The sequence below is a fragment of the Rhincodon typus genome, chromosome 4 (assembly GCF_021869965.1).
Source record: "Rhincodon typus isolate 14 chromosome 4, sRhiTyp1.1, whole genome shotgun sequence".
In the NCBI taxonomy this organism is placed as follows: Eukaryota; Metazoa; Chordata; class Chondrichthyes; order Orectolobiformes; family Rhincodontidae; genus Rhincodon; species Rhincodon typus.
Genome location: NC_063335.1, coordinates 60663882 through 60735970, shown reverse-complemented (window position 1 = coordinate 60735970; position 72089 = coordinate 60663882).

Below are 72089 nucleotides of genomic sequence, written 5' to 3'. Positions count from 1 at the left end.
GAGTTGCCAGAGGAAGTGGTGGAGACAGGTACAATTACAAGATTTTAAAGGCATCTGAATGGGTACATGAATAGGTAGGATTTAGAGGGATATGGGATAAATGCTGGCAAATGGGATTAGATCAGTAGACAAGTTGTATCGAAGCACTGTTTCTGTGCTGTATGACTCTATGATTTTATGTTTGAAAGTAAAGCAAAATAAAACGAAGAACTGCAGATGCTGAAAATCTGAAACAAAAACATTGCTGGAGAAACTCAGGAAATCTGGCAATGGTTGAAATTACGGTCGTATCACCAGTGATAACATTGACACAATGGTGCTAAGGCTTAGTAACTTCCCCACTGGAGACCTAAGGTTGTGTATGGATCCCACTTAGTTAAACAAATCATTTAGGAAGGAAATTCATTCCACTTTATCTGTTGATAGCTTGGAGAAATTGGAAACAAAGCTCATGGCCACAAGCTTCACCATTTAAGCAAAGACAGATCAGGGATGCATGGCTTGAGGGATGATGTAGAAGGAAGAGGTTTAGATTTTTGGGAAATTTGAATCATTTTTGAGAAAGGAGAAAGCTGTTCAGAAGAGATAGGCTTTGCCTGAGCAGAAGAGGAACTTATCTCCTGGCAGAGAGAGTAAATAGTGTAGTGGGGGTGGTTTTAAACCCCCAGAGTAAGGCAGAGGAGTGGGTTGAAAAATGGGCCTAGTTCTGGAAGTACCAGAGAGGGCAAAAGAGAGAAGAGGGGTAAAGGAAGTGAGGGAAGGCTTGAGTATTGACAGTGAGCAAAGAAATGATTGCCTTCCAGTGGTTAAGAAAGAGATAAGAGCAGGTTAAATTGTTGTATGTAAATGCAAGGAGAATAGTGAACAAAATTGGGGAACTGGAACCAGAAATTGCTCTCGGGGTTAGGACATAATAACATTGAGAGAAACGTAGCTCAAGCCAGAACAGGACTGGATACTTAACATCCTGAGTTTAAGGTTGGTAAGAAGGGAGAAGGTATAGCAGTCTTGGTCAAGGGTCATATCATTGCCCTTGAATTAGAATCTATATGTTTAGAGTTAAGAAATAGAAAGGGAGCAGTGACTTTTATGGGTTTTTATTATCGCCCTCCAAGTAGTGGGGAGGAAATTGAAAGCATTTGTAGGCAGATTATGGAAATCTGTAGGACAAGTAGAGTTCTGATAGTTGGTGATTTAAAATACCCTTAGGTAGACTAGGAAAATGGTAGAACGTGGGGCATGGAAGGGGAGAAATTCCTACAATGTGCGCACAGGAGAACATTTCCAGTCCTATCAGGGAGACGGCTGTGCTGTTGTTTAAGAAAGGGGCAAAGGATAATCCATGAAACTACAGACCTGTGAGCTTGACATCAGGAGTGGGAAAATTGATGGAGACCATCAGACAGGAAAAGGTAAATATGCATTTGAAGAAAGATAAGTTAATACAAAACAGTCAACATGGCTTTGTCAAGGGCAGGTCATGTTTGAGAAATGTAATTGAGTTCTTTGATGAAGTGACACAGGGAGTAGATGAGGGTAGTGCTGTGGATGTTGCATACTTAGACTTTTGGAAAACATTTGATACAGTACCACATGGCAAGTTGATCAGCAAATTAGAACTGTCTGGGATTGATGGGTCCTTGGCAGCATGGATTAGAAGTTAGCTAAAGGATCAGAAAGAGAGGGCGGGCATTTCTCAGAACGGAGAAGAGTTGGAAGTGGTGTTCTTTAGGAATTGGTGTTGGGACCCTTGCTCTCCCTAATTTTATAAACGATTTGGAGTTGGGTTTTGAGGGAAAATCTCCAAATTTGCAAATGGTACTAAGCTAGGGAGAATAGTGAATTGTGAGGATGATGTTGAGCAATTTCAGAGGGATATTGACAAGTTGGCCAAATAGGCAAACACCTAACAGATGAATTTCAATACAGAGAAATGTGAGATAATGCATTTTGGTTGGAGAAACATGGAGAGACAATACAGGATCAATGGTACAACTTTGAGGGGAGCACAGGAGCACAGAGACCTTGGGGTTCACATACATGACTCTCTAAAGGTGGCCAAACAAATTGAAACAGTTATTAAGAAGGTTTATATGCTCCTTGGATTTATTAAAAGAGGCATAGAGAATAAAAGCAAGGAAGTGATGCTGCACCTCTACAAATTATTCGTCACATTACATTTTGAGTATTGTATTCAGTTCTGGGCACCTTATTTAAACAAGGATGTAAAGCCCTGGAGATAGTTCAAATGAGATTTATTGGAATGATGCCAGGAATGAAGGATTTTAGACAGAAGGAAAGATTAGAGAGATTGGGCTTATTCTTCTTGGAGCTGAAAAAGATTAAAAGGCGACTTTATTGAGGTGTTCAAAATTAGGAACAATTTTGACAGGGTAAAGAAGGATATTCTATTGCCACTAGTCAGTATTTCAGTAACTAGGAGTCACAACTTCAGGATTGTCAGCGAGAGAGCTAGGATTGAAACGTGGAGAAACTTATTTACTCAGGGAGTTGTTAGGATTTGGAATGTGCTGCCTGGGGGCAGTAGGAGGTTTCAAAGGAGAGGTGGATATATATTTGAAAAGAATGAGGTTAGATGACAACAGAGATAGGGCTGGAAAGTGGGACTAGCAGAGTAGCTCTTTTGGGAGCCGGCATAGACACAATGGGTCGAATAGTCTCCTTCTGTACTGTAAAATTCTATGACACTATATGCATTATGCACTGTTTGAAATTGCACGTGTGCAGATTTTGGATATGGGGGGAATGCGTTGCGATGTAGTGGGGATAGCAGAGGTTGTGAGGACCCTGGAAGGGGTGGGGGTGAGATCAGGATCTGGGGAAGAACTGGAGAGGAAGGCTGTGAGGGACAGAGCTGGAGGAAGGAGCATGGAGGAGATTCAAAGTGGGAGGGTCCAGGGCCCTCCTTGTCATTGTTCTCGCCCCCAACTCTACCCCCTCCCTTCCACTGGGATCTCCTTCTGTTTCCTTGCCACTGCAGGGATTTATCCAGTCGCGCACACTGTCTCCCCACCACTCATTCTGGGAAGAGGTCCATGCTCCTCATCTTACGCACTTCTGTCAGATTCCCCCTACCACAAGCTTCTTTTCTCCAACCCAAACTTATTGAGTATTTTTCAGAGCTGATATGTTCCATCCCAGGCAACATCCTGGTGAATTTCCCTTGCACCCCATTAGAATCGTATACTTCCTCCAGAACTGCATACAGTTATCCAGCTATGGCCTAACCAAAGATTCAGTACAGCTCAGATATGACCTCTCTGCTGTTATAATCTATACATTGACAGATATTGATACGCATCCTGTATGCCTTCTTAACTATCCTATTAACCCGTTCTGCCATCTTCAGGGATCTGTGGACAAGCATCCCAAGATACTTCTGTTCCTCTGAGCTCCCTAGTGTCTTGCCATTTATTGAGAACGCTCCACATAGGACTTTGTCAGACAGTCATTTCACTCTGGTCCAAATGCATCTTCTGGCTGTGGCAGTCCTCCTTTAAAAAGCACACATTGGAATGAAAAGTTCAATATGTCTTTAAGTGTTTCAGGTTCTGATCCATCCTCTTGACAGACAGCTATATTTATACTGTATCAGACTGGGTATGGAATGGCACAACTGTTCCAGATGTAATACAAGATTAGTGCTGAATTCAGGTGAACCAGATCAACATGTCCCATTGAAGTTGTATATTGTTTCAACCTGAGATTTGGACTTTTTGGGGGGTGTTGCAGTGGTGAGAATGGGGATAAGTGATAATGGTAATAATGATGTTTATAATGACATTAATCATTACAAATAATACGCAAAATATCTACAGATATAAATTAGTTATAATATAATGCAGATAAAATTGAACTAATAATCCTTGTGCACATTCTTCGTGACATTTCCATTGAGCCTTTGTCCTAGTGCTCTAATGCAGTGATAACTCCTAATGATTGCAAAATGAATGTTAAAAGCTTGCTGAAGTGGGGGATAGCAGATGTCAATGCATCCATGAGCCAGTTCTGATGCAAAGTAAAATGTTGTGTGCAGTAGATTTTTTTTTTCCGATGTACATTAGCCAACTGGCTTATTTATTGACACAGAACGATATATGTGCTGTACCTTCCAGTCTCCTCCATGACCACACATGTTCATAGCTTAGCAGGAATATTAATTGCATGACTTCAGCCTGAAGTTTCACTGCAGTATATAGGCATGTTAGAGTTGCTTGTGCTCCAACAGAAGCTTGGTCATCGTTTTTGACACCATTTGAATGTTGATGAAGATGATAATCTGTTTAATGCTAAAAAGATTCATCTCCAATCTCTGTCCCATGCTATATGCCAAATTGTTAATGCAGGCCACCTGGCAAGCTTTCAAAGTGCCATGCATTTCGGTGTTTATGTCCATCTGCCACCTTATGTAGCCTAGCCCATCACGGTTCCCATTAGAGTCTTCTGCAGCAGGACTAGGATATGATGTCACCTAACAGAGTCATAGAGATCTACAGCACAGAAAAATGCCCTTCAGCCTACCTCATCACGCTGCTCAAAATTAACCACCTGACTATTCTAATCCCATTTTCCAGCACTTGGCCCTAACCTTGTATGCCTTGGCATTGCAAGTGCACATCTAAACACTTCTTCAATGTTATGAGGATTCCTGCCTCTACCACCCTTACAGCCAGTAGTTCCAGATTCCCACCATCTACTGGGAGAACAAATTTTCTTCAAATCTTCTCTAAACCTCCTTTTCTTTATCTTAAATCTATTCCCCCTAGTCATTGATCCTTTCATCAAGGGGAAATGTTTCTTCCTGTTTACCCTACCTATGCCCTTAAAGTTTTATACATTTCAATCACGTCCCCTCTCAGTCTCCTCTTCTCTATGGAAAACAACTTCAAATCTATCTAGCCTCTCTTCATAACTGAAAATCTCCAACCAAATCAACATCCTGGGAAATCTCCTCTGGATCCTCTCCAGTGCTACCTCATCTCTCCTATAATGTGGATTCCAGAACTGCATACAATACTTTAGCAATGGCCTTCTGGCAGATTGTAACCTATCTACCATCTTACCCTTTGCAGTTGTCTCCTCTGTTCTATCCTCTAAAATACTTTACCATCAGTATCTGAGCTGGTCACTATGACAATCATACGTGTGACAGTTTTTCTTCATCTTCAATGGCTTCTTGCTGTCTCTCCACTGTCTGGACAAATTCCAGTTCTTGTGTCTTATTTATGGAAAAAGATCAAGGGTCGGAATTTGGTGAGAGAAGGGGCCAAAATGAGAATCGTGCCTACACTTGCAGTTTTTTAGCCAGAAGACATATGGGGGAGATTGCATGAGAAAAGGAGGATCTCAGCAGCAAAGGCTGTCCCCATTGTGAGCAGCACTTTCTTCTCCATAGCTCTCGAATACGCAGATGCATTTACCCCTCTAGTCACTTCTTTGTGCGTCCTATTTGAACTATCTCCTCCTGCAAGAAAAAGGGTGTCAATCCAAGTTGTGAAGCATATTTGGGTGAAGTAACAGTAGTGGTTCAATAGTTTGCAGTGTGTGTGTCTGTTAACGTTTATGGATATAAAACTTGCGGATTTTCAGAAACAGACAAGGTTGTGATGGTTACTAACAAAAGCTGGAGGGTTGTGTCTGTCACTGTCATAGGTGTGATCTTTGTCTAATTAGGCATAGAGTATCGCAAACTGCAAGGTCACTGTAGTTAAACCTGATCATCTTCATGGATGGGAATGTTGGGCTTGGACGGGGAGGAATTTGTTAAGTGTGTTCAAGAAAATTTTCTTATTCAATATGTGGATGTACCTAATAGAGAAGGAGCAAAATTCGACTTTGTCTTGGGAAATGAGGCAGGGCAAGTGACTGAGGTGTTAGTGGGGGAGCTCTTTGGAACCAGTGATCATAATTCAATTAGTTTTAACATAGTTATGGAAAAGGATAGGCCTGATCGGAAAGCTATATTTTAAAATGGAGTAAGGCCAATTTTGATGGCATTGGACAGGAACTATCAAAAGTTGATTGGGGGAGGCTGTTCACAGGTAAAGGGACATCTGGCATGTTGGATGCTTTCAAAAGTGAGATGGGGAAAGAGCAAGGCTGGCAGGAGTGGGGAGCTAGAGATAGTGAGGCTCTGGTCAAGAATATGAAGGAGGCATATGTCAGGTATAGACAGTTGGGATAAAGTGAATGCCTGCAAGTGGAGAGATTCCTATCAAGCCCAGTCATTACTAAATCTTCTCAAACAAGATTTGAAATCTCATCACCACATTCATTTACTGTACACCTTATGTTTTTCTTTCATGGGATATGGGCATCACTAGCTGGGCCAACACTTATTGCCCATCACTAGTTGCCCTTGAGAAGGTGGTTGTGAGCTACCTTCTTGAATCACTGCAGTCCATTTTCTGTAGCTAGACCCACAGTGCTATTAGAGAGGGAATGCTAGGACTTTGACCTAGCGACACTGAGGAATATTTTCAAGTCAGGTTGGAGAGTGGCTTGGAGGGGAACTTGTAGATGGTGTTGTTCCCATATACCAGCTGCCCTGTCCTTCTAGATGGTAGCAGACGTGTGTTTGGAAGGTGCAGTCTAAGGAGCTTTGGTATATTCTTGCAGTCCATCCTGCACATGACACACACTGCGTGCTACTGAATGTTGGTGGTGCAGGGACTGAATGGCATCACAGTCATATTCAAGCAGGCTGCTTTGTCCTGATGGTGTCAAGCTTTTGATGGTGGACACGCTTTGGAGTCGGGAGGTGCGTTACTCACTGCAGTATTCCTAGACTCTGACCTGCTTTTGTAGCCAGGATATTTATATGGTAACCGCCAGGAAGATTGTGGTGGGGGAATCAGTGATGATAATGCCACTGAAAGTTAAGAGGTTATGGTTAGAAAACTCTGGCTTTCGCTGGATTATTGTTATTATTTCTTGTTCTTAAAATCTTTGCATAAAACTTCAGCAGCCACGATCATTCCTTCTTTAATTACTTTACCATCTGGGAATAATTTCTTGTGTTTTGCCAAAAAATGAAAAATGTGAATTATTGCTTCAGTTTTTCAGTTTTTCATCTCAAATAAAGATGACTATTGAGGTTTCAAAATGATCTTAAGCTCATTAACTTTTTTTGTCAAAAGCATGCTGTTCAAGGGAAATCGATCTTTGAATTTACTTTGCATCACTGTGTGGTGTCATTCTGAATTTCACTTTTTACCTAATAATAGACTTTGATGACACATAAGGCAAACATTCATCTTTTATGGTTGTAAACAGAGATCCATTTTCCCTTGCTGTGCAGAGATTGGACATTTTTGGTTTCTTTTTAGATGGTCCAGATTCATCACATAACATTACAGCTTCGCCTCGTAGCTCATGACTTCATTCTGCCACCGGTCACACTGAAAATATGCCTCTGGATCCATGCCTCTGATACGTCCAGAACGTTACAGACTGCTTTTAAGTGTGGAAGCATGGGAGGCCATTTAGGTGGTTACAGTCATAGAGCATGGAAATAGACCCTTTGGTCCAATTTGTCCACACTGTCCAGACATCCCAATCTAACCTAATCCCATTTGCCAGCATTTGACTCATATCCCTCTAAAACCCTCCCTATTCATATTCCGACCCAGATATCTTTTAAATGTTGTAATTGTACCTGCATTAACCACTTGGCAGTTATTCCACACATGAACCACTCTGTGTAAAAATGTTGCCCTCATGTCCTTTTAACAACTTTCCCCTCTTACCTTAGATATATACACCCTAGTTTTGAACTGCCCTACCCTAGGGAAATTACCCTTGCTATTCACTTTATCTATGCCCCTCATGATTTGATAAACCTCTATAAGGTCAACCCTCAGCCTCCAAAGTTCCAGGGAAGAAAATTCCCAGCCTATTCGGCCTCTCCCTATAACTCAAACTCTTCAGTCCTGGCAATATTCTTGAAAATCTTTTCTGCACCCTCTCAAGTTTAACAACATCCTTCTTATAGGAGGACAACCAGAACCGTACGCAATATTCTAAAAATGCGAAGAAGAACCAAATCTACAGATAAGCAGAGAATGGGCAGAGCAACAGGACTGGCTTTGTACTTGAGCCTGTGCTGTTGGCAATACCCTGCATCGCAAACCAACCAACTGAGCTAACTGACCCCCAACTACCTCTTAAAAGTGAAGTATTCAACTGTCTAATAAGTTTTACAGGCATGTGGTACAACTGTTAAAACACTGGTAAGGTGGTGCAAAGCACCAGTGTTGCACATTGATCAAAGTAAAGTCCCTTGTCTATAGAATCATAGAATCCTATACTACAAAAGGAGGCCATTCGGTCCATTGAGTCCACAGCAATCCTCTGAAGAGCATCCTACCTAGACCCCTATAGTATCCCCGTAACCCCACATTTAACATGGTTACTCCATCCAGCCTATGCATCCTTGAACACAATGGACAATTTTAGCATGACCAATCCACCTAAACAGCAAGTCTTTGGACTGTGGGAGGTAACCAGAGCACCTGGAGGAAACCCACACGGACTGCAAACAGATCTAGCAACTCCAGACTGGGCATCCATGAGGCATTGTAGGCCATCACTAGCAGAAGAATTGTGGTCTAGCACAATCTGTAACCTCATGGCCTGGCATATCCTTCTTGTAACATCAAGCCAGAGAATCAACTCTGTTTCAATGACAAGTGCAGGAGAGCATGATAGGAGGAGCATAACTAAAAATGTGGTGTCAAACTGGTGAAGCTATCAAATAGGATTTCTTGCATGGCAAACAGCATACGAGGCAAGTGATACACAGAACTAAGTGATCCCGCAAAAACGAATCAGATCTAAGTCTGCAGTCCTGAAGTCATGAATCCAGTCATGAATGGCGGTAGACAATTAAATAGCTCGTTGGATGAGGAGACTCCACAAATATTCTCCATCCTCAATGATGGAAGAGCCCATCACATCAGTGCAAAAGATTCACAGCAATCTTCAGCCAGAAGTGCCAAGTTGACCCATTTCAGCCTCCTCCAGTGGCCCAATTTGATTCATTCCATGTGATATCAAGAAACAATTGGATACTGCAAAGAATATGGACCTGGACAACATTCCAGCAATAGTACTGAAGACTTGTGCTCCAGAACTTGCCTCTCCCTTAGCCAAGCTCTTCCAGTACAGTTAAAGCAGTGGCATTTACCAAACAATTTGGAAAGTTTTCCAGCTATGGCCTGTAGACAAAAATCAGGACACATCCAACCTGGCGAATTACTGCTTCATCAGGCTACTGTCAATCATCAGTGAAGTGATAGAAGGTACCATCAACAGTGCTATCAAGCAGCACCTGCTCACTGATGTCCAGTTTGGGTTCTGGCAGAGCCACTCCTGACCTTATTGCAGTCTTGGTTCAAACATGGACAAAAGAGCTGAATTCAAGAGGTGAGTGACAGCTGTAGACATTAAGGCCACATTTGACCACATTTGGCATCAAGGAGCCCTAGATAAACTAGAATCATTGCATATTGGGGGCAAACTCTCCACTGGTTAAAGTCATAACTGGCCCATAGGAAGATGGTTGTGGTTGTTGAAGGTCAGTCATGTCAACTCCAGGACATCTGATGCTTCATCAATGATCTTCCCTCCTTCATAAGGTCAGAAGTGGGAACGTTTGCTGATAATTGCACAACGTTCAACACTATTTGTGACTTCCTCAGATACTTTAGCAGTCTACTTTCAAATGCAACTAGACCTGGACAATATCCAGGCTTGGGCTAATTAGTGGCAAGTAAGACTTGCACCACACAAACGCAAAAAACATCTCCAAAAAGGGGCAATCAAACCACCACTCTTTGATATTCAGTGATGTTACCATCACTGTCTCCTGCTAACAACGTTCTGGTGTTGCTATTGACCAGAAACTCAGCTGGACTTACCGTATAAACACAATGGCTACAAGAGGCCAGGAATACTGTGGTGAGTAGCTCATCTCCTGACTCCCAAAAGCCTGTCCACCATCCATAAGGTATAAGTCAGGAGCATGATTGAATATTCCCCATTTCCATGGAAGGGATGCAGTTCCAGCAACACACAAGGACAAAGCAGCCCACTTGGCACCACATTTACAAGCATTCATTCCCTCCATCACTGACACTTAGTAGCAGCAGTGTGTACAATCTACAAGATGCACTGCAAAAATCCACCAAAAATCCTTAGATGGCACCTTCTCAACCTATGACCACTTCCATAGAGAAGGAAAATGGCAATGAATACATGGGAACACCACTACCTGCAAGGTCCCTTCCAAGCCACTCACCATCCTGACTTGGAAGTATGTCACCATTCCTTCACTGACGCTGGGACAAAATCCTGGAATTCCCTTCCTAAGGGCATGTGGGTCAACCTACAATACGTGGGCTGCAGCAGTTCAAGAAGGCTGCTCACCACCACCTTCTCAAGGGACAGGCAATATATGCTGGCTGGCCAGCAATGCCCATATCCCATGAGCAAATAGAAAAAAAGGATCATTAAACCTGTAGCAACATCATTCCAGATCCTTGTGAGTTCACTGCTTGCATCAATCACGGCAACTAACTGCTCCCAATTCCATTACCTAATGACCCGCTGTTTTGGGGGATGTAACTACAGCTTGTTTTGTGCTGGATCCTCCCAGCCAGCCGGCTTGTGTAGTTACCACTGCAGCGTTTTTATGTAGCTTATTGCCTGCGGTGTTTTGTCGAACCCCCAGTGACGACAGTGGACGAGGGTACCCTTGTCTTGTCTGGCTGTTTGGTCTGCTCTCAACTGGTTACCCTGTATGGAGTGCTGGTTTTGAGTAGGTTTTTCAGTCAGAGGTACAGGCCTTACTCGATCATCTGCAGGCTATTACAACCTGAGAAAAGTTACGAGATGGCTGTCGACCCATGTGGGTCATTGCGCTGCGCACTCGTGGTGCCATTAAAAAAAGCAGAATGGTTGACTTTAATCTCCCAGATTCCGGATGGGCCAGGAACTGGATAAAAAACCGCCCCACAAGTTCACTAGTGGTGCTATCTTGTGCAAAGTTTTGTAGTCACAACACGAGTATGACATCCATCTCAACACAGATGGATGAATTGAGATAACAAGGCCAAGCAGCATCAGAAGAGCAGGAAGGCTGATGTTTCGGGTCTGGACCCTTCTTTAGAAAAATTGAGGCCCATTGTTCCTTACCCTATTTTGATTCCCAGATGCAAGCTAACAGGGTCAGGTAGTAGGGAAGAAAATGTTGATAATTTAGCTGTAAAGGCAGCTGAGCAGTTAGCCCTTCCAGAGTGCAGAGATAGTGAAAGTGGAGACAAACTCAGTGATCGAAGGGTCATTCAACCATCCCAAGAGAAGTGTGATCGAGTTGAGATAGTGCTTCAGTATCCTATAGATATGTTTTTCTGTAATAACTGTCAGCATTCATGCCGTATAACGGGGGCATTTCGTTCACATGTTAAGATAATACATGGTGTTAAAGCAATTTGGATGAGGTGTTCTAAGTGTGGAAAGTTTGGTGAATATCATGCAATTGCCTGCCAGTATTTGAAGTGTAAGGGAAAAACTAGAGGGAACGTTGGGGTGGTGTTTGAATGTTCGTTGTGCGAGTTGAAGTTTAGTATCAGGATAGGTCTGGGACAGCGTGAAAGCCATAGGCATGCCGCGTTAAGGAATCAGAAATGGATAGAGAATACTAGGAAGGAAGGGGATGAGAAAAATATAGGTAGGAGGAAGGGGACTTGGACAAAGGAAGAGATCAAATTATTGCTTCAGTTAGTGGAGGTGCATAAGGGTGACAAACAGATTAATAAAAAGATGGCGAGCCTTTTAACGTCTAAAACACCAAAACAGACCTCTGACAAGCGGAGAGCCCTTCTTAAGAGAATAGTAAGGCTAAGGCGGCAGTAGTTCCTGGAGATTCCCAAAAAGAGGGGTCAGATGGAGAGATTGGGGATAAGGAAGTATTAGATCAGGGATTTGTGCAATTAGCGCATGAAAGATTATGTTCCCAGGAATTACAGCGGTATACTATAGGGGAATTGTTATGTAAGGCTGAGGAATGTCACAATATTAGACCAGGAATTTTCGAAGCAGAGATTATGCTTGGTTGACTCCATCACAGATAGATTGTTGAGGAGGAAGGGAACTGGGCAGGGTGAAGGTAATAATAAGTTTAGTAAGGGAAATATAAGGGAGGATGGTAATCATCATGGGAAAGATAGATTGAAAAAGAAGAATAGGGCTAGGAATGGAAATGGGGCACAAAGAAGATATGTGGGGAGGAAATCATGTTTTTGAACAGCTCAAATGCTGTTTAGAACCAATAGGGGCAGCTTGCGAGGGAATTGATAGGGGCGCCTTCTAATTGTTTATGCATCCTTAGTAAGGAAGAGCTGCAATTAGTATTTAAAGAAAAACTCTCTGTGCCCAATGACAAGTTTGCACCCTACAAGGGAGTCACTCGATTTGAACATTTGATGGACCCAGTCATTAGGGAAGAGGTAGATGAGGCTGTCGGGAAGACAGACCCGAAAACAGCTGTCGGACCTGATGGTTTGGGATTTAAAGATGTCCAGGAAATCCATCGGAAGGATATCATTTGACTTCCACGATTGTTTACCTTGTGGGTTAAAGTTTGTGCAATCCTGGATGTTCTAAAGTTTAGCAGAATAGTTTTGCTACTGAAGTCAGACAATAAAGATAGTTTGAAAGTTATTGACATCAGGTGACCCATTACTATTGGGCCAATCCTGCTTCACATTTTCACTAGAATTTTGGCGAAGTGGCTTGGCAGTGTAGTGAAGCTAAATCTGAGGCAAAAGGGCTTCCTGGTAGCATCTTCTGGATGTAATAACAATACAATAATTCTCCAGAATATCATAAAGGGAGCTAAGAAGAGTGGACGGATTTGGCAGTTGTCTTTGTTGATTTGGTGAAAGCGTTTAACTCGGTTGGGCACAAGTTGCTTGCCGAGGCCTTAGAAAGAGTATCCCTCCTGAAAGAGTTCATTAAACTAGTAGTAAACTTATATACAAACAATTTGAGGGTAGTCAAGGGATATAATTACAAGATGGATTCTATATCAGTAAGATGTGGTGTTAAACAAGGTGATCCTCTGTCTCCCATTTTGTTTAATATTGCTATGAATCCTTTGAAAGGCACCCTGGAGGAAACCGGATCAGGAGTGATGATGGACCTGGAAGGAAAGCCTGTCCAGTGCACGGCTCTGGTGTTCATGGATGACATTGCGCTGGTGAGTGGATCATACGTGGAGATGGCTAAAAATCTGAAAGTTGTTCAACGCTTTTGCAATAATACTGGTCTCACAATTAATGTTAAGAAGACCAAGGGTTTCCATTTTGAATGCAAGGATAAAACATTCTTGTATTATTGTTTAAGAGAATGGAGGTTCCGGGGGAGTGTTGTCCAATATATTGTCCCAGGTGAAATGGAGAGATATCTTGGCGCTCCAGTGGATCCATGGATAGGAGTTAAGTTGGCTGATTAGGAAAGTAAGCTTAAAGGATGGGCAGAGAATCTGAAAAGATAAACTCTCCGCCCGATGCAGAAGGTTGAGATCTTCCAGATCTATTTTATTCCCAGGTTGCACTATCATTTGGTTTTGGCTGAGGCATCCCAGAGCATTTTACATAGTTTGGATTCTTTTATCCGTGGTTTTATTAAGGAAATTTTACATCTACGTGTTTGTACATCTGACGGGATTTTATATGCTCACAATAGAAATGGTGGGTTGGGGATTTCGTGTTTGGAGGTGCAAGTCCCGATGGCTGTTTTGAGAAAGCGCGTGGCACTGGAACAATCTGAAAGTAAGGCCATCCAGGCATCATTTCAGTTTTGTAAAGAGCGTAATGTGAGTGTGATAATGGAACTGATGAAACTGAAGGCGATATGAGAAATTTGATCTCCGGGAAAGGTTGCTTTAGAACTCAAAAGAGAAATGGATATTGAGGAGAGGAGAGAGCTGGTAAACATGTTGAGCTCGAACTATAGTGATTGGAGGGGAACAGGATGGCAGAGATGGATGTCTTTACAGTGTCAAGGATTAGGTGTGAGATATTTTAAGAATGATAAGCTATTAAATGTGTGGACCAAAATGGCAACCACTATGAAGATCTCGAATTTGATCAATACCTTGTTGCGTGCAACATATATCCAACCAGAACGATGTTGATGCAGAGGAGACCTCTCAGCATTAAGATGTGCCAAAGATGTGATGCTTCATTGGAGACGCTGCCACACATTTCTGGATGGTGTCCAACTGTGAAGAATGTTCGGATAAAAAGGCACAACAAGATTGTTGAGAGATCATACCAGTACGTGGGGAAATTTGGTTGGAAGACTTTTGTAGAACCTTGGCTAAAAGACAATGTTGGGAAATTTTGGAAGCCGGACTTGATGTTTCAAAAAGATTTGGCGGTTTTGTAGCTGATGTTACGGTGAGGTTTGAAAATGAGGAGGAGGAGGCTTTGGAAAAGGCCTGAGTTGAGAAGACAGCCAAATATAAGCATTTATTAGATAGATTAGGGAATTGGTGAAGGGAGATGTGCCGTTGTTCTACGGCTTTGTGATTGTTGCGAGAGGGAAGTGGATGAAAACGAATAATAAATTGCTGGAGTGTCTTGGGACACAGAAGTTCCGGTTTCTTGCCCAGGAAATATCTCGTTTAACAGTCTCATTAACTCTTGAAATGTTGCAAATCTTCAGTGATTGATGAAGGATTCGGTGGAATCTGGTTTTGCTCTGTGGACAATTTTAATGCTTGCATACATTAGTGTGTTATTAGTTTTATAATTATTTTAGTATGTGTGCTTTAGGTTTTAGCATATTTTTTATTGGGGTTTTAATTAATAAAGTTATTTGGTTCTAGTCACTTGTAAGGGTGGTGGGTAATGGTGTTTAATAAATAAATCTTCACGTATGCACATCAGAGGATGTTGTTTAGGTCTATACGCTAACTTATTGGTCATGTGACCCCGCTCACAGTTTCTGTGCTTGGTGTTTTCCTGTATGGTAGGAGGTTCCATTCCCCGTCTCTGTAAGATCTAGCTGGTTTAGTTATATAGAGCTGCGCGATGAGTGACGTTAAAACTCGTCAAGTGCACTGCTTACTTGCAGTGTTTCCAGATAGAAAGTATTTCCTCCAGCACCAAGTTTGCTTTAGTGAATCTTAAACAAGTTGTCTGTCCTGTTGCACGGTTGGTCTATATTCTCCCTGTTCAAAATATTAGACACTCCTACAGTTCCACTTCAATGCAGACTTTGTTTTCATGCAGTCATGCTTTGAATGATACTAACCTTGCATGACTTTGGATCCCCATTGAGGCATACTTCACTTAACAGTGTGGTTAGTGCTAGGCTGCACACAGCTATCATGTAAATCAGCAGGCAGCATGACGTTTGCATGCTGCCTGCATTGGAAGGAATGGGAACAAGGTAATTATGTATCATGACTCCTGTTCTGGTTTTCATGTGCTGTCAAAATTTGCCAACTCATCTTTTTGAGTAAAAATACTTCTCATAAAATGAGCAGGAAGTTATTGTGCAGAGTGCCATGTATCACTGCAAAACAAAAGTCCACCCGAATTGCACCTACTTCCTTCCTTCAATGTTTTCCACATCTACACTTGACTGTACAAGGCAGGTATGTTTATGTTTCAGGACCTCATACTGACAAGTTAAAAGCCATATTTCCCCACAGCCAATTTAAACACTGCATATTTTAAACACTTTTAATGATTCTTACTGGCAAAGCCTAGTCTGTCCCCTGTTAAAACAGGGCAAGTTTTTATGAGAATGATATTGGTCTTGCCTTCATTATGCTATTGCTCCAATGTCAAAAATTCTGATGGGAACTAAAGAAATGGATCACCTTTAGACTCTCAAGACATGGCTCATTTTTTGGCCTGTGAGAGTAGGCAGGCACAATCTTAAATTTAGAGCTCCCAGCTTCACTAATCCAAACTCTCCATGCCAGCCTTGCAGTGTCACCCCATCTAAAATTGCAGCCAGGATATCCACAAGGGGAATCATGTACATACAATGAATAAGACTGAAGCTTTGCACTATCTTTAACAAGAAAGGCTGAGCAATAATTCATCACTCTTCCAGAAGACTCCAACTTCACAAAAACTAATTTTCAGCCAATTTGCCTCACTTCACATGATATCTGACAGTAGCTGAGTGCACTTAATAAAGCATTGGTTTCACTTCTCTAATTTGACACCAAAATTGGTGGCATTGTAGACAGTGGAGATGGTTATTCAAGATTACAAAGAGATCTTGGTCAATGGCTGAGGAGTGGCAGGTGGAGTTTAACATGAATAAGTATGAGGTATTACATTTTGGACTTATACAATTAATGGTAGGGCCCTGGGTAGCGTTGTAGAACAGAGAGACCTAGGGTTTTCAGGTACATAATTCTTTGAAATTTATGTCACAGGTAGACAGGGTGGTTAAGAAGGCATTTAGTATGCTTACCTTCATTGCTCAGACCTTTGAGTAAAAGATTTGGCATATCATGTTGAGGTTGTACAGGACATTGGTGAGACCTCTCCTGAGTATTCTATGCAATTCTAGTAGCCCTCCTATAGGAAGGATATTAATAAATTGGAGACGGGTCAGAAAAGATTTACATGGAAGTTGCCAGGAATGGAGGGCTTGAGTTATAAAAATAGGCTGGATGGGATGGCACTTTTTTCACTGGAGCATAGGAGGTTGAGGAGTGACCTTATAGAGGTTTAAAAAATCATGAGGGACATAGATAAGGTGAATAACAAGGGTATTTTCCCTAGGGTGGGGGAGTTCAAAACTAGGGGGCATATTTCTAAGATGACAAGAGATGGGGACAACATTTTTACACAGAGAGTGGTTCATGTGTAAGAATGAAGTGGTGGGTGCAGGTACAATTACAACATTTAAAAGACGCTTGGATAAGTACATGAGTAAGAAAGGTTGGAGGGATTTGGGCCAAATACAGGCAAGTGGGATTAGTTTAGTTTGGAAATATGGTCGGCATGATTTAGTTGGACTGAAGGGCCTGTTTCCATGCTGTATGACTCTCTGAATCTAAAGCATCCTTAGTAAACGGGGTACCTGTCTAGTATATTCAAATGTTTATACTCTGACCCCATCTCCTCATGGGTTGTTCAGTAACAGACATCCCGTTGTAACAACCACAGATGTTTCACATAGATGTTCAAAGACCAGAACTGATAATTTGGAATCATTGAACCAAAATATTTAATTTTTGAAATATAACTAACTGTTGTATCAATTATGAATTCATTGTAGTTATACTGTTCACCACTAAAGGTAGTTTAACTGAATCTGAATTCTCAGCTCTCTTCCCTATGGCAAATAAGTTCACAAAAATCGAGTGAAAATATATGTTGCAAAGTGAATATGTTCAAATAGCCTTTTGTGGAATTGTTGCACATTTAGAATGAAAGGTCTGAACGTTTTTAATTTTTTGAAATTATGGTAAAATAGTAATCAAGAGAAATCAAGTTGCATAATATATTTTTCTGAGGTTAAGGGGCCATGCCCATAATGTATAATTTGTCCAAAACCGTAATGCTAGGAAGCTAAAATACAACATTTGCAGTTTGCAACATGATAACTATGGATGATAACTTTGGAGGCATAATTGCCACTGTCATTTGTAATTTTTATATCAAGATAATGTTGACTGAAATGAATTCAGAAAGTGTGGAGAAACTCAGCAGATCTGGTAGAATTTGTGGAGGGAGAAACAGTTTTTAAAATTTATATGTGGGACGTGGCCATCGCTGGTTACTTATTGCCATTCCTAGTTTCCCTTGAGAAGGTGTAGGTGAATTACTTTCCTGAACTGTTGCGGTCCATGTGCTTTCAGTAGATCTACAATGCTGTTAGGGAGGTGAATTCCAGGATTTTGGCCCAGCAACACTGGAATGGCAACATAATTCAAAGTCAGAATGGTGAGTACCGTGGTGGGGAACTTGGACATGTTATCCTTGTCCTTGTAGATGGTAGTGTTCATGGGTTTGAAAGGTGATGTCTGAGCATCTTTGGTGAATTTCTGCAGTACATTTTGTAGATGGTAGACACTGCTTTTGCTGAGCATCATTTTTGGATGAAGTGGATGTTTATGGGTGTGATACTAATCAAGCAGGTTACTTTTTCCTGGATGGTGTCAAGCTTCTTCAAGCTAGTTTTAAAAGACATGGTCTTATGCGCCTTCATCCTTATGAGAATGAAGCACCATTTAAAAAAAATTGTTTCATTATAAACATATCGTACACAACAAAACAAAACATATCAATTCCTTCTTCTCTTTCGCTTGCCCCCAACCCCATATACAAACCTACACAATCTTAGAATAAGCTAAAAGTTAAGAAATTCTAACATTTTATATACAGGCTAATGTAGCCACAATTATATTGTCTCTTCCATTGATGTGAACGTTTTTTGCGTTAAATGGTTGCATTAATCTGAATAGTGTCTCATTACAATTTTGAAAATTTTCAATAAAAATCTCATGCATTATGATAATTTTAAAATGGTATTCCCTTGTTTCCATGTTGAATATAGAATTCAAATTGCAAAAGAGCTCACAATGACCACAGAATCTCTTTTTTTCATAGAAGAGTACTTCTTCTAGTACTGGTTTAGTTTCTTGGAGAAGTACCCCACTCCTCATCTTGTACCAAGAAAGCACCCATATCCAATCATTTGCATCAAATGCCATTTTGAAAGTTCTGAAAAATCAGGGGTGTCCAGTACCAGTTCATTAAATTGCCTTTACCTTCTCAAGTGTTCCTGGACATTCTGTTGACTATGCTATGCTCTTTGTTAAAGCTACAGCTATTTTATCAAAATTACAGCAAACATTTGGTTTAATTTACATATTCCTAGAAGCCTCAAGATTTCTCATTTAGTTTTAGGAACAGAGAATTCTATTAAAGCTTTCACTTCTGCTGTTCTTGGCAACACCTGTCTTGTCTAACGAAATGTCCCAAGTAAGTCACTCTCGCTTTTGCATTTTCATTTTTGGCTTAATTTGTCATTATACCAGCCAACAGTAATTGTTTAAACATGCCTTCAAATAGTCTCTAATGCTCTTCTTAAGTGGTACTATAAACTATGACATCATCTAAGTACACTATGTAGTTATGAATTCTAGCTATAACTTGGTTCATAAGCTTCTGGAATATGGTTGGGGCATTCTTTAACATAAATACCATCACCTATCATTGCCTTAACTCATTTAGTGCAACAACATGGGAATTCTTTAGCTCTTGATGTTAATGGCACTTGCCAGTACCCCTTCACCAGATCAATCTTGGAAAGGAATGAAGCGCTGCCATTCCTTTCAATGCAAACTTCCAGTCATAGAATTGGGTATGAATCTGTTTTCAAAACCACGCTATAATTTCTATAATTTATACAAGGGCTACATTGGCGTTATTGATGAACTCAGCTGCTGTGATTAGGTTCAATCAAGTGGTTCTCTAGCATGTTTTAATATCTGTTTCCACCCAAGACTGTACTTCTGGGCTCAACCGATAAGGATGTTGCTTTATCAGTCCTGACTGTCTGACATTCGCATCATCTCTAGCTCACGTAGTACATCCAAATGTATATCTGCAGATTACCTTTATACTTACTCAGCAGTCATACAAGATCCTCTCATTGTCCTTTCTGTACATGTGAGAACACCGTTTTTAACTACCCATGGAGTGCTGTGTTATCTAGTCAAATTGTAGGAGCTTCACCTTGAGAACCATCTACCTCTTCTTTCACCTTGCCCTTATCTCTATCATCTTCCACTACTCTTTGTTCCTCTTTACCCTGCTCCCTATAATTATATCTTTTCAGCATGCTTACGTCACATAATTGATAAAGCAATTTCTTGGCTCCTGATCATGTGCCAATTTCAGAAACTCACAACAGGTATTGAATTTCTTGCTTTGAAATTACAGCCACCTTGGTAAATCCCTGTATTTAATAACAATTCTTTCTCCTTATAGTCCACAGTTTTTAAAGGCACAATAGTAAAAAGAAACAGTTCTTACAACAATTACCATTCTTTCACTGTTACTCTTTGCCTTCCAAACATTTCTAAAAGGGGAATTTCATCGGACAATATATGGGTGCAAGCATGGAATTGGACACCATAAAGGAAATTTGTACAAATTGGTTGAAAGTCTTGGAAGGTCTGTGCCAAGTGAAATGAGGAAGAAATTGGCTCAAAACTGATGAATGAATTTTCTTACGAGATTCTATAAATTTACCTCTGAATACAGCTCAATACCGAATATTGAGATGACCAGTTTAAATTGAGGTAACTTTTAGTTGGCTAATCTAGCATAAAGATTGAAAAAACACAAAGAGGATGCAAATCCACCTGCCCTCTTCAGCCTGCTTGAAACATACCTTATCTGCAGACAAAGTAGAAACCCATACAAATCCACTTCTGATCTGTTACATTCAGTGAACTATTACGCACAAGATGTTAAGAACAAAAAGCTGTGCTTTGAAACAATTGAAACTGTCATAATTTTAAAATTTCACTAGCAGTTGAAGCTTGAGGAAGTAATAATTATCATGATTTTGAAGTGATGAATAAAAATACTGAGTAATTTAAACTGTCATTAAGTCTTAGTTACAATTCTAATTCTGCTTATTACACATTATCCTCGTTCTCACTTTAAACTAAAATTTACGAGGTCATTGGTGATATTCATCCAACAAATGATCAAGTAAAGTTTAGCAGTACCTTCATCAATGCTGATCTTAGACCTAATTTCATGGTTTCTTATCAAGAAAGCCGTATGAATGTTTGATAACAAGGTGTAGAGCTGGATGAACACAGCAGGCCAAGCAGCATCAGAGGAGCAGGAAGGCTGATGTTTCGGGCCTAGACCCTTCTTCAGAAATGTTTGGCCTCGTTTGCTTGATTGAAAGATCTTTGTTTAACAATTAAAATTCAAACAAATGCAAAATTATTTCTAGGAACATGTGGGGGCTAGTAATATTCAATACTCACTTTGGAGGGATCTTGCAGAATAGTAGTAGTGCCCTTACCTCTCATCCAGGAAGACTGGGTTCCAGTCCCACCTGCTTCAGAGGTGTCTAATTACATCCCTGAACAGGTTGGTTGGAAAATATAAATAGTTAAATTGACGATTTCAGAAATATCATCAAATACTGAATAGGTATCTGACGGATGTAACACTTAAGGTAGAAGCTTCAGTAGAGTCATAAAGCTGTACAGCACGGAAACAGGTCCTTCGGTCCAACTCGTCCATGCAGACCGGATACCCTAAATTAATCTACTCCCATTTGCCAACATTTGGCCTGTATCCCACTAAACGCTTCCTATTCATGTACCCATCCAGATGCCTTTTAATTGTTGTAATTGTACTAGCCTCCATTACCTCCTCTGGCAATTCATTCCATACATGCACCACCCTCTGCATGAAAAAGTTGCCCCTTAGATTCCTTTTAAATCGTTCCTCTCTCACCTTAAATCCAGGGCCTCTAGTTTTGGACTCCCCTAGCCAGAGAAAAAGATCTTGGCTATTCACCTTATCCATTCCCCGCATGTGAGCTAACATTGCTAACAAGTCTCCCAAGTGGAACCTTGTCAAATGCCTTGCTGAAGTCAATATAGACAACCTCCACCACTCAGTCTTCATCAATCCCCTTCGTCACTTTTTAAAAAAATTTAATTAAGTTAATGAGACATGATTTCCCATGCACAAAGCCATGTTGACTATCCCTAATCATTCTTTGCCTTTCCAAATACATGTAAATTCTGTCCTTCAGAATCCTCTCCAATAACTTACCCACCACTGATGTCAGACTTACTGGTCTACAGTTCCCTGGCATTTCCTTACCACCTTTCTTAAATAATAGCACCACATTAGCCAACCTCCAGTCTTTCAACACCTCACCCTTGGCTATTGATGATACAAATATCTCAACATGAGGCCCAGCAATCACTTTCCTAGCTTCCCACAAAATTCTGGGAGTACACCTGATCAGCTCCCAGGGACTTATCAACCTTTATGCGTTTTAAGATGTCCAGTACCTCCTCCTCTGTAATATAGATACTTTTCAAGCTATCACTATTACTTCTCCAAGTTCTCTTGCCTTATATCCTTCTCCACAGTAAAAATAATAGAATGCCAACTATCAAGCTTAGCCAATTCTGTAGTACATGTTCTGTGAAACACATAAATAAACTTTTTTGTTCTTCACTATTTTCATGTAATTTGCATCTATACTGTTATGTATGTAGTTGAGTGTGTGCTGTCCTTTTAAAATAGCAGGTCAGGTGATCTGGAGGCAGGAGCTAATTATAAAAGCGATTGTAGAGCTGAGAGGATGCACCAAAGAGCAGGCCAAAAGTGGCAGCCATGAGGGGACTTGGGCCACAGCTGACAGTTGAAGAGTGTACTTGCCTGGGAGCTTACCAAAATCGTCATGGAGAGAGATCGTGAGGGGACTTGTGCTATGTTCGATGACAGGGAAGAACGGCACACTAATACAGTTGGTGAGGGAGTGGCTGATGCAGAGAGTGTTCACGGAGAGGACTCAGGCTGCGAGTGACTACCAGTTTCAAGTGGCGGGAGAGATTCCCGCTGGTGGGAAAAGAAATGACAGGCCAATTTAGAGTCATGGGAACGTTTGATGAAGAGAAGGAAAGTTGGATTCTGTACACCGAACATTATAATGTGTACTTAAAAAGTTCAAAAAAGTGGCTGAAGACATAATCGTACTGGTACATACTGGTTTTCTTGAGCACAGTTGGAAGTAAGACATTCGCGATTCTAAGGAGGCTGGTGCAACCAGACAAACCCAAGGAGAAGACATGCCAAGAATTATATGAAGTGTTGGAAAGTTATTTTGCATCAAAGCCACTGATGATTGTGGAACATTTTCATTTTTATAAACAGGTACACAACAAAGGAGAGTCCATCTACCAATTATTGACCTTAAAGAGGTTAGCCGAAGATTGCAAGTTCAGAGGGTTCCTCCAAGATGCCTCGCTGAACTGTTTGCTTTGTGGCCTCTAACATAAAGCCATCCAAGGGAAGCTATTAACAAGGAAAGACCTGGATTTCAAGGTAACTTTCGAAATTGCTACCTCAATGGATTTGGCCAAGAGTGAAGCAACACAGTTGAGCGGAAATGACCAGACCGGCATAGTGCAGTACCAACTATAGAATTCTGCTGATGTGGCAAGAATGGCCATAACAAGTCAAAGAGTTGGACTTGATAAGCCCAGTACCACAGATGTAAGCAGTGGGCCATATTGCCCGAAATTGCTGGGTACAACTCAAGGAGGAGAAGAGGTGTCTAAAAGAGACAATTTAGAGAACAAGGCATAAGGTACATGTCACTATCAGAGTGTAGATATGGAGTTAGATGGGTGTGTGGGAGAAGCAGAAGTCCAGAGTCAACAGAATTCTGATTACACATCCTGTCAGTATGAGGTCAAGCTGATTGTTTCTGGGTTTTTCCCAAATTAGAGGGAAAGACAGTAAAGATGGAAGTAGACTAGTGTGTAGTGGTGTCTATGATTCCTGAATCAATATGTAGGAAAAAGTTAAAGGCACTGCCGTTGAAGCCTGCCAAGATTACACTTATGGACATACATGGAATAAGTGGAGCCATGAAAGGGCTACGTACTGGTAAAAGTACAGCTGAGGGACCACTGTGTCGAATTGCAAGACAACTACCTTACATTATTCAATGATCCTGGTTACAGGATTCTACAAGTATATTAAGGGCAAAAGAGTAACTATGGAGTGAATAAGGCCTCTTAAAGATCAATGACGTTGTCTATTGTGTGGAGCCACAGGAGAAGGGTGAGATCCTAAACAAATATTTCACATCAATATTTACCATGGAGAAAGACATGAAAAAATGTTTTCGAGAAGATTTGTAACTCGGGTTGTGGATGATGTTGTAGACATCCTCGCCGAGCCAGTGGGTTTGGTTGCAAACATTTTGTCACCCTGCTAGGTAACATCATCAATGCACCTCTGGAAAAGTTGTCAGTGTTCTGTCCTGCTTGTTATTTATATTCCATGGTTTGCTGGGGTGGTTGGTATTACCTCTGGTTTTGAAACCAGAAGTAATACCATCCACCCCAGAAAGCCGAGGCATTTAAATAACAAGCGGGACAGAACACCGACGCTTCACCAGAGGTGCACTGATGATGTTACCTAGCAGGGTGATGAAATGTTTGCTACCAAACCCACCAGCTTGACGAGCATGTCTACAGCCTCAAAGATATGGAAACTATGGAACTCGGGAAAGTAAGCAGTGATGTCTTGAAAAGAGGCCACATTTCAAAAGAGGTGGTGCTGAAGGTCTTAACAGGCATAAAGGTTGATAAATCCTCAAGACCTGATCAAGTATATCCCAGAACATTGTGGGAAGCTATGGAATAAATTGTGGGGCCTCGAGCAGAGATATTTGTATCATCGACAGCCACAAGTGAGGTGCCGGAAGACTGGAGGGTGGCTAATATTGTGCCATTATTTCGGAAAGGCTGCAAGGAAAAGCCTGGGAACTACAGACCAATGAGCCTAACATCAGTGATGAGTAAGTTGTTGGAGAGGATTGTGAGACACAGGAATTACATGCATTTGGAAAGGCTAGGACTGACTAGGGATAATCAGCATAGCTCTGTGTGTGGGAAATTGTGTCTCACAAATTTGATTGTGTTTTTTGAAGAGGTGACCAAAATGAAATGTGAAGGCACCGTGGTAGATGTTGTCAACATGGACTTTAGCAAGGTACGATACCACATTGTAGACTGCTGAATAAGGTTAGATCAAATGGGATCCAGGGACAGCTAGCCAGTTGGATACAAAATTGACTTGATGGTAGGAGACAGAGGGTGTTGGCAGAGGGTTGTTTTGCTGACTGGAAGCTTGTGTCCAGCAGTGTGCCACAAGGATCAGTGCTGGGTCCACAGTTGTCCATCATTTATATATGATTTGAACAAGAAAATAGAGGCATGTTTAGTAAGTTTTTGGATAACACTAAATTGGTGCTATAGTGGACAGTGAAGAAGGTTATCCCAGAGTATGGCAGATGGAGTTTAACTTAGATAAATATGAGGTGTTGCATTTTGGTATGACTAACCAGGGCAGGATTTATGTCATTAATGGTCAGATCAGCCTGATCCTTGAGTTTCTGACCCACAGACTGCAATCAATAAGGATAGACAACAACACCTCCTCCACAATAATCCTCAACACTGGTACCCTGCAAGGCTGTGTACTCAGCCCTTTACTATACTCCTTATACACTCATGACTGTGTGGCCAAATTCAGTTCTAAATCCATTGATGAGTTTGCTGATAATGATCTCAAATAATGACAAGACAGTACAGGAAAGAGATGGGCAGCTTAGTGGCACTGTGTAAAGACAACTATCTCTTCCCCCAGTGTCAGCAAAATGTAGGGGCTGGTCATTGACTTCAGTAAGCAGAGTCTGCGTCAATGGTGCTGATGTGGAGATGATTGAGAGCTTCAAGTTCCTAAGAATAACTATCACCAACAATCTAACCTGGTCCGTCCATGTCGATGCCACAGTCAAGAATACACATCAACACTTCTATTACCTCAAAAGGCTAAAGGAATTTGGCATGTCCACAATGACTTACCGATTTTTATAGATGCACCATATAAAGAATCCTATCTGGATGCATCACAGCTTGATATGGCAACTGCACTGCCCAAGACTGCAAGAAATTACAGAGAGCTGTGAATGCAGCCCAATCTATCACGACAACCAGCCTTCCTTCCATTGACTCTGTCTATACTTCCCATTGCCTCGGCAAAGCAGCCAATATAATCAAGGACTCTGGTTATACTCTATTCCAACCTCTTCCATCAGGCAGAAGATACCAAAGTTTGAAAACATGTACCAACTTGTTTAAGAACAGCTTCTCCCCCACTGTCATCAGACTCATAAATAAACCTCTCATATATTAGAGCTGATCTTTCCCTGCACTTTCTCGGTAGCTCTAACAGTAAACAGTGCATTCTGTTATATTACCCTGATGCACTTATGTAAGGCATGATTTGTCTGGTTAGCATGCAAAACAATACTTTTCACTGTATCTCAGTACATGTGATAATAATAAATGAAATGAAATCAAAGGGCCCTGGGGAGTGTTGTCAATAGAGAGATGTCAGGGTGAAGGTAATTAGTTCCTTGAAAGTGGTGTAGCAGGTAGACAAAGTAGTGAAGGAGGCATTTGGCACACTTGCCTTCATCAGTCAGAGCGCTAAGTCCAGGAGTTGGGATGTCATGTTACAGCTGTACAAGATGTTGGTAACTACATTTGAAGTTCTGCATACAATTCTGCTATAGGAAGGATATTATTAAACTTGAAAGGGTGCAAAAGAGATTTGCAAGGATGTCACTGAGAATGGAATGTTTGAATTATAATGAGAGGCTGGATAGGCTGGGACTTTTTTCCCTGGAGCATAGGAAGTTGAGGAGTAACCTCTCATAGACGTTTATTAAATCACAACGGGAATAGATAAGGTGAATAGCCAAGGTCTTTTTCCCAGGGTAGCGGAGTTGAAAACTAGAGGACATAGGTTTAAGGCGAGAGGGAAACGATTTAAACAGGACCCGAATGGCAACTTTCTCACACTGTGGATGGTGTGTATATGGAAGGAGCTTCCAGGGTACGTGGTAGAAGCAGGTACATTTACATCATTCAAAAGATATTTGGACAGGTACATAGATCAGAAAGGTTTACAGGGATATGGGTCAAATGCAGGCAAATGGGACTAGTTCAGTTTAGGAAACTGGGTCAGCATGGACGAGTTGGGTCAAAGGGCCTGTTTTCATGCTGTATGTCTCTATGTCTCTATAAACTTCAGTTGAAATTGGAGGTTCATCCAAGGAAGCTGAAGGCACATCTGTATGCTATCGGGCCTAAAATGGAGGCAGAACTGGAACGGCTGGTTTTAAAGTCTGCACTGTAGAGATTCCACAATTCTATGATTCTACTTGTAAATTAGTGTGGCAAGTTCGTGTCTGATCTGGCGACAGTGCTAACACCACTGCATCGGTTGCTGGGAAAAGGGCAGCCATGAAAATGGACCCAGGAATGCGAGGAGGCTTACTGGGAGATGCAACAAGCTCCAAAATGTTTGGAAATGTTGACTCATTACACCCGAAGTTGCCACTACAGTTTGCATTTGATGCTTCACCTAATGGGGTTGGCATTGTACTGTCACACATCTTGCCAAACAGAGAGGAAAAACCCATTGCATTTGCATCAAGGTAACTAACAAAGACAATAGAGGAGTATGCCCAACTGGAAAAGAAAAGATCGGGCATCACGTTCGGTGTTAAAAAGTCACCTATTTTCTTTACGATAGGCACTTTGTGCTGCTGACAGACCACAGGCCACCTAACATTCATTTTTGGCCTGTATTCAGGAGTTCTATCAATGGCAGCAACATGCCTGCAGAAATGGGCGGTGGCTCTGTTAGACTACTCATATGAAATCAGATACCGATAGTCAGAGATGTCCGGCAAAGTAGATGCTTAGTCCAGGTTATCACTAAGGGGAAATAAGGATGTTCTCGATTGCAACCTAAAAATTATGTACTAGTTGTTCTGCTATAATGCATGTTTCATTAATGCGAATTCACTGTAACGCGATTGATGAATAGTGGACACTGTTTGGATAACACAAACTTTCTGCTGTACAGCGATTTTCCATAGTGACATAGTGACTTCCCTGTAACGTGATTTTCTGTAGCATTTTTCCATAGCGCAATTTTCTACAGCACGAGGTCACACAAGAACGCAACTATCACGTTATAGGAGAACGACCTGTACTTTTCCCAACAAGACAAAATACTGCTGTCAGCGAGTCACTTGTGGAATGCTACCTGAAATGACCCGGGTCTTGAGCCTAGTGGTGGACTTACTCCTGAGAGGTAGGGCTTGTCATAGAAACTGCCCAGAATTAAGACCTTACCTGTCCTGAAGGTGGGAGTTGTCTGTATCAGATGCGTGTTCAGTGTGGAGAATGAGAGTTGTTATCCCTCCCCTTTCAAGAGAAAAAGTACCGGAACAAATGCATCAGGGCACCTCATCATGGTGCAAATTGAAGGAAATAGCCATTTCGTGGCCGAAGGTGGACTCCCAGATTGAGGAGAAATTGGGATCATGTGAATCTTGCACATTAATAAGGAAGGTGCTGCCATTGTCACCCCCTTCACCCATGGAAATGGCCGCAATCACCGTGGCAGCAGATTCACATCAATTTCGTGGGACCAGTAGAGGAATGGATGTTACTGGTGCTCATAGATACCCATTCCAAGTGGCCCCAGGTGACGGTCATTAAGTAGGTATCAGTAGAATCAACAATACAGCGACCAGATGATCTATTTGTCAGGCTCAGAAACACCGAACAAGTCGGTAGTGACAATAGCCTACAGTTCATGGTGCAAGGGAAGTATCTGGAAAATCACAGAGTCAGACATGTGAGATTGGTCTAGTGGTATATTGCTAGACTATTAATCCAGAAACTCAGTTAATGCTGTGGGGACCTGGGCCTGAATCCTGCCACAGCAGATAGTGGAATTTGAATTCAATAAAACAGAAAGAAAATCTAGAATTAAGAATCTACTGATCACTATGAAATCGTTGTCGATTGCTGGAAAAACCCATCCAGTTCACTAATGTTAGGGACAAAGAAACTGCAGATGCTGGAATCCAAGGTGGACAAACAGGAGGCTGGAAGAACACAGCAGGCCAGGTAGCATCTGGAGGAAAGGAACAGTCAACGTTTTGGGTATTACCCTTTTATAGGACTGGAGAAGGGTAATACCTGAAACGTTGACTGCTCCTTTCCTCCAGATGCAGCCTTGCCTGATGTGTTCTTGGTTCACTAATGTCCTTCAGGGAAGGAAATCTGCCATCCTCACCTGGTCTGGCCTACATGTGATTCTAGACACAGCAGTGTGGTTACTTTTAACTGTCCTCTGGGCAATTGGGATGGGCAATAAGTGCTGCCCGGCCAGTGACGCCCTCAGCCCGTGAATAAATAAAAAAAAGTCCTGCCTTCACATCAAAAATAACCTCCAATATGTTATCTGGCACTATCACCGTGCTGAATGGGACAGACTTCGAATAGACGTAACAACTCAAGCCTGGGCACCCATGAGACATTGTGGCCATCAACAGCAGCAAAATTGTACTCCAGCACAGTCTGTAACTTCATGGCCCGGAATACCTCCTACTCAACCATTACCATCAAGCCAGGGGATCAATGCTGATTCAATGAAAAGTGCAGGAGGGTATGCCAGGAGCAGCACTAGGCATACCTGAAGATAAGGTGTCAACCTGGTGAAGCCACCAAACAGGACTACTTGCATGCCAAACAGCATAAGCAGCAAGTGATGAACAGAGCTAAGTGAGCCCACAACTAACAGATCAAATCTAAGCTCTGCAGTTCTGCCACATCCAGTCATGAATGGTGGTGGACAATTAAACAACTCTCTGGAGGAGGAGGCTCCATAAATATCCCTATCCTCAATGATGGAAGAGCCCAGCACATCACTCCAAAAGATAAGGCTGAAGCTTTCATAGCAACCTTCAGCCAGAAGTGCCGAGTGGATGATCAATCCTGGACTCCTTCACGGGTCCTCAGCATTACAGATGCCAGTCTTCAGCCAATTCGATTCATTCCATGTGATATCAAGAAACGGTTGGAGACACTGGATACTGCAAAGACTATGGGCCCTGACAACATGCCAGCAATACTTCTGAAGACTTGTGCTCCAGAATTTGTTGCTCCCCTAGCCAAGCTGTTCCAGTATGGTTGCAACACTGGTATCTACCCGACAATGCAGAAAATTGCCCAAGTATATCCTGTACATAAAAAGCAGGACAAATCTAACCCGGCCAATTACCGCCCCATCGGTCTATTCTTGATCATCAGTAAAGTGATGGAAGATGTTATCAATAGTGCTATCAAGCAGCACCTGCTCAGAAATAACCTGCTCAGTGATGCCCAGTTTGGGTTCCGCCAGGGCCACTCAGCTCCTGACCTCATTACAGCCTTGGTTCAAGCATGAACAAAAGAGCTGAATTGCAGAGGTTAAGTGAGAGTGACAGCCCTTGACATCAAGGCTGCACTCAACCGAATGTGGTATCAAGGAGCCCCAGCAAAACTGGAATCAATGGGTATCAGGGAGCAGACTATCTGGTGGTTGGAGTCATACCTGACATATAGGAAGATGGTCGTGGTTGTTGGAGGTCAATCATCTCAGCACCAGGACATCTCTGCAGGAGTTCCTCAGGATAGTGTTCTCAGCCCAACCATCTTCAGCTGCTTGATCAATGACCTTTCCTCCATTATAAGGTCAGAAGTGGGGATGTTTGCCAATGATTGCACAATGTTCAGCTCCATTCGTGACTCCTCAGATACTGAAGCAGTATGTTTTCAAATACAACAAGATCTGGACAATATCCAGGCTTAGGTTGACAAGTGGCAAGTGACATTCATGCCTCACAAATGCCAGGTTATGACCATCACCAATAAGAAAAATCTAACCACCACCCTTGACATTCAATGGTGTTACCATCACTAAGTCCCCCACTATCAACATCCTGGGGGTTATCATTGACCAGAAACTCAACTGGACTCACCACATAAACACAGTGGCTACAAGAACAGCTCAGAAGCTAGGAATACCGCAGTGAGTAACTCACCTCCTGACTCCTCAAAGCCTGCCCACCATCTACAAGGCACAAGTCAGGAGTGTGATAAAATACTCCATACTTGCCTGGATGTGTGCAGCTCCAACAACACTCAAGAAGCTTGACACCATCCAGGACAAAACAGCGCGCTTGATTGGCATTACATCCACAAGCATCCACTCCCTCTACTACCAATGTTCAATAGCAGCAGCGTGTACTATCGACAAGATGCACTACAGAAATTCACCAAAGATCCCCATGCAGCACCTTAAAATCCCACAACCATTTCCATCTAGAAGGACAAGGTCAGCAGGCATATCGGAACACCACCACCTCCAAATTCCCATCCAAGCCACTCACCATCCGGACTTGGAAATATATCATCATTCCTTCACTGCCAGAGTCAAAATTCTGGAATTCCCTCCCTAATGGCATTGTGGGTCAACCTACAGCTGGTGGACTGCAGCAGTTCAAGAAGGCAGCTCACCACCACCTTCTAAAGGGCAACTAGGGATGGGCAAGAAACGCTACATAGCCAGTGATGCCCACATCCCACAAATTAAAAAAAAAGTCAGGATTGTGATCGAATACTCCCCACTTGCCTGGTTGAGTGCAGTCCCAACAACAGTCAAGAAATGGAACCTGAGAAGAGGAGATGGCCTTCTCGGAATCGCTATCCCCTGAGAGACTGATCATGTCAATGTAGACTATAGAAGGGTCGTTTTCTTTTCCATGGTTTTTTGTTTTTGTAAACATTCCTGACATTGTACATATGTTAGCAGTGATGCCTGTATAATAGTTATAATTGTTGGATATATTTTATTAAGAGGAGTATTGAAATAAAGGGGGTGGGGTGTAAGATATGTAGTTAGATGTGTGCTGCCCTTATAATAGAGTGGATCAAATGAACTGGAGGCTGGAGCTAGGGGAGGGATTCTAAAATCGACTGTGAAGCTAAGAGGATGCATAATAAATTATCCCCTGTTCAAGTTTACCCTTCGCCTACTTTGTGTTCTATTTATGATTCCAGTGAACAACAAAGATAATATATATATGCAGTATTTTCATTAACACTACCAGCCTTATGTTCTTCCATTCTTCCATCCTCCCAGCAGCTCTTATTGGTGCTGATTTACATGAAATTTGAAGTGGTCTTACAAGCTATTCAATTGTATCATATCTCTACAAAGAATAGCCGACATTTGGGCAACATCTTCACCACATGGACTGCATAATTGAAAAGGAAATCTGCACGTCACTTTTACTAAATGTGCTTATGATCACCATAACATGAAAATTAATTAAAAATAATACAATGCACTGTCACTTTTTTCACTTTCTGGGTCTCTCATTGAACGCTGCATATTGATAGTATTTAACTTCCAACATCTGATTTTATATCTGAGACCTTTCATGGACGAAAATGGTTTTTATAAAGGACCAAATGCTGGTGAAATTTGAATTCAACAATAAATCTGCAATTGAAAGCTAGTCTCAGTATTGGTAACAATTGAACTGTCATTGATTGTCATTTTGAAAAAAAAAACATACTTCACTAATGTCCTATATGGAAGGAACTCTGCCATCCTAACCGAATCTGGCCCACATGTGACTCCAAATATCAATTGGGTTCACTCTGAACAGTCCTCTGAAATGGCCCAGCAAGACACTCAAAGACACTCAAAGACACTCAGACCAAGGGCAATTAGGAATAGGCAAGAAATGCATTCCATGACAAAAGAAAGAAATATTTCAACAACTGCTTTTGAGCAGCAGAGAGAAGGAAAAACTGATTTGTATATAAGAACTGGAAGGTCTCTTTCTGTCACTGTGGATTTCTCTCACCATCCTGGAATGCAACACTTCCCAATTAACCAATCATTGAGAACACAATGTTGTCCACATTTTGCCACCACTGATGATACTAGTCGACAATTAAATAATTGTGGTCTCAGGTTATGACACCTAAAGGACTTGAGGATACTCACCTAAAGTGAGTATCCTTTATTTTCTGGCCTGTGCAAGACATATTCCCTGTATTCATGTGTGTTTGATGTTGTGTTTTTATTAGGGTTAGCAAGTAACAAAATTCCTTAGCCCTTCATTCAAAAAACATTGGTAATTGACCCTGTCAATTTATAAATGAAGTGTGATGAATGACATTTTGAAAAATTGTGACTGGCAAGATGGTGGTTAGAAGAGGGGAGCTTATGGCCCCCTCCTCACCTGATCATAACAATTGTAAAATAATGCAGAGGAATTGGGCTTGTTTTGTCAATGTGCCTCAATTCACATGGCAAAAAAATCACATTCAGATCTCATGGGAACCTATTTTCAAATTGTAGTTTGTGCTACTGTATAATTAGCTAATAAACAATATGTACACTGTTTGAAATGTAAAGCATTCAAACCACTAAGGCATGATCAGCAGTATTACATCCATCAAATATCAAAGGCAAAACCAAAATTTGCAATGAATACTGTCATCAATAACTATTCTTGTCATATCACTAGGAAGCTATCACGAAACTGGGATCCCAACCTTCTATGACAGTAGTCTGAGAATAATGGAATATTATTATTTTTACAACTTCTCAGAAGGGGCTCTGCTGCTAATGTTTTGAATGATCTTTCTCCAATGCGTTTTTCTCTTTGTATGTTAACTACAGATCTCATCTTATTAACTTGCAGGTTTCTATTGTACCAGCCACTGCGGGTCAGGACAGGGGCAACAAAAAATGTTTTAAAAGGCTGGAAAATTGGATTAGAATAGTTTGGTCATCGTTCGTTTGACTATCATGGACATTGTGAGCCAAAGGGCCTTATTCTGTGCTGTAGATTTCTAAGACTCTAGGCTGTCAGAATCTGGATCCTCTCCTCTTAAGGTGAGAGGAGCCAAACATCAGGCGGCTCATCATCCATTTTGGCACACTCTGCCTATTGTGGACTGTTTTACTCCTGGAGTGAGAGAGAAGCAGGTATTACAGGAAATGAAATTGGGTGTCATGGCTGTTACTTTTGGTATTGGTGAAAAAGTGCCCCAACCAGGTGAGTAGGAAGTGCAGAGAACATGCAGGGTTAGCGATGTTGGGGTTGGAGTCAGTGGGTGTGAGTGAGGGAAGATGTTGCAGCCAATAGTGAGAGTGATAGAACATGACTCTTGATGGGATGTTTGTACAGTAGCAAACATAGAGACAGTGTGAGGTATCTAAGAGAAGATGGTGTGGAGAATGTCATTGGCATGCTTCCTACATATCTATACATTCCTTCAGATGGCTGGAACTGCACTGATCTGGGTGGCAACTGCAGACCAGGCTGACGTGGTACAGTATTGTGGCATTCACTGCTAGTTCTGACGGATGAGGATGTCTTGCCTCTGTACCACCCTATCCAGCAGAACCTACAGGTCCCTAACTCAAGGTGGGATATCAATTTCTTTCCTTCTCTGCCATGTCCTGGGCAAAGATCAGCAACAATATAATGCAGTTTCATATTCCAGATGTTGTCTGGATGCTCACCAAACTTTTAAAGTTGGCACTGGTGCTAAGGATGCCAGTCCAGCCTGGGATATCTCAGCAGTGATGAGTTGTCCCACTACAGTGGGTGATAGAATGGGACTAGATAAGATAATGGGGGCAACATGGGGAAAGGTGGTAACCACACTGAGGCGAATTTGCTAAATTGTGGTGAAAAATTGATGGGACTGACCTTTCAGTGGGAGAGCATTTTGGAAACAGTGATCACAACTCCTTAAGTTTTAAGATAACTATGAATAAGTATAAGTCAGGAAGATACGTCAGTATTAGGCAGGAGCTAGGGAGCGTTAATTGGGAGGAGCTGTTATCAGGCAAGTCCACATTTGACATGTGGTGATGAGAGTTCAGGACCTGCATGTTCCAGTAAGGAGGAAGGACAAGGATGGCAAGGTAAGGGACCCTTGGATACTAGATTTATGCCTCACCGATGGGATTAACCATTTCAGGTCTCATCACAGAAGCAGTGATGCAGAGACTGGAATGCACAGCCCTTTCTATACTCCAACTAAAACTGTGGATAAGATACGTGGATGACACATTTGTAATAATCAAATGCACAAAAGTCGAAGAAATCCATCAACTTGTTAAAAGCATCTTCACAAGCATAAAATTCACTAGAGAGGAAGAAAACAACAAACCGCTCCCATTCTCAGACGTAATGTAGAGAGACTAACTAACAACGAATTTGAGACCCGAGTGTACAGGAAGGCCACACACACAGAACAAATCCTGAACTTCAATAGCAACCACCTCACCATACACAAACAGAGCTGCATTAAGACACTATTTAAATGAGCCATATCACACTGCAATACTCCAGAACTCCACAAAATGGAAGAGGAACATCTGCACAAAATATTTACCGACAACGGATTCCCAAGATGCTTACAAAACAAATGATAATCAGAGGACATGGTACAACAGAAGACACAAGTAACTCTACCCTACATCAAAAATATATTGGAAACGACAACCAGACTCCTTAGACTGCATAGGATCATGATTGCAAACAAACCTACATCAACCACTACGTCAAATACCAAAGACCAAGGACCCCATACCAACAGTAAACAGGAATAACATGATATGCAGAATCCCATGCAGCATGTGCAGTAGTCATTATATTGGACAAATGAGGAGGAAACTGACAACCAGGACACATGAACACCAACTGGCAGTAAGAAGACGCGATCAATATTTACTTGTCTCGATACACACAGACAATGAAGACCATCAGTTCGACTGGGACAAAATGACTATACTGGGACAAATTGAGAGAGGCAAGAGAGGAGATTCCTGGGGCCTTGACCAAGGTCTTTGTATCCTCGCTAGCCACTGGAGAGGTTCCAGAGGACTGGTGAGTAGCTAATGTTGTTACTCTGGGAAATAGGGATAATCCAGGAAATCATAGACCGGTGAGTCTCACATCAGTTGGTTGGGAAGCTATTGGAGAGAATTCTTAGGGATAGGATTTATGTGAATTTAGAAAAACATGGTCTAATTAGGAACAATCAGCATAGATTTGTGCAGGGCAAGTCATGTTTTACTAACTTGATTGAATTTTTCAAGGAGGTGACAAAGGTGATCAATGAGGGTAGAGCAGTGGACGTTTTCCACATGGATTGTATTAAGGCTTTCGACAAAGTCCCTCATGGTAGGCTCATCCAGAAGATTAAGATGCATGGGATCCGTGGTGACTTGGCCATGTGGATTCAGAAATGGTTTGCCCATTAAAGGCAGAGAGCAGTGGTGGAAGGATATTTTTCTGGCTGCAGGTCCATGACTAGTAGTTTTATCAGGGATCCGTACTGGGACTTTTGCTGTTTGTGAGAAATGATTTGAATGAAAATGTAGATGGATGGGTCAGTAAGTTTGCAGACGGTACAAAGATCAGTGGAGTTATGGATAGTTTAGAAGGTTGTTAAAAGATGCAGTGGGATATCAATCAGTTGCAGATATGGATGGGGAAATGGCAGATAGAGTTTAATCCGGGTAAGTGTGAGGTGCTGCACTTTGGGAGATGAAATGATAAGGAAGAGTATACAATTAATGGCAGGGCCCTGTAAAGAGTGATCTTGTGGCTCAAGTCCATAGCTCCCTGAAAGTGGCCACGCAAGTAGATAGGGTGGTAAAGAAGGCTTATGACATGCTTGCTTCTGTTGGTCAGGGAATTGAGTTCAAGAGACAGGATGTCATGTTGCAGTTTTATAAGATTTATAAGATTCAATTCTGTTCACTACATTACAGCAAGGATGTGGAGGCTTTGGAGAGGGTGCAGAAGAGGTTTACCAGGATGCTGCCTAGATTAGACGGTATAAGCTATAAGGCGAGGCTAGGAAAACTCTGATTATTTTCTCTGGAGTGGCAGAGGCTAAGGGGAGATTTGATAGAAGTCTATAAAATTATGAGATGCATGGATAGTGTTGACAGTAGAATAATTTTCCCAGAGTTGAAATGTCTAAATCGAGGGGGCAACTAAGGTGAGAGGAAGAAAGTTCAAAGGAGCTGTAAGGGGCAAGTTTTTCACACAGAAAATGTTAGGAGTCTGGAATGTGCCGCCAGGGGTGGTGATAGAGGCAGATAAGATAGGGAATTTTATGCAACTTTTAGATAAGCACATGAATATGCAAGGAATGGCGGGGTATGGATTAGGGGTAGGCAGAAGCAATTAGCTTAATTTGGCGTCATGTTCTGCACAACATCATGAGTCGATGGGCCCGTTCCTGTGCTGATTGGATCTATTTTTATGTTCTAAACTCTTTAGGCCTCACAGAAAGAAACTATGGGTCCCGATGAATCTGGCACACTTTTGCATTTTTTAGCCAAATGTTCAGGCTTCAATTTGTAGTGCAAGTGATGAAAAACCAATCTCATTACTCACTATTTTGATGGCTATCTTAAGTGAAAGGGTTCCTGCGTGAACTGACTATAAGAATGGATCTTCTTTATACCTGATGACCTTACCAAGATACTTGCATTGCAGAAAGCCTACAATGAATTAAAGGCATATTTACTACTCTAGTTGATTGTTGCTTTTATTGCATCTGTCCTTTCAATCGTACATGGAAGTGTTGGCACAGCTCTGGTTTTTCACAAACTAAAGCACAGGAAGCCTGTTCTTCACGATCATTTCTGGAATACTGTGTCCAGTTCTGGTCACCCAGTAATAGGAAGGATACAATCAAGCCGGAGAGGATTCAGAAGAAATTTGCCAGGATGTTGCCAGGTATGGAAGGTTTGAGTTATAAGGAAAGGCTGGAAGGATTGGGACATTTTTCACTGGACCATTAGAGGTTGAGAGGTGACCTGATAGAAGTTTATAAAACAATGAGAGGTATAGATAGAGTTGATGATAGTTGTCTTTTCCATATGATGGGAAATTTCAAGACCAAGTGGCACATTTTTAAGGTGTGAAAGTTAAAGAAAGACATAAGAGGCAAATTTTTTACGCAGAGGGTGGTTTGCATGGAATGAACTTCCTGATGAAGTGGTGGCTTGCAGGTACAATTAGAATGTTTAAAAGACGGATATATGAATAGGAAAGGATGGACGGATACAGCCAGGAGCAGTCAGGTGGAATTAGTTTAGATTGGGATTAGGTTCGGCATGAAGTGATTGGATCGAAGGGTCTTTTTCCATGCAGTATGACTCTATGACTCTATGGAGAGCAGAACAGGGCATCTGCTATGACATCAACATCTCAGCTGCATTTACTTCTCATTAAACATGGCCCTATCCTTTGCACACAAATTCTGATTTTCTATCAATGTTGATTTTATTTCCATTAATTCTACATTGTTTCCTCCATGTGTTCATCCCTTGCCTGCCTTGGCAACAACTGACAACTATTTAGGCGAAAGAAGAATATTTGATCAGATTTGAAGCTCCATCTTGCTGAATTTGAGCCAGATTTTCTGCTCCCTGAATTCATCAAACTCCTCATGAAAGGCCACGTCTGTATTTAGGAGTGGATGTTAATGATTTAATTGAGCTGCATTAATGCAGTCATCTCAGTAGGGTAAATTGACCGCTCCTAATATGGAGCCATCCTCAACAGGAAGTGTCCTCTTGTGGCACAATGACAGTATCCCTACACCTGGACTGGGAAGCCCTGGGTTCAAGTCTCACCTGCTCCAAAGGTGTGTGATAGTATCTCTGAACAGGTTGATTAGAAAAACAAGTAGGGGTTTGAATTTGACACAATTCTTCCCAAAAGTTGCAAACTCTTGATTTTCTAACTGGCATTCTTGAAAGTAACAGTAATAGCTGAAAAACAACAGTCACATTGTCGGATTTGAGATCAGCCTTAGGCTCATATATCCATTTGCAATTCCATTCTTTAATATGCATCATAACTTTGATTCGGGCATCATACGTGAGATTTTTGATCAGCATTATTTTTGTACCAGCAGTACACCATTTAAAATAAATTCTAAACTTATGTTTACTACTTGAACACAGCTACTGAAATGATCTCACAACTCAGAATCTGTTGTCCAGAGTCTATGGATATTTTCTGCTCTGAAATGATGTTACACATCTCTTGAGCTGGTGGGACTTGAACACAGGTCTCCTGGGGATTTTAACATTCTCTGCCTGGTTTGGATGCTGCAAGATTTACTATCACAACTGACTACTCTTGTCACTCTTTTCCACTCTTTTCATCACTATCTTAAAGCAGGGCAACTGAAATATTTGACTCTGGTGGGAGGCTTACATATTTATACTAAGTAGGGTTCTCTTACATTGAGGCTATTTCTACTGCCCACTGGTAAAAAATTATCTACTATGTGGATAGCCCTTAAATGCAAGCTGGAAACACAGTAATGAACTTACTTGTGACTTCCAAACCTTATAAAAATAGACTGGTCCAATGCCATCTTTGGTTCTACTACCTCACTTTTCTGGAAGCACTTTAACAGATCTCATTTTAGTTAATGTTGTGCAGGGCTGAACTGAAAAGTTCCTATTTGGTTACCCTGCTGTGGGGAACTGATCATTAGCTTCAAATAAGTGAAGGTCAGCTGTAAAATGGACTAGTTCTTCTGCTGCACTTCCCAAACAGTCTGCCCAGGAGTTAAAACTCATTCTAAAATGTTTTTGTATCTGCCCCTTTTACCACACAGTGGCTCTGCCTCTTTTTTTGATGAAGAATCATTTAGCACGAGCTTAGTCATTCAGTGTCCTTTTAAACTCCAGCAATACTAATTGAAATAATTACAAAGAACAGGGTTGGAAGTAATGTTTTGTAAAATTGGGTGGGAGGTATTGCCATACAATAACTGAGAAGTAATGGCAGTTACTGGAGAAGAAGGATATTTGACCTGGAAATGTTTAGATGACATTATAACTTACATTTATGTACCATCTTTGATATGGTAAAACACCTCAAGCAGTTCACAGGAATATTATAAACAAAATTTGGCACAAAACCATATAATAATATATAGAACAAGTGAACAAAAGTCTCATCAAAGAGGTAGCTTTTACACCATGTTTTTAAAGAGAGATGGAGAGACAAAGTGTTTAGGGAGGGAATTCCAGAACTGAAACCTATAGTGAATGAAAGCATGGCTCGCAATGGTGGAGGGTTAAAACTGAGAATGCTAAAGAAATCACAATTGGCAGAGCATAGATATCATGGGCAGTTACAGTGGTAAAGAAGACCACAAAGTTAGGGCGAGGCCATGAAATAAATTTGAAAATAAGTATTTTAAAATTGAACCAATTTAGGCAATTTAAGTACACCAGTATGTGTGATGCTCATCCAACTGCTGGAGCAGAGATTCGAATGATTTCTATATTTTCAATCAACCTGCTCACTGTGCTAGAAGACCTTATAAAAAATTATCCACTATGTGGTGGATCAACTGGGAATGCATTGGGATTGTGATGTCCAGAGTTAACAACAGTGTGGAGAAGGATTTCAGTGACAGATTAGATGAAGCATAGACTGAATTGGGTGATATTATGGAGGTATTGCTAAATAGTCTAGGTTGTTATGTAGGTGTTTGGTTAGAGGGTCAACACAGGTTAAACAAGGCAATGGAATCATGAATAGCCTCGAACTGTCTAAAGAAGAAAGATTGGTCAGTGACTTGAGAATGGAATCAGAGCCTCTGAATGACATGTGCATTGGAAAGTAAGTTGGTAGAAGCATATGAGATCTGTGGTGCGTAACTGCTTACCATCAAGAGTAAAATATTCATTTTCCAACCAGATGTTCACTGACTAGTCAAATTTCTTGCTAGTAAGTGGTGGCCTATTTACATGCATTAATATCCTCATCATTATGTCATCTCAACTCTTTGGAATGCAGTTTCCCATTCTGGTAACAATTCCTGACATGAACATCGAGGCAGTTTCCTGGCAAATCAAGCTTACTGCTCTGGACCTTCATCAGTCACTGACATCCAGCAGGACTTCCAGGACCTGTTGGCAAAGTAAGATGCTAATTACCCTCTGCCCAACGTGTCTGGGCAAATAAGATGAACTGTGCAGGGTAGCTATAGACTGCCAGTACTTGACCAAATAAGTTTTAAAGTCGGCGATGGTGCAAGGAATCTTGTGAGGTCCCAGAAATGGCCAATATTTTCACCTGTGGAAAATGGGAGAATAGGTCGAGTGGAGTGCCAAAGGTGCATGTTGCATAGGTAATGAGGTACTATGAGAAGGCAATATGAGAAGACCCACTAGACCATGTGAAAATAAACCCTTCATGAAAATCACCAAAAAATGACACTCATAGCATCCGTACAGGCCATTCAGCCCATCAAGTCCATCAAGCCCATCTAATATTCTTTAGGGAAGGAAACTGCTGTCCTTACCTGGTCTGGCCTACATGTGACTCTAGACCCACAGCAATGTGGTTGACTCATAACTGTCCTCTGGGCAATTAGGGACGGGCAATAAATGTTGCCTGGCGAGTGACGCCCTCATCCTATGAATGAATAAATAAAAAAAACGTTCACACTGACCCTGTGAAGAGCATCCCACCCAGATCCACCCTCTACCCCTTTCTATAACCCTGCATTTCCCATGTCTAATCCACCTACACTGCATATCATAAAATTTACCACAGCTAATCTACCTAACCTGCACATCTTCAGACTGTGGGAAGAAACTGGAGTACTCAGAGGAGAGTCACGCAGACACAGGGAGAATGTACAAATTCACACAGACAGTTTCCAAGGATGGAATCAAACCCCAGTTACCAGTGCTGTGAGGCACAGTGCTAATCACTGAGCTACCGTGCCACTCTGCAGACTTCAGGTAAGATTCATCCCTTGTTCTTGATAGGGACTGAGGATAATGGTCCTCCCAAAATTTAATTGGAAGAATTTTTTTGCACATCCGGTTCTGGATGTCAGTGTAGCATTATGGCATGGTGGCTCAGTGGTTAGCACTGCTGCTTCACAGCACCCTCGGGCGACTGTCTGTGTGGAGTTTACACATTCTCCCCGTGTCTGTGTGGGTTTCCTCTGGGTGCTCCGGTTTTCTTCCACAGTCCAAAGACGTGCAGGCTAGGTGGATTGGCCATGCTAAATTGCCTGTAGTGTTCAGGGATGTGTAGATTAGGTGGGTTATAGGGGACGGGTCTGGGTGGGATGAGTTGAAGATCAGTGTGGGCTCGTTGGGCTGAAGGGCCTGTTTCCACACTGGAGAGATTCTATGATCTATGATTCAATGAATGTGATATCTTAGAGAGGGGTCAAGAGTCAGGGTGATGAAGTAGTGTTTGATAATATGTGAAAACTTCTATGCTTGCAGATGACATTGTCAAGATACAGCATACAGATGAGAAATATAAGGCTGCCAAGAATAGTTCCTTGGAAAAACAGAGGTATTTGATTTGATTTATTATTGTCACGTACCGAGAAACAGTAAAAAGTATTGCTTTGCATGCTATACAGGCAAATGAGACCTTACATAAGTGCATCAGGGTAATAGCACAGAATGCAGAATATAGTGTTACAGCTACAGAGAAGGTTCAGAGAAAGATCAACTTTAATATATTAGAAGTCTGTTCAAAAGTCTGATAACAGCTGGGAAGAAGCTGTTCTTCAATCTATTGGTACACGTTGTCAAACTTTTGTATCTTCTGCCCAATGGAAGAAACTATAACCGGGGCGGGAGGGATCTTTGATTATGTTGGCTGCTTTCCCAAGCAGCAGAAAGTATAGATGGAGTCAATGGAAGGAAGGCTGCTTTTCATGTTGGACTGGGCTTGTTCATAACTCTCTGTAATTTCTTGCGTTCTTGGGCAGAGCAATTGCCATACCAAGCTGTGATGCATCCATATGGGATGCTTTCCACGTTGCATGTATAACAATTGGAAAGAGTCATTGTGGACATGTCGAATTTCCTTAGCATTCTGAGGAAGTAGAGGCATCGGTGTGCTTTCTTGACTGTAGCATTGGCATGAATGAACCAGGACAAATCATTGGTGACATTTCCTCTTAGGAACTTGAAGCTCTCAACTATCTCTACCTCAGTACCATTGATACAAACAGGGGCATGTCCTTCACTGCGCTTCCTGAAGTCGATGACCAGCCCCTTAGTTTTGCTGACATTAAGAGAGGGATTGTTGTCTTTACACCATGCCACTAAGCTCCCTGTCTCTTTCCTGTGCTCTGCCTTATTGTTGTTTAATATCCAACCCTCTATGCTGGTGTCATCAGCAAACTTGTAAATGGAGTTAGAGCAGAATTTGACAACACAGTCTTGCGTATGTAAAGAGTATGGTATGAAGTTGCGTATGGAGTCTTGAGGGGCACCAGTGTTGAGAATTATCATGGAGGAGGTGTTGTTGCCTAACCTCATTGATTGTGATCTGTAGGTAAGGGAGTTGAGGATCCAGTTGCAGAGGGAGGAGCAGAGTCCTAGGTCTTGAAGTTTAGAGACATGTTTGGTTGGAATTATGGTGTTGAATTTGGAGTTGAAGTCAATAAATAGGAGTTTGACATAGGTGTCTTTGTAGTCCAGGTATTCCAGGGATGAATGCAGGGCCGGGTAAATAGCATCTGCCATGGGCCTGTTGCAATGGCAGGTGAATTGTAGTGGCTCAAAACAATCTGGGAGGCTGGCATTAATGTGTGTCGTTACTAACCTCTTGAAACATTTCATAATGATGGATATCAGAGCCACTGGGCAGTAGCCACTCAGGCGCATGTCAGAAGAAATAAGTTCATTAGCAAAACCCAACAGATGTATATTTCCAGTTCAAATGCAGTAAAATAACCTTTTATTTCTTTTCAGAGGAGAAATTAAAGGATAAGTGCTCGTTTAGTATAGTTCTGAATTTAGCTTGATCTTTAGAAAATGTTCAGATAAATTAATATTTTACTGAGGTTTCTTGTAAAGAATTCCAAACAAAATATTGAGATTATCATATGGATTTCAGTCAGTCAAATAAAGCCTCAATACGTGCTTGCTATAACTGCCTTTTGAGTCAGCTTCAGTATGAAATTTTTATGTGCTAGGATAATATAAAATCTATCAATGTAGCTTTGAATTGAAAATAGATAATATGGATTTTGTATTAGCATCATTACTTGTATGGTATAAAATTATTACAGATTTATATCGCAAAAGCCAAACCTGTGTAAGCACTTACACACAAGTAACTCATGGGATTATTTCATTGGCCTCTGGAAACAGCTGAAGAAAAGAAAACAGTGAAGATCAAAACCAGAAGCAACCTATTGTCCATATTCACTGAATCTAATTGGGGTGTCATTGCTACAACAATCTGGATTTTAGCATTTGCCGTATCATACTCTGCAGCAGACTACTGTACACATGTGAGGCATAGGTCATCACAGTAACATCTTATTGACATTCAATTGAACACAATAATCTGTTTCATAACTGCAACCCTATGTTCAATATCCTCCCCAGCTTCCAGTCCTTGCAAACATCATTCCCCAAACATCTGACGATTGATGAAAATCCATGAGTTGGTTGAAAAAGTCTGTGCTGCACGTCACTAAGCACTCTAAGATGATCGTTTCAATCCACGTATTGCCCACTTTCCAAATCTGTGTCCCATATGGGATAATCTCCCTGAGCAAAATCCATTAGCAGATATCCTTTGGATCTAAGACTGGGAAACAAAAGAAGTCACCAATGAGTTCTTTGTAAAGAATTACTCCCATTGCTGCCACATTGATAATGTTATTGCTGTTGCTTTCAGCCAGACAACCTGGAATGCTGCTGCCTACACTGAGGCGATACAGAGGAAGTCAAGCCCTCAAGACCAAGAGCTGCTCAGGGGCATCCTGCAAGAGCATCTGCAGTCTCCTCCACTTTAAGTCAGCAAGTCTTCATTAGCCACATTGCAGCCACTAGAGTTGTATTGTATTGGCAGCGCAAGATCAGGCAAAAGCAGCCAAATTATAGTAGCAGTAGAAATGCATTAGGGTACCTAGTTGAGTATTGTTTGCATTATTGGAAGTGCTGTTGGATAAATTGTCATAAAAACTTTTTTTGTCATATCTCTTCTTTCAGGATTTTAGCCAAGCTATGCTGGTTAATTGCCAAGAAATTGATAGGTAGACAGTTGTGGTTAAAGCATTGAGCTGAATTTTGGAACCATAAATCTTACAATGGAGAAATATAATAGAGATTCTAAAAATATTCCATCACCATTGTTTATTTTAGTTCCTGCAATATCTGAATTACAAAACTAATCCAATACAGTTTATATAACATCGCAACTACTGAGAAATCTCCAAGAAAATTTATCTAATTAATTATTATATAGTTCTGTATAGTAAGACAGAGAAATTAATTGAGTTGATAATTTTACGATGACCACAAGACAAACTCTTATGTCTTTGACATGTTTTACTTGATTTGGCAATTTTCTGAAATTTGTTGTCTTACAATATCTAGCTGGCATCTCAAATTGTCATGTATGACCACAAGATAAAAGAAGAAATGTCTGATTGTTATGATAGCTGTCTTCATAATTATAATATCACAAATGCATGAGTCCATATATTTGATTATCAAACTACAGACTGTATCTGCAGGACTTACTAGTAATGGAAAGCTGTTGCATCTTTTCACCTCAATATTGAGATCATGCTGTTATTTCACAGAACGTTCCAGCGTGACAATACCTTTTTGGCCACCTTGTCTTATAGTTTTGAAGTATTCTGTTTCTCTAATTCCTGGATAGAGATCTGACAGACTTTTTTGAATGTGGTCATTTGCTGTAGGCCTTTATTCTACATCATGAATAAAAGGTCTTTGGAATCTATAGTCTTCAAACGCATTGTTGTCCTTTATTTCTATGTGTTCATGGGATGTGGGCATCACTGGCTAATCCAGCATTTATTGTCCAGAGGGCAGTTAAGACTTAACGAAATTGTTGTGGATCTAAAGTAACACGTAGGCCAGACCAGGTAAACAGTCAGATTTCTTCCCTAAAGAACATTAATAAATCAGATGGGTGTTTACAACAATCATGGTCACTATTAGACTAGTTTGTTGTTCCAGATTTTTTTAAAAATTGAATTCAAATGTCACAATGGTGGGATTCAAACCCATTTTCCTGGGGTTCTGGATTCCTAGGCAAATGACGTTATTATTGCATCATCACTTTCCCACTGATTAACTCAAACTGAATCCATCTATTGTTCAACTAACATTCTATTTTGGAATGTATAAGGACAATAGACTGATTTGTACATTATTTTGGCAAAGTTTGAGTTGTGTCACATTTTTTGGACGATTTGTCTCCCATGATATTTGCCTCATTAACTGTATACTTTGGTGCCCCACTCATGGTACTAAGTACTCACCAATGGCAGAAATACTCACTGGATCTCTCAGGATTTCCTGTGCCAGTAATATATCTAAAGGCCAGTTCAATCATTGCCAGCCAATAAATGCCCTTTGTGGCACATGGGGAGGTAATGGCTTAGTGATTTTATCGCTGGACTATTAATCCAGAGACCCAGATAACATTCTGGGGACCTTGGTTTGAACCCTGCTATGGCAGATGGTGGAATTTGAATTCAATAAAATACGTAGAATTAAGAATCTAATGATGACCATGAATCCATTGCCGATTGTTGGAAAAACCCATCTGGTTCACTAATGTCCTTTAGGTAAGGAAACTGCCATCCTTACCTGGTCTGGCCTACATGTGACTCCAGACCCACAGCAATATGGTTGACTCTGAACTACCTTCTGGGTAATTAGGTATGGGCAATAAGTGCTGCCTAGCCAGCAACACCCTCATCCCGTGAATGAATAAAGAAAAAAAAACATATAGTACGAGGAGAATGAAAAAGAAACACTTTTGAGGGCACATAGGTGACAGTTCATTGCATATCTATTTGCAAACGCAAATGTATTTCTATTTTACATCATCACCTGCCTGACCGACTATAATTGCAACTGCAGCTATGCAAATCAAGCTACACAGGCTACTCATCCTAAAGGCCATACCACCTTAGAATTCTGTTTAAGGGAATGTAACATTTAGTGCAGCATAACATCTTTTAATTATTCAATGTTGGCAGTATTACATGCTAGAATGCCTTCAAACAGTTGAAAACAGCAAAAAGCAAAGAAAACCAAACAAAAAACCAGAGATGGGGACTGTTTGCCTTTCGAGTAACTTCAAGTTTACTGCCAATGAATAATCACTGCACACAGCTCACATCTATTGGAATTGGTGACAATTTAAGTCCTGTCAGGCTTGTTACGCCAAAAGCTGCACGACTTTATCATGCTGAAAGTAAAGTTCCCCACGTTCAATATCCTCATTCCCATCCTTGGAAAACTGCTGCCAGCCTCCTAGGTTTTCAGCATCTGTTACATCCCCTTTTTATTGCTACAGTTGTGCAGAGCACAGCGTGCTAGGATTGTACAGCACACTGTCTGAACCTTCCCCATACTGATCCAACTATTGAAACCTCATCTTCAAGAAACCTCATCTATCTGCGCCACCTTGATTCTGGTCAACAAATAAGCTATACTGTATTTACACTCAACTCCAGTCAGGGAGTTACGTAAGATCGTCCTCAGCTTTGTTTGGTAGGTGTAGATTTGTCTTTCAGTAACCATGCTTGCAAGCTATTCACAAATTGAAATGAGGTAAAAGCGTAATACTTTCAAGCACAAAAGCAGAATGATAGTTGCCAGGGTACCTGCTGTGGACTTACAGTTTATTATGGCCTGCACGTAAAAGAAGTCAGTTTTGTTGGCAAAGCCTACTGCCCAGGCTGCAGCACTGACCTTGTCATTGAGAAATGAGAGTAAGCAGTATAGTTTGGCATGAATTGCACCCGTAATGGACCCTGCAGATTTGTGGGTTTAGGATTGAGAGATCCCTCCACAGGTCCCCATTGGATCCTTGGAAGCAGCTAGTTGAATAGAAATTTAGTCCAGCTGTTATCTTGATGGCCACTGAGAAAAGATGGCAGCTCACCCCTTAAAATCACAAATCCCACTCGATCTGACGGCATAGTTTTCTGATAATGCCCTGGGACATCTTTAGTCTGTCGCAGTGATGTTTCTCATGCATCTGGAGGAAATGGCATTTGAGGATGTTTTACTCTGTGATTCCAATACCTCCTGTGCAACCTGAGGAGGCAGCTGCCGGATACTACTACTGGTCCTGGATTTGTTGGCACATCTGTTCCTCCTTCATTTCTCTGTTGATAACACTGTGGACGTAGAGACAATGACCCCTGCTGTTGCTGGACCTAATGGTCACAGTTCCCAACAAACCTTTTCATTTACATCTTCATCTTACATCTAATTGGCCACGGACTGCATGGTTTTCTGTGGGGGAGGCGTGCCTCACTAACTTGATCAAGTTTTTTAGAGGAGTTGATGAAGAAAATTGATGAGGGAAAAATGGTTGATGTTGTCGACATGGACTTCAGTAAAGCTTTTGACAAGGTTCCTCATAGTAAACTGGTACAAAAGGTGATGTCACATGGTATTGGGGTGAGCTGGCAAGATGGATATAGAACTGGCTTAGTCATAAGAGACAGAAGCAGTGGAAGGATGCTTTTTGGAATAGAGTTTTGTGACTAATGGTGTTCCACAGGGATCAGTGCTGGGACTCTGCTGTTTGTGGTCTACATAAATGATTTAGAGGACAATGTGGCTGGTCTAATTAGTAAGTTTGTGGATGATACAATGATTGGTGGAATTGCGCATAGTGAGGAGGATTGTGAGAGGAAACAGCATGCTATAGATCAATTGGAGGCATGGGCAGAAAAATGGCAGATAGTGTTTAACCTGGACAAATGCGAAGTGATGCATTTTGGAATGTCAAGTACAGGTGGAAATTATATAATGAATGACAGAATCCTTAGGACTATTGATATGCAGAGAGATGTGGGCGTGCAGGTCTACAGATCACTGAACGTGGCAGCGCAGTTAGATAAGTTAGTAAAAAGGCCTGTGGTATGCTTACCTTCATTGGAAGGGGCATTGAGTATAAGGAGAGACACATTATGCTGCAGCTTTATAGAACTTTAGTTAGGCCATACTTCGAATATTGTGTACAGTTCTGGTCACCGCACTACCAGAAGGATATGGATGCTTTGGAGAGGGTACAGGAAAGGTTTACCAGGATGTTGCCTAGTATGAGGGATTTTAGCTATGAAGAAAGGTTGGATATACTGGCTTTGTTTTCACTGGAATGCAAGATGTTGAGGGGCGACCAGATAGAAATTTATAAGATTGTGAATGGTGTGGATAGAGTGGAAAATATGAAGCTTATCCACAGGATGGAGGGGTCAATTACTAAACGACCCACGTTCAAGGTGCGGGGGGATGTGGGAAGTTTAAAAGAGATGTGTGAGGCAAGTTTTTCGCACAAAGGGTAGTGAGTGCCTGGAATGAGCTGCCAGAGGAGGTGGTGGAAGCAGACACAATAGCAACATTCAAGAAATACCTGGACAAATACATGAATAGAAACATAGAAACATAGAAGATAGGAGAAAGCCATTTAGCCCCTCGAGCCTGCTCTGCCATTCTTCGTGATCATGGCTGATTGTCCAACTCAACAGCCTAATCCTGCTTTCTCCCAATAACCTCTGATCTCATTCGCCACAAGTGCTATATCTAGTCGGTTTTGGCATCAACTACTTCCTGTGGTAATCAGTTCCAAAGGCTCACCATTCCTTGGGTGAAGAGATGTCTCCTCATCTCCATCCTAAGTCGTCTACCCTGAATTCTCATACAGTGACTCCTGGTTCTGGACACACCCACCATCGGGAACATCCTCCCTGCATCTACCCTGTCCAGTCCTATTAGAATTTTATAAGTCTCTATGAGATCCCCCCTCATTCATCTAGAATCTAGTGAAAACAATCCCAACCTAGTCAATGTCTCCTCATGTGTCCGACCCACCATCCCTGCACTCCCTTGAAAGCAAGAGCATCCTTCCTCAGAAAAGGAAACCTCACCAAAATTGCATACAATATTCCAGGTGTGGTCTCACCAAGGCCCTGTACAACTGCAACAACACATCCCTGCTCTTGTACTCAAAACCTCTCAAAAAAAGGCCAACATACCATTCGCCATCTTTACTACCTGCTGCATCTATGCACAATGACACCTAGGTTCCGCCTTCTTGTTTCTGCTTCCAAAGTGAATAACCTCACATTTATCCAAATTATACTGCATTTGCCATTGATTTGCCCACTCACCTAACCTGCCTGGTTTACGCTGAAGGATCTCTGCATCCTCGTCACAGTTCAGCCTCCCACCCAACTTGGTATCATCTGCAAACTTTGAGATGTTACATTTTGTTTCCTCATTCAAATCATTAATATGTATTGTGAATAGCTGGGGTCCCAGCACCAATCCGTGTGGCACCCTACTAGTTATTGCCTGCCAATTTGAAAAGGACCCATTACTTCCTATTCTTTTGTTTCCTCTCTGCCAACCAGTTTTCTATCCATCTCAATATACTTCCCCCAATCCCATTTGCTTTAATCTTGTACATTAATCTCTCATGTGGGACTTTGTCAAACGCTTTCTGAAAGTCCAAAATATCCTACATCGACTGTCTCCCCCTTGTCAACTGTACTGGTTACATATTTTCATAGAATTCCAATAGATTTGTCAAGCATGATTTCCCCTTCATACTGACTCACCATGCTGACTCTATCTGATCCTGCCACTGCTTTCTAAATGTTCTGCAATAGAATCATTGAATAAGAAGGGAATAGAGGGATATAGATCCTGCAAGTGAAGACACTTTTAGTATGGAAGAGCAAAATGTGTTAGCACAGGCTTGGAGAGCCAAAGGGCCTGTTCCAGTGTTGTATTGTTCTTTGTTCTTCATCTTCCAATATTACTTCCCAATCTACAGGTCAGCCATGCCAACCATCATGGGACACTGTTCCCTCATAAAAGCTCGGGTGATTATCACTGTCGATAATGCTTCCCTCCTTGCAGTGACCCATATCTTCCAGTACATTGTTATCTCCCACACATATATGTTCATAGCTCCTTCTCTGCTTCCCAGCACATGGCCTCCAATTCCCACAATTGACTTAAAGGCAAAATATTGTGGATGCTGGAAATCTGAAACCACCACAGAGAATGCTAGAGAAAATCAACTGGTCTGACAGTATCTGTGGAGAGAGAAACAGAGTTAACATTTCAAGTCTGGTATGATGGTTCTTCAGTATGACTCTTCTATTCTGAAGAAGAACCTTACCAGACTCAAAACGTTAACTCTGTTGCTGTCTGTCAGATGCTGTCAGACCTGCTGATTTTCTCCATAATTCTTTAGGTTTTGTCCCAAGATTGACTTCTTCAGCTTCCTTACCACACACAGGACTTTGACTTCAATGGAACAGACCCTCAAGATTGACTTTGGCCCCCCCCCTTTGACTGACTTGGAAGCACAGGCACTAGTGATGCGTGAGTGGGCCCCTGACTAATCTCTATGCAGCTTCCTGACTGACTTACCATGAATCCTTTAACTAGTTGCACCGAATCTGCAGGTTTAATTGTGGCCCAGACCTGAACTGTAGTAATACAAACCCCCTGCCTGACCATGTCCAAGCAGCTAGACTGACCTCAGAAGCTGAACTTGACTGACTATGACAACGACCCATGACTGATGACAGCCCCCTTGATTTAATCAAGGACTACTCCATTTGAAAACAGTACGTGCAGTGTGTTTGTCGCATAAACTGCTGGCAAATGCTATAGGTGAGACATTAACAGTGAACAATATCATACAGCAATGAGTTCGACCCCTTAACTGATTGGTGCTGACAACTATGACAAGCTGCCTGGCTTTGTGTCTGTAAAAACAGCAAGACAACATAGAAGCAGTGTGAGCCTTTAGATTCTGAATGAGATAGGAAAGTTCAAAATGCAAGGCAAACTAAGGCAAGGCATAGTAGAGATGGTCTGAGCATATAATTAGGTGCAAAGTGATTGAGCACTATGAGAGGAAGTGAGGAGCCATAAGATGTACCCTGGTTCAGTCAATGAGATGGGGGCATGTTCCTGTACACATAATGTCCTGGTAGCAGCATTACAATAAAAAGTGTCAGGGGACTCAAAAGTGCAGCATTGAAGTATAGAATTATATTCTGTGTGACGTGAGCCAGAGATGAGGCCATGAGGATGTGTTGAGTTTGGTGCGTGTCTGATGCCAAACTCAATGGATAGGGGCTGCAGCTGGCCACAGCCCTTCAAATATACCTGAGGTATTGTGGTTGCTGTCTAAGTTGGAGGGCCAGAGGAATAAGTGGCAACCTGGTGGGAATTATCGCCACCTATTTTCTCTCCAATGAGAGGGAAAATATGAAGCTGCACATAATTGAGGAGAGATTAGTTACTAAAGTCATATAAATGCATGTAAGTGGGCCTCTAACTGCTCACTCATGCGATTATCACCTCATTGTTTCAGAACTTGGCTCCAGAGTCAGAATTTTATTCTCCATTGTTAAGAATTTCTTTTTTCTGAACTCACCACATTTTCACAACTGGCTTGCCATTGCTCATGTTGTTCGGGGGCTGAGAAAATTCAAACTGTAGTTCCAGGTCAGAGTGGTGCGTGGCTTGGAGGGGAACTTGTAGGTTGTGGTATTTTCACACATCTGCTGTCCTTGTCCTTTTAGGTGCTAGAGTCATGTAGTTGGTACGTGCTGTCAAAAGAGCCTGCATAAGTTACTGCAGTGCATTTTGTAGATGACACACACTGCTACAACTGTGGTGAAGAGAGTGAATGTTGAAGATGATGAATAGGGTGGCAAGCAAGCAAGCTGCTTTTTTCTGGATAGTATCAAGCTTCTTGAGTGTTGTTGGAGCTACACCCATCCAGACAAGTGGAGAGTATTCCGTCACATTCTTGAATTGTTCCATGGCGGGCAGGCATTATGGGGATAGTCTGTATGTTATTCACCTCAGAATTCCTAGCCTGTGACCTGAGTAAGTACATTCTGGATGTTGGATAGTGCCTGTTTTTGGATGTATCACTACTGTCTTTTTCAAAAGAGGTCATTCTTATGCTGTCAGAGTTTTTGGGTTTCTGTAGTATTTCCTGATTTTATTTCAGATCTCCAGCATCTGTAGGACTTTGCTTTTTTTTAATTTCATGCAGCCCTTCATATTTGAACTAATTGTAATATTCAACTGTGTAAAATCCATGCTGCTGCTGACAGAATAATCACACACATTTCACTAGCCTTGACTTTTTGAAGCCAACCTGCCTATCTTAAAGGGGAGCTGCACTCGTTATAATAAAATTACTGATGACTGCCTGGCGTGCCTGTGACAGTAAGCAGGGCACCCAGCAGCTAAGAAAGAGGTATTAGAATTACTCAGATGTTGCACTGGAAGCCTTAATCTAGGAAGTTGCAGTCGAAGGCATTTCAAATTTCTTTGGATTGTGGAGAGGGCAGTAGATTATAATGGACCACCCTCAGATGTGAATGGGGGCTAGTGTACTGGGAGGTCAGTTCTTAGAGTCTGATGCTGAGGTCCTAGCAACAGTGCCAGGGTCATGAATGCATCTTCAATGAAATTTCTTGCCTACTTCAACTACCACCAATCATGCGCTTAATGCACCACACACCATCACTCAATCATTATCAACCTCCAGCAATTAGGATTCAGATCTGACATTCTCTGCCTTCCCCTCACACACCCATCAATAATACAACCTGCACATGCGATTCTTGGTGCCTTCAACAATTTAGCTATGGCAGACGCACCACACTAAAACATGGTATCATTCATGCTGGCATTCTGTCCTCCCTGGAAAACTGCAACTGTAGCCCTCATGACAGGGGCAGCCTTCTGTAGAGGGATCACAAAATTTGTTTAAATTCCCTATGAAAAGTCAGCAACACACCCTTACAAAATCAGTAAATCACCCAAGAATACGCGACAGTACTTCCACAAACTTATCAAGAGTATAAGTAAGTCAAATGCACTTCATCTGTAAGTTGGATGGCTATTCCTTTAAATAATGTACAGTTATTGTCACAAGGTCAGTCAGCTGGAACTCATAAAAACCAAAAGAACTGCGGATGCTGTAAATCAGGGACAAAAGCAAAGTTGCTGGAAAAGCTCAGCAGGTCTGGCAGCATCTGTGAAGAATCTGTGAAGTTCTGATGAAGAGTTACCGGACCCGAAACATTTACTCTGTATTTTTTCTTCACAGATGCTGCCAGACCTGCTGAGTTTTCCAGCAACTTTGTTTTTGCAGCTGGAAGTCATATTCTATAAATTCCCTGATTGGGACTGTTAATCGGGTCTAAACAGAGAACACTGGCTGACAGATTAAAAGGGGAGTGTCAAAGATACTGACACTCTGATAGCCTAAAAAGGCAGTACTAAAGTCAAAGTCAATTCATATGTAAATAAAGGATGAGTTGGTGGCAGGATACTGGCCTCTGTGGAGATTTTTCATAATGCTTGTTGGCGAGGCAGAAGGTCCCTTGTGCAGCTCAAAGTAGCCATTTTGATATTGCATTCACTGGACCTGTGCAATCAAACATGGCAGAGCATGTACTAGTTAACTAAAAAGCTGCTCACTTTCCAAGTTTCCAGCACAGCATGCTACAGCTTTACTAGAACTGTTATGACCAGGGATATGTGCTGGAAGGTAGCTAGAAGTACTGTGTGTGCTAGTTTAGGAGGCAATGCCCTGGTACCACTGGCTCAAATACAATATAGAGCAAAATTTTGCAGGCTGCCTGTCTGAGTGAAGACTTTTTTTTTGAAGAACCTCACAGTTTCCTGAGCTGTGCATGTATTCCATGTAGAGTGTCCTGTGGAAGGTCTTGTAGAATGGACTAAATACTAAATTAGAGATAAAAACTCCTAAAAGGTTTGTTGGCAGCTGACTCTAAGGTGAATGGTGAAAGTCATTTCTTCATCACTGACTACAAGATCCAAGCTAATATTTATCTTCCTAATTAATTTTGATATTTACAGGACACAGATGTTTCAATCTATTCTGTTGGCCGATGTGCAGTGTAATTTCTCTGGATCCTCAATGAGGATGCGTAGGGGCACATCGTAGAGCTGAAGCTTTGATGCTGCTATAAAATTTAGAAGTGTCACTTTTTCTGTTGTTAGTTTCTTTCCCTCCTGCATAGAATCATAGAATGCCTACAGTGTGGAAACAGGCCATTTAGCCCAACACGTTCACACTGCCCCTCCAAAGAGCAACCCACCCAGACCCATTCCCCTACCCTTGCATTTCCCATGTCTAACCCACCCAACGTAAACATCCCCGGGCACTATGGGCAATTTAGCATAGCCAATCCACATACGCTGCACATCTTTGGACTGTGGGAGGAAACCGGAGCACCCGAAGGAAACCCACGCAGACAGGGGAAGAACGTGCAAACTCCATACAGACAGTCGCCCAAGGCTGGAATTGAACCCAAGTCCCTAGCTCTGTGAGGCAGCAGTGCTAACCATGAGCCACTGTGCCACATCTGGATTTGTCAGTGCCAGATTATAAAAAATGCACCAGGTGAGGACTAATACATTGCATATCGTGTTGAATATCCTGCAAATTGCCACTAGAACTATCCACATAGTGGAATTATGCCCATGAGAAATTGCATCTTATCTCATTCTCACTGAGATATCCTGATCCAAATCGTTTACTGTGTTTGGGGAGGGTCTCCCTTTTACCTCAGGTGATCCAATAATTAACAAAAAGAGGAAGAAGAATTCATTCTAAAAGCTTTATACAAGTCCTACTTTCCTTCTGTTGACATGTGGGTATTGTAGCTTCATAGCTTTGCACTATCCCTTCCTTTACTCCTTGCATACTCTACTAGTGCTCTAGTAGCCAAATTAGTGCATCCACTGCTCCACATATCCAATCCAAAGCTCAATACTCTCATGTTGAGAACTTGAGCTAATGGCAGAATGAAATGAATTGCCCAGCTTTCATGATCAAAGCATCAGTGCCCTGTCATCTGCAGTGGTGGGCTGCTGATTATGAAATACTTGCCTGACTGCATAAATTGGTAGTACTGTGTGTACAATACCCTTGTCAGATAGAGCAGCTGAACACTTCTGCTATTTTTGTTCTCTGCATTAAAGATCTGTGAAAACCAGTATTAGGGGTTATGGATTGCCATGTCATTCAGAGACATATAACATGTAATATTAAAGCAAGCCTAGAAGTTCTGCAAATCATTTCAAATTGATATTATTGGCATGGATTTCAGTTATCACTTAAGAAAGTTATATTAATGTTTAAATTTCAGAATGAGATATTTGTCTAGCCATGCAAAGTAAAAATTCAAAATAATTATCAAATGCTGTTGGATTATTAAAACTTGACATTAAATATTAATATTTAAAACTGAATGCCATTTCTAGCATTCAGTTGTCTAAGCCATCTTTTGTATTTCTATTAGATTGAAATGTTAATTAGGATCATTGTAGAAATGACTAACAAAGTATTTTATTTCTGAGTAAGATACTACCACATTATTAACATCTTTTTTATATATAGAATCCCTACAGTGTGGAAACAGGCCCTTTGGTCCAACAAGTCCACACTGACCCTCAGCATCCCAGCCAGACCCATCGCCCTATAACCCACCTAATCTACACATTCCTGAACACTATGAGCAATTTAGCCTGGCCAATCCACCTAACCTGCACACCTTTGGACTGTGGGAGGAACCTGGAGCACCCAGAGGAAACCCACGCAGACACAGGGAAAATGTGCAAACTCCACACAGACAGTCGCCCGATGGTGGAATTGAACTTGGTTCCCTGATGCTGTGAGACAGCAGTGTTAATCATTGAGCCACCATGCCACCCCCAAACATTACCTGGGTCTCAGGATTAACAATCCAGTGATAATACCACTAGGCCATTGCCTCCCTATTTCTCTTGCACTTAATGGTTATTCCAGCTTGTGACTGTGAGGACAATTTGCACTGACAGCTGGCAATTCATTGATGTCTGTACCTTTATGCTCTAAGCACTTCCAATTATCCCTTTACCAGGTCAGTCAAAGATGTGAAACTGTTCAGTATAAGATGGAATCAGATAGACACTTGACAAAAGTATTCAGCTCTGTATTGCTTTATGAACTACTTTCAATCTGTCATTTTGATATTTAACATCAGACCTGCAGAAGAACAGAGTGCATTAAGTAATCCGTAATCACTGCTTTATAAGTGGGCAATGTAAAATATTTTATGAGGGAGAAATGATTCAGAATAAGGATCAGTGTACCAATGAGAAAAGAGATTTGGGAGCTATTGTGAAAATATCATCAAAACCATTATGGTAGTTTAAATAGTGAAAATAAGTTATCAGACTTTAATGGTGAAGGTATGGAGTGAAAATCTAAAACAACATTATCCGTCCTGTATGAGGCAATGCTTGGTTCCACATGTAGTAGTTCATGCAGTGACATGTGGTCAAACAGAATCTGTGGTCTTTCAAATCTTTTACATGGAATGACTGAGATTTACAATACAGAAAAAAAACACATTTATCCCATTATTTACAGTGAAGCAATCAAAATTAATCCCACTTCCCTATTTTCTCTGCCCTTAGTCTTATAACATCTTCAGCTTCAATATTTATTTGATAGTATCTGGAAGTGTTCAATGTACAATCACCTCCTGTGGTGAACATTGTGTGCTCCAATAACGTTCTTTGTAGAGGTTCATCCTCTGTTATGTGCTGGTTTTTAACTCTTAAGTAATGCAGACTTTAGGGATCTAACCTTTAAAAGAAAATGTGGTGGCTGTGCATTTGCTGAATGTGTTGCTTGGTCTGCCAGGGAACAACAGCAAGTTGTTGGCATATTGAACAGTACACATTATTTATTACTATCTCCCAGTACACCAACTAGAAACAGATATAGGAAGGTATGGTAACCATCAGAGTGATCACCAAGCACACCATTGTAAAATTCAAGCAGCAGTTCTAGCAAGCACCTGACAGTTCTAGTGTGTTGTTCATCACAGTATTCATGTGCTGTTCTTTTGTATTGCATGCCACATAATGTTTCTCAACAATGAATGATGTAATTTTAACAAGGAGTTTCACCTGATGAGACAATGCTTACCTTATCTCCTTTAACATTAAAAAAAGTGGATATTATGGTATTGAAGAAATCAGAAGACCTTTATTACAATTAGCTATTATTAACATTACATTCACAGGCATGGCTGTGTTTGGGCTTACATTACACTGGAAAGTCAAACAAAACAGTATGCTTTCAGTAGACAGTCATGTTAAATTAATTCCAGGGTACTATGTGCATGATATCTTTATATGAAGTGATTTTAGTTTCAACTCTAATTTAGATCAGGAGTATTTTTGTTAACTTCCATCCATTGAGTTCAAGTCAGTCAATCCCACAAATGCTTCATCTTGGGTTTTAGGATACATATGAATAGGGAGGGAATAGAGGGATACAGATCCTGTAAGTGAAGACAGTTTTAATATGGAAAGGCAAAGTGTATCAGTGCAGGCTTGGAGGGTCAAAGGGCCTGTTCCTGTACTGTATTGTTCTTTATTCTTTGTATAACCATCCACATGGGAAGAGGCTGCCACAAATAGTATACTCAATTTTAATAAACCTTAGCTATGTCATAAATATTTTAAAGGACCAGGTTTTCTGATTCCAGGATAAATACTCCCCCATTTAAAGAGGAGTATGGTTTCTTTCCATTGAAGCACAAAAACTTAAGTAAAATGATTTACTAATTTTACAATTTTATTCACAGAAATTGACAAGCAATGCACTCATAGTGGATAAGTATTCTGATATACCATATCAAAAGATGTAATGCCAAATCTAATAAAACCCAATTTGAAATTAACTTTAACTATTCAAGAATATCGAAGAAAATCCAATCAGAAGGTGGCAGAGACGTCACAGAGAGGAATTCTGGGAAACGGCACTGCAGTCACCGTGACTACGCTGAATATCTCGGAGGAACTGATGTCCAGGAGTGGTTAAACCCGAAATACTAAGTTGTGTAGAGGCAAAGTAAGATTCTTAATTTTTTCATGTAAAAGGGCAGAGATGGCAGTTAGGGCGGTAGTATGCTCCTCCTGTCAGATGTGGGGAATCAGGGAACAGTCTAGTGTCCCTGACATCTACATCTGCAGGAAGTATGACTAGCTGCAGCTCCTCACAGACTGCACGGTTCATTTGGAGGAAACAGCTGGACACACTGTGGTTCATACAGGGGGCAGAGAGAGTGATGGATTCTAGCTTTAGGGAGGTGGTCACATCACATGTCTAGGCAGATAGGTGGGTGACTGTCAGGAGAGGTAGGCGGGTAGTTCAGGAGAATCCTGTGGCTATTCCTCTTTCAAACAGGTATACAGTTTTGGATACTGTTGTGGGGGGGATAGTGGTAGCAGTAACCAGACCTGTGGCACCAGAACTGGTTCTGCTGTAGATCAGGGTGTGGCAAAGTCTAGGTGAGCGACAGTAGTAGGTGACTCAATAGTCAGGGGCACAGATAGGCGTTTCTGTGGCCGTGAACGAGAATCTAGGATGGTGTGTTGCCTCCCTGATGCCAGGGTCCTTGATGTTTCTGAGCAGGTACAGGACATATTGAAGCGGGAGGGAAAAGAGCCAGAAGTCATTATCCACATTGGCACAAATGACATAGGTAGGAAGAAGGAAGAGGTCCTGTGAAAACAATTCAGGGGGTTAGGTAGGGAGCTAAAATACAGGACTACCAGGGTAGTAATCTCAGGATTACTACCTGTGCCTTGGTTAGTGAGAGAAAGTGCAGTTGAATACGTGGTTACAGAGCTGGTGTAGGAGGGAGGGCTTTAAATATATGGATATGGGGTGTCTTCTGGGGAAGGTGGGACCTGTACAGGAAGGACGGGTTGCACCTGAACTGGAGGGGCACCAATATCCTGGGCGGGAGGTTTGCTAGAGCTCTTCAGGAGGGTTTAAACTAGTGGGGGGGGGGGGGGGGCTGGTGGTGAGAATTGGAATACTGAGCCAGTAAGTGCACAGACTGGGGACAAAAGTGTGACAGAGATATGCGTAGCACAGAGTAACAGCCGGCACAGGGAAGTTGCGGGACGCAGAGGGACTTGAGGAATACATTTACTTCAATGCAAAAAGTATAGCAGGTAAGTCAGATGAACTGAGAGCATAGATTACTGCATGGAATTATGATGTTATTGCCATTACAGAGACATGATTAAGGTAGGGACAGGACCAGCAGCTTAACATTCCTGGATATTGCTCTTTTAGAAGGGACAGAAAGGGAAACAAAAGGGGCAGGGGAGTTGCACTGCTGATTAGAGATCACATCACAGCTGTGTTGAGGGAAGACCCATTGGAGGGATCTTTCATTGAGGCATTATGGGTGAAGCTCAGGAATAGGAAGGGTGAAATCACAATGTTGCGAGTTTTCTATAGACTTTCCAAAAGCCCATGGGAGACAGAGGAGCTTATATGTAGTCAGATACTGGAAAAATGTGAAAAGAGCAGGGTAGTTGTGGTGGTTGACTTCAACTTTCCTCTTATTGACTGGGAATCCCTTAGAGCCAGGGGCTCGGATGGAGAGCAATTTGTTAGTTATGTCCAGGAGGGCTTTTTGAGGCAGTATGTTGACAATCCATCCAGAGAGGAGGCCATTTTAGACTTGGTCCTAGGAAATAAGCCAGGACTCCTGGTTGATGTTTCAGTAGGAGAGTATTTCGGGCTGAGTGACCATAACTCCATAAGATTTCAAGTAGTCATGGAAAAGGACGCAAGTGGCTCTCGGGTGAGGATGCTTAATTGGGCAAGACCCAATTGCACCCAAATTAGACAGGAACTGGAGAATGTGGATTGGAAGCAGTTATTTGAGGGCAAATATACCTCTGGTATTTGAGAGGCTTTTAAAGACCAATTGAATAAAGTGCAGGACATGAATGTCCCTGCAAAACTATAGGATAGGAATGGCGGGATTCAGTAACCATGGATGACAAGGGAAATTGTAAGGTTAGTCGAAAGAAAAAGGGAAGCATATGACAAGTCCACGCAGCTACAAGTTGACGAAGCCCCTTAGGAGTGCAGATAGATTAGGAAGGAACTTAAATGTGCAATTAGAAAGGCAAAAAGTTGCCACGAAATATATTTAGCAAACAGGGTCAAGAAGAATCCCAAGGCTTTTTATGCATATGTTAGGAGAAAGAGGGTAACAAGGCAAAGAGTAGGCCCACTCACAGATGAAGGAGGGAAGCTATACGTCGAGCCACAGGAAGTGGGAGAGGTTTTCACCAAGGAGAAGGACATGACTAATGTTGAGGTCAGGGATGAGTGTGTGAATACTCCAGAGAAGGTTAACATATTGAAAGAGGATGTTTTGGGAATCCTAAATTGCATTAAGATAGACAAGTCCCCAGGAATAGATGGGATCTACTCAGAGAGGCAAGGGAGGAAATAGCTGGGGCATTGGCGGATATCTTCACATTCTCATTGACCACAGGTGAAGTTCCAGAGGACTGGAGATTAGTGAATGTTGTTCCCTTGTTTGAGAAAGGATGCAGGGATAATCCAGGCAACTAAAGGCCGGTGAGCTTGATGTCTGTGGTGGGGAAGCTCTTGGAGAAGATACTGAGGGACAAGATATATGTGCATTCGGAGGAAAATGGACTAGTTAGTGATAGGCAGCATGGTTTTGTCTGGGGAAGGTCATATCTCACCAACCTGATTGAATTTTTTGAAGAAGTAACAAGGATAATTGATGAGGGGAGGGCTGTGGATGTAGTTTATCTGGACTTTAGTCAGACATTTGACAAAGCTCCACATGGCAGGTTAGTACAAAAACTAAAATCACAAAGGATTCGAGGTGGCTTGGCTAGATGGATAGAAAACTGGCTTGGTCATAGAAGACAGAGGGTAGTAGTGGAAGGATGTTTTTCCGAATGGAGACTGGTAACTAGTGGTGTTCCACAGAGGTCTGTCTTAGATCCTTTGTTGTTTGTAGTATGTATAAATGATTTGGAGGAAAATGTGGGTAGTCTGATAAGCAAGTTTGCTGATGACATGAAGATTGGTCAAGTTGCTGATAGTGCCAATGATTGTGAAAGGATACAACAGGATATAGATAGATTGGTGACCTGGGCACAGAAATGACAGATGGAGTTTAATCCAGACAAATGCGAGATGATGCATTTTGGAGGATCAAAGTTAGGTGTAAATTGTATTGTAAATGGCAGAACCCTTAGCAAAACTAACATTCAGATGGATCTGGATGTGCAGGTCCACAGTTCCCTGAAAGTGGTAACACAGTTAGCCAAGGTGATTAAGAAGGCATATGGCATGCTTGCCTTCATCACCCGGGGCGTGGAGTACAAGAGTTGGCAAAACATGTTGCAGCTATATAAAACCCTTCTTAGGCTGCATTTGGAGTATTGCGTGCAGTTTTGGTCATCACACTACCAGAAGGATGTGAAAGCTTTGGAATGAGTATAGAGAAGGTTCACCAAAATGTTGCCTGGTTTCCAGGGCATGAGGAAAGGTTAAAAAGACTAGAATTGTTTTCACTGGAAAGATGGCAGCTGAGAGGAGACCTGATAGAGATTTACAAAATTATAAGAGGCATATATAGGGTGGATAGTCAGAGGCTTTTTCCCAGCGTTGAAGTTTCAATTACAAGGGGGCACAGGTTCAAGGTCAGAGGGGGAAAGTTTAAGGGAGATGTGTGAGAGAAGTTTTTCATGCAGAGAGTGGTATCAGCCTGGAATGTACTACCAGAAGAGGTGGTGGAAGCAGGCACATTGAAGACATTTAAGAGGTACCTAGATGGGTAAATGAATAGGGAGGGATTAGAGGGATACGGATCAAAAAATGGTAGGTTTGTCTTTAGATTAATTAGGGCATGATGGTTGGCACAGGCTTGGAGGTCGGAAGCGCAGGTTCCTGTGCTCTACTTTTTCATTTGTTCATTTGTTCATCTGGCGTGGAACCTTCCATGGTTAATGTGAGGTTACGTGGTTAGGGTGGGGGTGTGAGTCTGGGTGGGATGCTATTTGAAGTATTTGTACAGACTCAATGGGCCAGATGGCCTCTGTAATCGCTGCAGGGATTATGGTTCTATTACATTATCTCTTACAAAAGCAGAAATTGGATATTAAGGTTGAATAAGGTTATGAATAAACATTAATTCATACATGCATCAGTGTCTATTAATTTACTGTTTTTACCAACTTATTTAGTTTATTTACTAATTTATTAACTAAGCTATTCACTTACACAAAACAGTATGGTGTCAGTATAATGTCATGCTTCAAGAGAACTAATTATAAGATAGTATGAGAACTTTATACCATTAAGTCACATGCTATGATACAACAGTATACATGATCTTGGAGTTCCAGAAGAGACGGGTCCCCATGCATGGCATGGGACTACCAACAGCACGAGCAGGAGTCTGTAGAATAGTACCTGATTCCTGCTGTGATTGCATTTTGCTCCATGACCTGCAGTATTTCCTTTTTCCACACACCAAAAATCTGACTTCAATCTTCTCCTCTCTTTTCTCCCAAATGTACATTTCCAGTTTGAAAGAATCACTTCCAAAATTCGGACCCTTTCATCTCACTTTTATTACCATCTATTTTCTTAAATAGGAATGTAAATTCTTAGTCTTGGAATCTGACTCTTTAGTGGTGGTAGTGTTTAACTGCAGCTTTGCTCAGCTAGATAAAAACATCTAACACTATAAAGCTATTGTTGATAAAGAATTCGGATTACAACCTGTTTCATTGTTTACATCATGTTCAGAATATGTTAGTAGGTTTCAGAATGCTGAATGAGAATCCAATGTGAATTGGAGAATATGATGCTAGTTTTGTGTTATAATTATAATATTTCTGTTAATTGAAACCTTCTATTCTGTTGATCAGAATGACCTAATTGTTCCATGTGATGTAACACAACAGACAAACAATTCTAATTATTAATTCAATATAGATCCTGTCAGGATCAAATATAAGAAATTAATTATCTCTAGTCTATCACCTCGTGTGTTATAATCCTGCAGGTAACTGTTACCATTAAAGTGCAATCTGAACATTCAGTAGTGAAACAAAAGAGCTCTGCCAAAAGGTATCTTGCTCCCAAACACACACAAAAATACTATTTTTATTATTTGACAGACTGTTGGTGTCACTGACTAGGCCAGCATTTGTTGCCCATCTCTAATTGCCCCTGAGAAGGTGGTGTTGAGCCACTTTCTTTAACCACGACAGTGCATAATACTCCTATAGTGATATTAGTGAGGGAGTTCTAGGACTTTTACCCACGAATAGCGAAGGAACATCAATATAGTTCCAAGCGAGGAAGGTGTATGACATGAAGGGAAACTTGGAGGTGATGCTGCTCTCAGGCATCTGCTGCCCTGGTCCTTCTACATGGGATTGGCTGCATAGTTGGCAGCTAATGTCGAGGAAGCCTGTGTAAGTTACTATCGTGCATCTTATATATAATACACACTGCTACCACTGATCATCATAGTGGAGACACTGAATATTTAATGCGTTGAATGGATCGACAATCTCATTTGTCCTGAATGGTGTTGAGCTACTTGACAGTTATTGGAGATGCACTTATCCAGACAAGTGGACTGTATTCCATCATACCCTTGACTTGTGCCTTGTAGACGGTGGACAGGTTTGGGAAGCCAGGTAGTGAGCTACATATTTAATAATTCTCAGCTTCAGACATATTTTTAAATCCACAGTATTTAAACAGCTGGTCCAGTTCAGTTTCTGGTCAAGGGGAAATCCTATACATTAATGTTGAGGGATTCAGTGATATTAATGCCATTGAATTATTAAATATAAAGATCCATTAGTGTAAATATGAAACCAAGTATTCACAATTTTGTTCAAGTATTTGGATCTCAATACTTTTCATCAGAAGGCATGCCAAGGACTTTAGCAGAGCAAAAGAATATCAGATTAATGCTTAAATTACAGTGTCTAATTCGGCATATGATTCCACAGCTATAAACAAAATATAGCACTGAGCAAAATAAAGCACTGAGCCTCTGGTATGACAAATCCAAGCCCTTCATGCTGATATTGTTTTATTTATGCAGTTTATAAGGGGAAAATTAATTATATAAAGGTCAGTGTTGTGACAGCCATTAAGGAATGACTTAAAAAGGCAAATGTAATTATTTCAGTGGAAGAAGAAAGACATTTGCTGATACTGAAAGAGAGAAAGAATTCAATCTGCTTTATTTTAAAATTTCATAATGCCAAGGTATTTAATCAATTATGAAATGTTGGGAGCTGAAATTATACCTTGGATTGCTGGCATATTTTAAACCTGTACTGAAATGAGAATTTTAGATTAATACATTTATTGTTTGTCTGCTAATTTTCCATGGCATAATTTCAGAGCCTTTAGTTTCTTTAACCAGAATTGTGATCTATTATGTTGTCTCAGTTGACCTCTTTTCTTTGCTGTTCGTTTCACTCAATATAGTCAGAGGAGAATGATAAGGGATAGTTCTCAGTGCACTTCTTTTTTGCTTGCAAAATTAATGTTGGGAGCTATCCACTTCTGTGGTAAAAATTCTACAGAACATTTCCCTAGTCTTGTGTTGGCTGGTAAATCCACCAAACTCATAAAAATGTTTGTTTAAAATATACATTAGGCTTTCTGGATCTCTTAATTGGTGGTGATGGTCTTGGTGCTGATGTCTCCTGGATGTACGAAAAGCTGTTAATAAAAAAAAAATCATTTTTTCAGCTCAATAGTTACAGCTAGGCAGGGGGAAAATCAAGGATGACCTGTATAATTGTAAAAATGCTGAGCAGGCAGAGTGTGGCAGAGACATAGACTATAGTATCATAGAGTCATTTAGTAATACATCATGGAAACAGGCCCTTTGGCCCAAACTGATCCATGCTGACCATGGTGCCCACTCAGCTAGTTCCAATTGTCCACATTTAGTCCATATCCCTCTAAACCCTTTTTAAATGTTGCTATTGTACCCGTCCCAACCACTTTCTCTGGCAGCCCATTCCATATGCGCACCACTCTCTGTGTGAAGAAGTTGTCCCTCAGGTCCTTCTTAAATCTATCCCTTCTCGCCTATCCCCTCTAGTTTTCAATTTCCCATCCCTGGGAAAAAAGACTATATGCATTCATCCTATCTATGCCCCTCATGATTTTATACACCTCAATAAGGTCACCCCTCATTCTCCTACATTCCAAGGAATAATGTCAAATCCTGGCCAACCTCTCCCTATAACTCCTGCCTACTAGTCCTGGCAACATCCTCATTAATCTTCTTTGCACACTTTCCAGTTTAACTATGTCTTTCCTATAACAGGACGACCAAAACTATACACAATACTCCAAGTGCGGCCTCACCAACGGCTTATAGAACTGTAACATAAGTCCCAACTCCTTTACTCAATGCATCGACTGCCAGCATGCCAAATGCCTCCTTCACCAACCTGTCTACCTGTGATGCTGCTTTCAACGAACTACGTACTTGTACTACTAGGTCCCACTGTTCCACAACACTCCTCAGGACCTTACCATTTACTGTATAAGTCCTACCTTGGTTTGACTTTCCAAAGTGCAACACCTCACACTTATTTGCATTGAACTGCATTTGCCAATCCTCAGCGAACCTCCCCATCTGATCAAGATCTGTCTGTAATTTTTGATAACCTTCCTTGCTATCAACGATACCTCCTAAATTTGTATCATCCACAAACTTACTAATCATGCATTGTACATTCACATCCAGATCATTTATGTAAATGACAAAGGTCCCAGCACCTACCCCTGTGGCACACCACTAGTCACAGGCCTCCAGTCCGAGAAATAACCTTCAACCATCATCTCTGCTTCCTACTGTCAAGCCAATTTTGGATCCAATTAGCTAGCTCTCTTTGGATCCCGTGCAACCTAACCTTCATAACTAGCCTGCTGTGTGGCACCTTGTCAAAGGCCTTATTAAAGTTCATATAGATAACATCCACTGCCCTACCCTCATCTATCCTCTTGGTTACGACTTCGAAAACTCTATATTTTCAGTGCTCTCTTCATTTATTTGCAATTATTTTACAAAGTATTTATTACTTTTAAATACTGTTAAAAAACTTTCACAAGCTTATTAATTGCTTGATGGAATCCAGTAAACCTATATATTACTTTTAAACATTTTCAATTGCTTTTCAATAAATTGGAAAGTTCATTGGACAGCCTATAAAAAGGCAAATTAGCTAAAATAAACAATTACTTGATTTGTATTACTTGCTTGTTTTCAGAAAATAAGATGGCACCACAAAAGGTAGATGAGAAAAAGTGAACTACTTCAGGAACTCAGTGGGAGGAAGAAGTTCAATAAGACTCTTCGAAAACCTTTTAGTGCTGAATACCTCGATACACTTATTAATAAGGTAGAGGCATGTGTTATCAGTTTATTGAAAATGGTTTTGTAAGATGCCTAGAAAAATTAATATTTTGGTGTGGAGGGACATTCCTAAGGCTGAGATAGTTAACAGCACTCCTTCACAAACTAAAACCACACCTTTGTCAGACAATTACACACATTTTTCGGTTGCAACACTATCGATTCCAGACTACAACATTGAGTCTATCCTGACCTGACCTCCTTTTCCAAGATAGGTTTGTTTCTATTGTTAACTTTAAAGTTGATGTTTTATTGCATCCGAAAGCTAATATTCTAGTATCGATTCTCATAAGTGGAGCATTCACATTCAGCACAAGCTTACAGTGCAATTAGACCCTACGGTATAAAACAACAATATTCACAAAGCTGAGGAAGGGTTCTGAGGAAGGGTCACTGGACTCGAAACGTTAATTCTTTTTTCTTCACAGAGGCTGCCAGACCTGCTGAGCTTATCCAGCAACTTTGCTTTTGTTCCTGATTTCAGCATCCGCAGTTCTTTCACAAAGTTGAACATCATACTGACTGGTGCAAATCCAACACTTGTGTTTCAAAGAAGGATACCACCACATGTGTATATTTGGGCCCAAGGCAACTAAATATTGCACTAGAGATGCCCAAACATTCGTAATCTGGAAAAGCTTAATCCCAAGTCGTCAGGTGCCAAGTATTTTTTTCAAGCTCTAGGCCAAGAATAGATATTGGTCCAGAGTCACAGAAACAGGCAACTGTTGGAAAACCTTTCAATAGCAATGTTTCCTAGATTTCCATTTGATTCAGTTTGAATATACTCCAACAATATTTGGATTTTACCAACTTGTCTCTACATCCGAGTGACACGGTGTTCAGTGGTTAGCACTGCTGCCTCACAGTACTAGGGACCTGGGTTTGATTCCACCCTCAGGAGACTGTCTGTGTGGAGTTTGCACATTCTCCCCGTGTTGCGTGGATTTCCTCCGGGTGCTCCAGTTTCCTCCCACAGTCCAAAAATGTGCAGGCTAGGTGGATTGGCCATGCTAAATTGCCCACAGTGTTCAGGAATGTGTAGAATAGGTTGGTCATGTGGTGATGGGTCTGGGTGGGATGCTCTGAGGGTCGGTGTGGACCTGTTGTGCCAAAGGGCATGTTTCCATACTGTAGGGATTCTAAACACATCCCAGATGGTAGTACAATCCTCAGAAAAAATTAAATGCTAATCCTTATTGCCTGTAAGGGCAGTATAGGCAGAAACCCTCATAACAGGTAAGACGTATTTAGATGTGCACTTGTAAGGCCAAGGCATACAAGTCTGTCAGCCAAGTGCTGGAAAATGGGATTAGAATTGTTATGTGATTGTTTTTGACCAGCACATGACACAACTCTATGACACAAACTCTATCCGTTCAGGACAGTGTCAAGGATATAGCAAAAATGTCAAACCAACATGAACCAAATCAGTTTCTTCAGATTAATCTACTTATAAAATGGTATCTGACCTGATTCTACCATAATAGAAGGCATGCAGAAGATGGCAAAACCGTGAAACGAAAATGACTTGCAAAGATATCTTGCTTTCATTAACTTTTTATCCCCACCTGTTTGGAATTTTGTGACCAGCGTCCACTTTCTTTGAGATCTTCTCTGCAAAGATATGCCTTACAAATAGCAGGGAGATCACTAACATATTGTACATTCTCTCAAAACTGCCTTAATAATCGAGGAATTGTATTTTTCAATAACTGAACTGAAACAGTCCATGTCCAGGTCTTGCTTCATTTGGGAAATGTCCTGTCTTGGGCTGAAAAGTGGCAAGTAACATTTGCACCACACAAATGCCTGGCAATGACCATTTCCAATAAGAGAAAATCTAGCCATTACCCCATGACATTCATTGGCTTTAACATAACTCAATGCCAGACTACCAATTTTCTGGCTGTTGCCATTGACCAAAAACTGAATTGGACTAGCCACATAAATACAATAACTACAAGGGCAGGTCAGAGGCCAGGAATTTCACAGCAAGTAACTCATTTTTTGACTTCCAGACCTTGTCCACCACCTACAAGACACAAGTCAGGATGTGATGGAATACTGTCCACTTGCTTAGATAAGTGCTACTCCACCAACAATCCAGAAGCTTGACACTATCGAGGATAAACCAGCTAACTTGATTGGCATCACATCTACAAAGATCCACTCCCTCTATGGCCAGCACTCAATAACAGCAGTGTGTACTATCAAAAGTTGCACAGCAGAAATTTACCAAAGCTACTTAGACAGAACCTTCCAAACCCACAAACATTTCCAACTAGAAACGCATGGGTGGTAGATACATGTGGAATACCACCTCTGGGTTCCCCTCCAAGCAACTCACTATCGTGGTGTGGAAATATATCACCATTCTTTCAGTGCTGCTGTGTCAAAATTATGTATTTCCTGATAAAAACTGAAAGAACTGCGGATGCTGTAAATCAGGAGCAAAAACAAAGTTGCTGGAAAAGCCCAGAAGGTCTGGCAGCATCTGTGAAGGAAAAAACAGAGTTAACGTTTCGGGTCCGGTGACCCTTCCTCAGTTTTGGTTACGTATTTCCCTCTTTAATTGCATTGTGGGTCTATCTACAGCACATTGACTACAACGGTTCAAGAAGGCCACTCATCATTAGCTTCACAAGAACAATTAGGAATGGACACTAAAAGCTGGTCAGTCAGTGATGTCCACATCCTATGAGTGAATAAAAAAAGATCCTGACAACAGTTCATAGAACATAAAACATAGAACAGTACAGAACAGTACAGCACAGTACAGGCCCTTCGGCCCACGATGTTGTGCCGAACTTTCACCCTAATCCTAATGTCTATCTAACCTCCACCCCTACCTTATACTATCATCCATATGCCTATCTAATAGCCGCTTAAATGCCCCTAATGAGGTCGACTCCACAACCCTCTCCAGCAATACATTCCACACCCCGACCACTCTCTGAGTAAAGAATCTACCTCTGACGTCTCCCCTATATCTACCTCCACTCACTTTAAAACTATGCCCCCTCGTAATAACTACATCCACCCTAGGAAAAAGTCTCTGGCTGTCTACTCTATCTATACCTCTGATCATTTTGTACACCTCTATCAAGTCACCTCTCATCCTTCGTTGTTCTAAAGAGAAAAGCCCTAGCTCTCTCAACCTTTCCTCGTAAGACCTTTCCTCCATTCCAGGCAACATTCCGGTAAATCTCCTCTGCACCTTTTCCAAAGCTTCCACATCTTTACTATAATGAGGCGACCAGAACTGGACACAATACTCCAGATGTGGCCGAACCAGGCTTTTGTATAGCTTAGTTCAGGCAAACTAATCTATAATTGAAAGGGAAACTCCTGCCCTAGCATTTGGAATACAAAAGTTTCACTTATGGCAAGCAATTCACTGTTCATACTGATCACATTTTCACCTCCACAACTGTGCCTACTTGTAAGGATGCAAGCGTATGATTTATAAGTACAGTGCAAACCATGATCCCACATGATCATCTCCAATGTTTTTGGCTGACGTCCAAATTCTGCTCAGAACAAAGATATTTGGTTAGATCTGCAAGGGGATATTATTGAATCTGAACCGGAAGATAGTCTCACACAATCATTTTGGTCGCACATTTTGGTCATGGCAAAAAACAGCTGATCCAGCAAGCCATGTCATATTGTAACAAGCTACATCTGCTCAAAACGAGTATCATCAGTGGATATCCTGAATGCATTCAACATGATGCCAAACAAGTATATCCTTTCTGGACATTCAAAATGAATTATGACTCACCTGGCATGTAATGTTTAAAAATAAATTATATTTATTCCACAAGCATGTCAATTATATTGTGTTCAGTTCTGGTCACCACACTACGAGAAGGATGTGGTGGCGTTGGAGAGGGTACAGAAAAGATTTACCAGGATGTTGCCTGGTATGGAAGTTATTAGCTATGAGGAGAGGTTGGAGAAACTTGGGTTATTCTCACTGGAACGACAGAGGTTGAGGAGCAACCTGATAGCAGTCTACAAGATTATGAAGGGCATGGACAGAGTGGCCAGTCAGAAGCTTTTTCCCAGGGTGGAAGAATCAATTAATCGGGGGTCTTAGGTTTAAGGTGCGAGGGGCAAGGTTTAAAGGTGATGTACGAGGCAAGTTTTTTTTTCAACACAGAAGATGGTGGGTGCCTGGAACTCGCTTCTGGGGGAGGTAGTGGAAGCAGATACGATAGTGACTTTTAAAGGGCAGCTTGACAAATATATGAATAGGATGGGAATAGAGGGATACAGTCCCCTGAAGGGTAGGGGATTTTAGTTATGACAGGCAGCATGCCTGTGCAGGTTTACAGGGCTGAAGGGCCTGTTCCTGTGCTGTAATTTTCTTTGTTTTCTGTTCTAAGCTCATCACCCAGACATACTAGACCATACACAATTAGTTCAGACAGACACAAAGAAAAAACAAGAAATCAGAGAATGAATCCATCTATTAGCTCAGCATCAATAACGTCAACTGATCCAGTCATGTTAAAAGTGAATTTCATCAACCTGAATAATTAAAAGAACATTTCCTTCCATCTGAATTTTGTCTGAGATGTGGTGCAAGATTGCAATTAACATTTCCCATATCTAAGAATATGATTACATTCTGATGATTATTTCACCAATTGCTTTCTGTGTGACAAAGCAAAAATACACCTCATGCAACATTTGATAACACAGTGAGCACCATATTCACTATGTTTGGTGTTCCACACTAAATGGTGTCTGACAATGATTCACAGTACATTATGTATCCTTCCAAGGTATATGTAAGAATTGGGGTAGCTAACCTCTACTCCAAGGAAAT